General features: G+C 32.5%; 6 protein-coding genes across 13 annotated transcripts; 3 read left to right on the forward strand and 3 right to left on the reverse strand.

Annotated features, from left to right (window-relative positions):
- Positions 1–7,654: 7,654 nt before the first annotated feature.
- LOC137826502 (protein LAX PANICLE 2) lies at positions 7,655–16,698 on the forward strand. 2 transcript variants are annotated; one of them, XM_068632481.1, is made up of 5 exons: positions 7,655–8,192; positions 8,273–9,081; positions 9,212–9,262; positions 9,428–9,500; positions 16,227–16,698. In XM_068632481.1, exons 1-5 carry the CDS (start codon positions 8,088–8,090, stop codon positions 16,389–16,391), a joined length of 1,203 nt encoding a protein of 400 aa, XP_068488582.1. In that variant the 5' UTR covers positions 7,655–8,087; the 3' UTR covers positions 16,392–16,698. The 2 variants fall into 2 exon arrangements, with proteins under 2 accessions (XP_068488582.1, XP_068488583.1); XM_068632482.1 differs by lacking the exon at positions 16,227–16,698 and adding an exon at positions 14,777–14,962.
- A 3,272-nt stretch (positions 16,699–19,970) lies between these two features.
- Positions 19,971–21,063, reverse strand: LOC137824472 (uncharacterized). Its single transcript, XM_068630124.1, has one exon. The coding sequence runs from the start codon at positions 20,905–20,907 to the stop codon at positions 20,107–20,109; it is 801 nt and encodes a 266-aa protein (XP_068486225.1). The 5' UTR covers positions 20,908–21,063; the 3' UTR covers positions 19,971–20,106.
- Positions 21,064–26,057: 4,994 nt separating this feature from the next.
- On the forward strand, positions 26,058–32,630 carry LOC137823811 (RNA polymerase II C-terminal domain phosphatase-like 3). Of its 2 annotated transcripts, none has more exons than XM_068629089.1 (12): positions 26,058–27,044; positions 27,152–27,275; positions 27,364–27,419; positions 27,517–27,580; positions 27,683–29,110; positions 29,360–29,989; positions 30,056–30,202; positions 30,297–30,565; positions 30,650–30,761; positions 30,843–31,100; positions 31,550–31,596; positions 31,698–32,630. In XM_068629089.1, the coding sequence occupies exons 1-12, from the start codon at positions 26,425–26,427 to the stop codon at positions 31,759–31,761; spliced, it is 3,819 nt and encodes a 1,272-aa protein (XP_068485190.1). In that variant the 5' UTR covers positions 26,058–26,424; the 3' UTR covers positions 31,762–32,630. The 2 variants fall into 2 exon arrangements, with proteins under 2 accessions (XP_068485190.1, XP_068485191.1); XM_068629090.1 differs by having other exon boundaries at positions 26,111–27,053.
- Positions 32,631–39,783: 7,153 nt separating this feature from the next.
- LOC137826454 (serine carboxypeptidase-like 45) lies at positions 39,784–43,392 on the forward strand. 2 transcript variants are annotated; one of them, XM_068632423.1, is made up of 10 exons: positions 39,784–40,260; positions 40,375–40,476; positions 40,608–40,703; positions 41,309–41,401; positions 41,495–41,574; positions 41,766–42,047; positions 42,170–42,294; positions 42,556–42,648; positions 42,780–42,897; positions 43,100–43,392. In XM_068632423.1, the coding sequence occupies exons 1-10, from the start codon at positions 40,014–40,016 to the stop codon at positions 43,247–43,249; spliced, it is 1,386 nt and encodes a 461-aa protein (XP_068488524.1). In that variant the 5' UTR covers positions 39,784–40,013; the 3' UTR covers positions 43,250–43,392. The 2 variants fall into 2 exon arrangements, with proteins under 2 accessions (XP_068488524.1, XP_068488523.1); XM_068632422.1 differs by having other exon boundaries at positions 39,907–40,260; positions 40,608–40,707; positions 41,313–41,401.
- A 1,711-nt stretch (positions 43,393–45,103) lies between these two features.
- On the reverse strand, positions 45,104–48,280 carry LOC137827110 (inactive leucine-rich repeat receptor-like protein kinase CORYNE). 2 transcript variants are annotated; one of them, XM_068633323.1, is made up of 2 exons: positions 46,359–48,280; positions 45,104–45,695 (listed from the first exon to the last, which is right to left on the reverse strand). In XM_068633323.1, exons 1-2 carry the CDS (start codon positions 47,264–47,266, stop codon positions 45,383–45,385), a joined length of 1,221 nt encoding a protein of 406 aa, XP_068489424.1. In that variant the 5' UTR covers positions 47,267–48,280; the 3' UTR covers positions 45,104–45,382. The 2 variants fall into 2 exon arrangements, with proteins under 2 accessions (XP_068489424.1, XP_068489425.1); XM_068633324.1 differs by having other exon boundaries at positions 45,104–45,692; positions 46,359–48,094.
- Positions 48,281–49,824: 1,544 nt separating this feature from the next.
- Positions 49,825–59,295, reverse strand: LOC137827109 (ADP-ribosylation factor GTPase-activating protein AGD3). 4 transcript variants are annotated; one of them, XR_011083667.1, is made up of 19 exons: positions 58,817–59,295; positions 57,496–57,572; positions 56,441–56,541; positions 56,044–56,114; positions 55,643–55,705; positions 54,962–55,006; positions 54,600–54,665; positions 54,459–54,506; positions 54,268–54,363; positions 54,152–54,193; positions 53,847–54,062; positions 53,625–53,756; positions 53,288–53,512; positions 53,108–53,194; positions 52,691–53,029; positions 51,750–51,875; positions 51,534–51,627; positions 50,585–51,039; positions 49,825–50,389 (listed from the first exon to the last, which is right to left on the reverse strand). XR_011083667.1 is itself a non-coding variant. In XM_068633322.1 (19 exons), exons 1-19 carry the CDS (start codon positions 58,859–58,861, stop codon positions 50,275–50,277), a joined length of 2,463 nt encoding a protein of 820 aa, XP_068489423.1. In that variant the 5' UTR covers positions 58,862–59,295; the 3' UTR covers positions 49,825–50,274. The 4 variants fall into 4 exon arrangements, 2 of the variants coding, with proteins under 2 accessions (XP_068489423.1, XP_068489422.1); XR_011083666.1 differs by having other exon boundaries at positions 53,616–53,756; XM_068633322.1 differs by having other exon boundaries at positions 51,730–51,875.
- Between the last annotated feature and the right edge of the window lie 3,173 nt (positions 59,296–62,468).

The following is a 62,468-nucleotide window of genomic DNA, read 5'->3' on the forward strand; positions in this document are numbered from 1 at the left end:
AACAAAAATTGGTTTCTAAATTAGTTTGTATTATTTTCTATTATTTAGAAACTAATTTAGAAACCAATTTTTGTTTTAGTTTTCAAAATGGTCTCTAATTTAGTTACTATTGCAACTAGTTATTTTGGTCTCTAAAAATTGGTTTCTATTTCATCATTTTCTTGTAGTGAACTAATTATTTTTTGTTTCTAAAATTAGTTTCTATTTCATGATTTTTTTTAGGAAAACCTTCAATTGAATTATAGTTTTTTTTTTAAAATGAGTGATCATCCTAAATTGATTTTTATTTCTAATTTAAATTTTAGATCTTAATATTTATAATAGAAAAATTATTAAATAAAAATTCATAAGAATCCATTATAATGTAATAGTATCCAAAAATTAAAAAATTTAAAGTAGAAAAAAATAAATTGTGTTAACTGAAAAAACATATTTAATTCTTTTATATTTAAATTTCTAATAAAGGATACTACAAAATGTTTTGTTGTGAGACAAAAGTTATCTCCCACTAAAACATTTCCCCAAAAAAGTATTTGAATGAAGGAAATAAAAGAAAGTTGTTATAGTGTTGAATGATGTTTCAGGTGGACAGAACCAGAATTTCATTTGCCTGTATTCAATTCCCAAGTTAGTCTTCAATGGCTAACTTGACTCCAAACTATTGTAAAAAAGCAAAACTTCTCTTCACTGTGCAACCCTCACTTACTAAAAACCAAATGCAGAAAAATTGAATTGCCAGAAAAAACAAAAGTAAAAGTGTAAAAATAAACCCACCCTATACTAAAAGCTAGATTGAGTTCTCAAAATTGAGACTAAAAAAAGGACTAATTGAGCCTGACATGGTGTACTGGACAAGCCATTTGAAATCATGATCTAAACTATTAGATCTATTATATTTATATTTTCATTTTGTACTTTTTTAAATCTCTATAAACTGAAATAAAAATAAACCAATTTCATTCATCTTCACAAGTTAAATGAACTAAGATAATATAATTACTTCTAAGAAATTCAGGTCCTTCCACTTTTACAACCTTTCTTGTTAAACAGTCTATTTGGTGAACAAACTTCAATTTTCTTATAATAATAAATATTAATTAATTTACTTTTATTTTAACTTTTTTATGGATCAAATTGTTACGGATTTAAGAAAACAAAATATTTTGATTATGATTATTTTATAGATATTTTAAAATAGTAAAAATGTAATTAAAAAAGTAATAAATAAAAACAAATTTTAAAGAAAAAAATTAATTACTATATTAATTAAATTATATACTATTTTTTAAAAAAATTAAAATAATTTTTTGTTAAAAATTCTTAAATAAAATTAATAAAAATATTAAAGGTACTCCAATTCATAAAAAAAAACGATATACGTGTACAACTCAGTAAGAATATCACCAAATGCCTAATTCATAGAGAATATTGATTAATTAATTACAAAAAAATTTAATTATCAATATATCAATTTATAAATTTTAATAACATAAATTACTTTATATATAATAATATTTTTTAAATTTTAAAATAAAGAAAGTTATTCAATTATTTAATTTATTAAATAAATAAATAATTTTCTTTCTTAAAAAATAAAATTTTCCACACTTCCTAATGGTGTATTTTTTTTATATAATATAACGGTATAATAATTAGTTTTATATTTATTTTATTTTCAAGATTTTTTTGGTACAAATCATGATTTATTTGGAGGGAGGTGGGGGAAGTTTGTATTCAACACTAAAATAAACATGGTCTTTGATTCCTACTTTTCATCCAAAAGAAATGATGAACTTTTCTTTTGTATTAATGGTTTTCTTTCATTGACATTATGTATGAAAGACAAAAAGTACTTTTTGTATTGTAAAGAAGAATACTTTTAGAATACATAGAGTAGAAGTATATATAAATATAAGAAGGTAAAAGCATGGAGAAAATGTGGTGAGAGAGATTGAAAAATAGGATTGTTGAATTGTTGAGTGGGGTGAAAGTAGTAGGGTATAAATTAGGAGATCACATGGCATGGCACTCTTATCTTAAAGCCCTAAAAGTGGACCGTGCACACGAATCTGACAAAATTGAAACCCCCATAAGCCATGCAATATTCTCTTTTCTCCCTCTCGATTTCCTCAACTTACAGTTATCCCCCACACTCTCACATGCATGGACTGACATACCCACTCATCATCACACATGCACATGCAAACCTCTCTCTCCTCAAACCTCTTCTCTATCACCTTTTTCACAAAAGAGTCAATGCCCTACTATTACTATATACATATACATTTACATATACATATATACACTAAACATATACATATACATATATAAAGTTTTTCTTTTCACTCATGTTTGCTACTGGATCTCTTCAAAAAAAAATACTGTTAGAGAGTTTTTCTTTTCTTAGACTGTTTTTTTTTATCAACAATAAAGATTATATACATATGAATCACTTTTAGGGTGATTCAGCCCTTATACAAACACTACAAAAAAATTATTAAACAGAAATTAATTTTAGAGATAAAAAATAATTAGTTACTATAGTGATTAAATTAGAGACCATTCTAGAGACTAAAATATTTTTTGATTTCTAAATTAATTTCTATTATTGTTAAATAGTTTTTAAATTGATATCTAATTAACTATAAAGGTTTTAACTACCAATTAGTTAGATTCTAAATTTGGTAGAAAAATCTTGGTAGCTAATTAGATACTAATTTAGAAACAAAACAAAAAATAATCTCTAATTTAGTCGTAACTATTTTTTTTTCTCTAAAATTAGTTTCTATTTAATGATTTTTTTTTATAGTGAATGAAGTAGGAACTGATCCTGACACCTTTCAAAGAGCATGCATTCGATTTAATGTCTTATAAGGGTTGATCCTTGATATTTTATTTCTACTTAGTTGGTAGTACTAAGCTAGCACTACAAGAAAATGATGAAATAGAAACCAATTTTTAGAGACCAAAATAATTAGTTGCAATAGTAACTAAATTAGAGACCATTTTGGAAACTAAAACAAAAATTGGTTTCTAAATTAGTTTCTATTATTTTCTATTATTGTTAAATAGTTTCTAAATTGGTATCTAATTAGCAACCAAGGTTTTAAATTTAGTCTCTAAAACCTTGGTTGCTAATTAGAGACCAATTTAGAAACTATTTAACAATAATAGAAAATAATAGAAACTAATTTAGAAACCAATTTTTGTTTTAGTTTCCAAAATGGTCTCTAATTTAGTTACTATTGCAACTAATTATTTTGGTTTCTGTTTGATGATTTTCTTGTAGTGTAGACAATAAAAGATTATATTTTGGTTTGATATGTATATAGAAAGGTAATATTTGAACTCTCTTATTCTTTATAAAGGTTGAACCAACTCTAAATAGACATTTAATTTTATTTAATTTTATGGCTTCATGATGGATAAAATGAAAATACACTGAGTATAGTAGTGATGTACATATATGTATGTAGGAGTTTGAGTGTGTTGTGTTGAATTGGGCCTAAGTCTTGATCCTGTCTTGTAATACATGTGTAGATGTCTGGAATTGGTGATGATGGTCGTGTTGATGATGGCATGATGACGATAATAAAGAAGAGAAAAATGGTTGTGTGGATATAAAAATTATTACACAGTGAAACTTGTCTCTCTTCAATTGTCCACTCATCTTTGAAAGTGGGAAAAAGACACCATAGCTCTAGCTAACCCACTTTCTCTAATGGGAACATCTACATTGCAAATGCTATCATTGTTTGGTCCCCTTCCCTTAGTACCGTGCTATACCAAAATCACATATACCCCATGGAATCTCTCACAATTACTAAAACTCATGCCACCATATCCCATGCATGATTATCACGTATTAATCTCATATATCTATCTATATATATCAGATGGATTATTTTTTCAGACAGTAATTTTGGATAAAGTGATGACAAATGGAGAAAAATGATGATGAAAAATGGGAAAAAGAAAGATGGAAAAGGCATGAGGGGAAGAAGAAAACAGAAACAGAAACAGACAAACTCATAATCTGGAGTTGTTTTCAGCGCCAACTTTTTTACCAATAAACTCCTAATTGGTCGCAACTATATATTATTTTAAATTAACTACTTACGTCAAACTTAGTTTGTCCACACTTAAAGATATATATTCAGATTTTGTGCTTATGAAAATATACTCTTACATGATTACTAACAAGAATTTTAGGTGCTTAAGTGGAGATCCTAGTCTTCCCTTTTGTGTTTTATAATTCAAATGAGACTCACCATATACATATTTTATACTTGTAAAAATTCTTAAATAATTTTTTTTGAAAAAAATTGCATTGATACAGAGTGTTAGTCTTGAATTTGTACGGGTTAGTCTTGAAAGTGTATGAACGGTATGAGTTTTTAGTGGTAGATTTGTTTGTCTCTCTATTTGTTGGTTTGAGAGACCATTGGTCTCATATATTTTAAGTAGGTATAAGGGTTGAACCATCCTTAAGTGGTTCCTGTTATTTAATTTTTTTTCTTGATAAAAAAAACATAGAGTGTGGTTTAAGTTGTGTATGTGTATTAATTTGGAGTGAAATATTATATATGCATGTATCTTGAGAGTGAAATTTTAGGGTAGAAAGATATCACCATCATGAACAAAGTGTCCCTTTGATTCCAATCCATGCACTGCCACCAGAGTTCACGCTTCTCATCTCTTTTGGTTGCTGCCTTTATAAGCGCATGACACATTATATCATATTTTCTGCATTTGGCAAACACTTTTTTCGATCTAGAAAAAATGAGGTTACAGCATTTCATACAAGCATCACATACACAACCAGAGTAATCATTATGAAGATTCAACTCAGTCTCATCAAAATATATATATATACCTCCAATTTTGAGAGAGAGAAAAAAAAGTACATATCTAACTTTCCCAAATCTTGTAATTAATAGTGACAAATTCTTTGGCAAGTACAGTTTGGGTTTGTTAATATAAATATGTGTGTGTGTTAAGAATTTGTGGAAAATGTTGTGTGAGAGTTGGAATTGGCCCGGCATGTGAAAGACTTGTAAAAATTTGCAACATAATTTAAGGGAAATTGGTTGATTGACCCCTCACCCTTCTTTGAAAGTTTCTTTGGAAATAAAGCTGTTTTGCTTTAGAGGGAGAGAGCATGTTAGATGGGCTGGAAAGAAAGGACCAGCTTTTCAGCAAGGGTCAGCCAAGCTCATTCTTCATCTTTAAACATCTCTCAACTACTCTATTCAACATTCAAACCAAAAATGTTACTTTTACAACTTAAATCTAAAATAAAATAGAAAGATATCTAGAGATAGCTTAGACCGTAGGAGGTCTTGTTGGCTGATATGTAGTTGGAAAGGTACAGTGTGAACATCATTTTACTGTATAAGGATTGGACCACCCCCGAAGTGATCACATTTACATTTAATTTCATTGCTATTTGCTGATATAAAAAAAAACTTTGTGTAACCAAAAATATTAGTTTGATAATTTAAACCGAAAATAAAGTAAAAAATATCAGTTTACAACTGTGATGTATCGAGATGTCTGCAACTGAAAATGTTACTTTGACAATTCAAATAAAAATAAAGAAGAAATCAGATGTTTACAAGTAAAACGAATTTAAATCTCTAAAACTGAAAAATGTTACTTTAATAATTCAAACCGAAAACAAAATAAAAAAATATCAGTTTACAACTGTGAAAGTGTTCAAATCTCTCTAATTATAATATAATACAAGATTATCAACATCAAGGAAGATTATTTTGTAGGTTTCTTTTGTCCGGTGTTCTAGTTTCAGTTGGATTTTAAGAATTTCTTGTCAAATTTCATTGGAAACCTAAGATTTAAATGAAAAACTTATGCTTTAGTAGTAGGAGATATGTATCTGATAAAGTAAGAACCGTATTTAAACTTTATATAAGGTTGAAACATTTATGAAATGTTTCATTTTATTTAATCAACTTTATGCTAATAAAAAAAAAGTATGTGGATATGATTAGGATTAGTCATATTGAAAGATTGATTTTGAAGACCCTTCCCAAAAATCAGAATAAATATAGTATATGTAACAAAACATATCACACAAATTAAGAGAGACATGGAGAGAGAGAGAGAAATAGTAGAAATAGAGTGAAGGAGGGTGGGAAGCACATGGCTTTTGCAAGGAATGTCTTACAATAAAAGCCCACGTCGCAGTGTTTGGATTCTTGGGTTGTGTGGAGACACCATCATCATCATGCATGCCCAAATGAAAGTCCTATTCTATTTATTTCTTTATAATTGCATCTTAATAATGAATTAATGACTTGTGTCCAATGTGTCCTTTGCCCTTATTTATTTTATATGTCTTTCTATTTTATGCCATTCTTGACAGGTAGGTCATCATGCCCTCCCACTTAAACTACTTATATTCCTTCTCTCCATCTTCTTCCCCAATTCCCATAGCAGAAAAAAAACACACATAACAACAAAATACCCAAAAAACTGCACTTTGTTTCATCTCTCTGCTGCTTCATTATTTAATTTGGACTTTTTAGTTTTTCAATACCCTTTTCCTTAAACAACAATTTTGTGTAACCATTTTGCATGATCACTGATCAGATTCATTACAATATCATCTCCAGGACCATATCTGTGTCACAAAATATTTAATTATGCAAAAAGGATGGGCAAAATGAGGCTAAAATATTATTAATTTATCTGGGCTAATTAAGTTTGGTATTGCTGCCATGCCACTCTTTAAAAACTATGCCTTTAGAGTTACTTCTTCCAAAACTTGTAAGACTCACTGTAAAAGTAAACTTTTGACAACAACATTTTCAAAAGTTGCATTATTCAAAAAGCATGCAGTTCAAACAAGTCCATTCATCAGGATCACCTTGAACACATAAACCAGAAAAGTTCAAAAATGAACATGCAGAAATACTACATGACAACCATCGAATATTTTTTCAAAACAACACCAAGTTTATTTCAACTGGTCATTCATTTATGTAAATCACTTTATAAAGTTGTACTATTTCTCTGTAAAAGTTGTTAGAGTTAAAAACAAAAGCCAGATAAATCAAAAGAAATTTAGTTTTTTTTATCATTTTTTGGTATCAAATATTACGATGACTTAAACCTTAATAATTAGGGTAACCCGACCAGAAGGTCATTAGGGCTAAAAAGGAGCTTTTAGGGACATAACAAAAAGGGTGAGACCCTTTGCAGTCATTTTCTCCTCGGAACATGGCCCAAAACTGTTCGCTGGCAGGACCCTTCTCTTTGTCCACCCCAATATTAAAATACACACTAATTAATAGGCATTTTGCAAAAAAAGTTGTTGAAAAAGGACACAAAGTTATCACATTTCTGGTTTTGCAGATATTATAAATGATCAAGGGTTTAATTAATACATCATAACTACTTAATCACGTCACCCTTATAAGAGGAAATGTGTTCATCTTAGCAAAGAGATTGATTAATTAAACATTTTGGCATTTCAACTTGATGATCTTGAGCAAGTAATTTTTTTTAATCGGAGTCATCGTCATTGGAGTTTAAGAAAATTATAAAACTATTCAGGCACACAAACTCTTGTTATAGAATAATGTTGAAAGACATGTATAGAAATATAAAGTATAGAAAAAATTATTTATTTATTGAACTGACAGAGAGACCACCATCTCTCGTTCTTTCTCTCTCTTTCTCTTTTTCTATTTTTTCTCTCATAGCTTCTGCAAACAGTTCTATCCCACAAGCGTCCAAACAAAGAGAATTAATGGAAAGTGAGATTTGCAAGAAAGAATTATTTAGTTCTCTTTGTTGTTCTTGCTGCGGCTACTGAGGATTATTTGCATAGTTCATGGCTGTCTTGTTACTGTTAACTCTCTTCCTTATTCATCATGGTATCGATCATGGCAAACCACTGTGCAATTCCTTTTCCACAATATAAACCCCAGATTCCAAACCCCTTCTCTTCTTCTTCTTCTTCTTCTCCTTCTTCTTCTCATGGATTGTGCTGAGATCAGACACGTGTACACCATCGACATCATTGGATTTGGTTTTTTCTTGGTCTGTGGAGTGAGTCCAATATGACCATGGTTCCTTCTCAAAACGGGAAACATCAGAACATTAATAGGAGTGGTGATTATGTTATTTGCCGTAACACAACAACAACGACTAGTGCTATGAACCAGGTTGTTGTTTATTGCTGATAACAATGTTTCATAGGTATATATTGTTTTTTTGCTGATTGCTGATAAAAAAAAATAAACAGGTTATTGAAGTTGAAGGAAGCTACAATTGCTTATTAGGATCTGATTTTGTGGTGAGGAGGAACATCATGGCTGAGGCTGAAGAATCATCCAGACACAACAACAACGACAACGAGGAAGCTGAACCTGGTCGCTGTGGTTCAACCTCAAAGGATGAAGAAGTAGAAGGAACAAACATCAACATCAACACCAACACCAATAACAACAATAACTGGCTTCAATTAGGCATAGGTTTGACAAGCACAAAGCAAGACCGTGATCGAACCGTTCCAGCAACAACCGGTTCAGGGCCTGTGGAGTTAGACTTGCTTCCCTTGCGGCGGAACTTCGACAAGCCGCCGGCATTTTTTCCGGTGGCGGTTTCCGGTAGAGGAGGGCCTAGTTTTGGTGGTTCTTCTTCTTTTGTTTTTGAGCATCAAACGGCGTCGCCTTCTTCCATGTCCATGTCTATGGCTAGTGGTCCAATTACCTCAGCCTTTGGTCATCAAGAGATGCTGAACTGGGCATTTGGTCCACTACTTCCTCCTTCTATGCCTATTATGCCCTCTTCTTCCTCTTTCACTCCTCTTCCACCTCATCATCCTCCTCCTTCTTCTTCTTCCTCCTCATCACAAACTTGCCACTCCTCTTTGAGGCCTCCCTTAGGATCCTACTTTCCCACACCCTTTCATCATTTCCCTTCTTCTTCTGGGTTTGATCAATATGACATGGCTGCGGCAGGACCAAGCTCCGATGTCACCGTTCGAGTTGTTGATCCTCCCAGAAGACCTCATTCTGGAATATGGTTCATGTTACAAGCCTCTCAAAATCAGTAAGCTAATCTTTTTTTATTTTCTTTTCATCCAATATATATATATATAGTAAGCCTACCTAACAAGGGTAGTGCAATTTAACTGGTTCTGTGAGGAAATTGAGTTTGTTTTTTATTTTGCACAATGCAGAGGGAAAGAACCATTCTTGCCACAAATACCTAAGAACTACCTTAGAATTAAGTAAGTGGTTTTTCTTTGCTTTTGTTTTGTTTGTTTCTTCTCTCTTTCTTGAGCAGCTTGTTGGGGCTTTTGTTGTCAGTGTGTAATCAATGTCGTTTTGATCATGATTTGATCGTATTTGAAGCTGCAAACTCATCATTTCTTTTTGACTTTGTAAACTTTCAGAGACGGAAGGATGACAGTTCGGTTGCTATTGAAGTATCTGGTTAGCAAACTGAGACTGGAAAGCGAATCAGAGGTACTTTCAAGTTTCAACCATCTCTTTAGCTTTTTATATAATAAATATATAAATTAATAATAATCTACTTCCTCATATGTGCTTGTGTTAGGGATTTTCATCGTTGCTCTCTTACTTAATCCCATTAATCTGTTGTTCCTTTATTAGGCATGTAATTATAGAGATGAAAATGAACATAGCGGATTACATAGGAGTGTCCGAAAAGGAAATACAACTACGTTTTCATCAAAAGTACCAAAGTACATTAAAATAGAAACCTAGTGGGGTTAGAAAGATGAAAGATACAGCAGAACTAAAGCTGGTTTATCTAGTGATGGACCAAATATATGTTTCTTCCCTTAAAATCCTTATAAAAAGTATGCAGGTGAGGGGTATATTTCTCAAAACTTCTCTTGCATTTCCCTTTTCATTACATTTCATACTCATTCTCATGGTGTAACATGACTTCATTAGAATCATGGTGTTTTTGTGTGTGTGGAGCTTCCACATAGGATCCACAGAACCTTCTATTTTTGTGCTGTGTTTGGTGGTGGGAATTGGGGTATTATTAGTTAGGTGAACCGCAACTGTTCAAAAGGAGAAACTTAATTAAAGATATAATTACTAATTAATTACCTCACGGGAAAAAATTATATATATTTTCTCATCGAAGGAAGCTCCTTCTTCATATTGGCTTCACTGTTGCAGATTATAATACTCTCTCTCTCTCTCTCTATATATATATATATACCCAGTACCATCGTGATAATCACCAGTGCGTATGCTCGAGTAGTTCATGATTTCAGTGACTTACCACTGATTTGCATGAAAGTAACATTAAATGGTCTACACTCCATGTGTAGAAAAGAGGGTATAGAAATTGTTTAAAAAATTTGAAATCTTAACTAGAACTAAACCTGATTAAGATATATGAGTAGAATGTTTATGGTGAAGATAAAAGATACTTAAATTATGATTTATAGATAGATGATCACTGAAATGTTGGGATAGAATAGTTACAATACCTAAGGAGTGTCGCATGCACACAGGAAAATGGTCATATACATATAAGCAAAATTAAGAATAATAACTGGTTTATTTGAAAAACTATTTTGTATCATCTCGTTCTACATATGTATTCAATTAATAGTTACTAATAGGATGACGAGGTTGATTTTTGAATTTTAAGTCGTTTTTTAGTTAGTTTTGACAGGATAGAGAGTCAGGGTTTTCTTGAGATATGTGTCTCTTTTGTTTTGTAAGAGGGATGAAACATCCCTAAAGTGATATGTATTTATTATATTTTTTGTTGTTGATAGAAAAAACTGAAAAGCTAAAATAGGTTTTCTGAGTCTCTGAGGGCACAAAGATTGTAGAGTAGAAACAGGTTTGTATGTATAACCCTAGTATTAATAGTTTTATGCAAGATATGTTGTTGAGATTGTGAGTTTTTGTGGAAACTTAATGATACAGTGTCTAAAGTACAGAAGTAGTATTTGGGTTGAGAAATTAGGTGTACTTTGAGATACTTATGATCTACGCTCATTATGAAACATGTGCACGAGGCTATTTATGCATTGAGTGATATTATTAGAATGTGCGCATTATAGTGTGTCGACCCAGAACTTTATAATACTTCATGCACACTTCATCATCGAACACCACTACTACTTGTTGCCTAATAATTACTAAAAAAGGTTTGAATCCTCAGAGAAAACGAAGCAAGACATAAATCTGCATCATAATATTCATGCATGCCCTTCAAATTACTAGATCTGACCTAGGAGAAAAATTGAGATCTATATATGTACAATCATTAGGTGCTCACCCCACTCATTTATCATTTGCACTAACTCCATCATACCATACTCACTCTTAGCATCATGAAAACATTTATAAACCACTTCAATTTTGAACACTGAATGATTATCAAAATTAGTAAAGGAACTTTCATTATTTTTGTAATATTCTTTTAAGATTGAGCTTTTTTTTGTGTCGTTCTGAAGTGTACTTCGACACAGTCAGTAGAAAGTGAACTTTTATAGGGATAGTTACTCTTCCCTCAGTGTTTTCAATTATAAAAGATTTAAGCCATTTTGGATATTAAATCATATCTTATTTAATAATGAATCCTCTCTTATTCTAGCTACCCTCAATAGTTTTCAGGAAGTGTTTTCAATCTTAATGTTTATCGCATTTGATCTTTGTTATATATTATTGAATTGGCTGATTTTGGGGTCAAAAACGTGTTTTTTCTTGAAATTCAATCGAAGAACTTAAGAAAAGCATTTTTCTTCTTAAAAAATAAGCTTTTCTAAACGTGGTTTTAATAAATAACTTGATGATTTATTACCTTTTAAAAATATAGGATTTTTTTTATTCAAAAAAACAAATTGCATGTAATATACTTTGAATTTTATTTTTTTTCCACAAGGTCTAAATTTTCACAAGACCTTGCGTTTGAGTTTAATATTCAGTTGTACATGGAGTGGGTTTAGGTTGCCTCTGGAAATTAAATTTAGAAGAAAATATATTTTTTTGAAAATAATGAGTGGATAAGAGTACAAAATATATAAATACATGTATTATAAATAATATGTGTGATATGTATATGTGTCCAAATATCAATGCTCATATATATATTATATATTATGTTTAGGTTTTGTTTCTCTTGAATATCTGTTCTGTCTGTATTAGCGACAACAGAAGTATTATCCACTAAACAACAAAAGCCAAGGAACACGTTAAGGATTAGAATAATGGTCTTAGACTTTTCATGCCAAACTGACACGAAAAAACAGAAGCATCAGTGTCAAATGTATCGAACATGCACCACAACACTTTCATTCAGAAACCCATTTGTTTAATTTAATTTGTATTCCACCTCGCAAAATCTCGTATACGTTCATGGTATGCATTACCAAATTGTCTAAAAAATAAATCATGCGAGATTGCAGAATGCATAAAATCGACATTCCATTGTTCGTCAGATTTCCATGCAACTTACTTTTTCGGCCAACCCTCCTCGTTGTCTTTTTTTTTGTATTATATTATGTAATATATATATATATATATATATTATGTTTGCATTCCAACTCATGCTTTCGAGATCAGATTACGACACCATATTATTCACTTTCTCATCCTTAATGTATGAAGATCACATGATGCAGCATGCATACATACATATATATATATTTGAATATATGGTTAGGGTTTTTTTTCTTATTAAAAAACTATAAGTAAATGCTGGGGGATGTCATTGAGTTGTATGTGGGATTTGTTTATTCTAAAATTCTGTAGTTTTGAGGACTACTACTTTTGTTTGTTTATTTAAAAAATGATAGTTTGAAAAATATTTTTGGCAGAAAATGATCAAATTTGAGGTGTTGATATATGGAGAAGATTATTCTGAGAATGAGAGGCATGAACTAAGAGTTTATTATCATAAGATTAATCTAAGTTTGTTATAGTTAATTAGAATGTGTGACGCACTCAACATAACTCCTCTGGCTGCTGGTTTTGAATTTGTTTTTTCCCTGATATATGTTGTTTTGTTTGTTCTGAGAAGTCAACCTAAGACTGTTGTATATATACTAGACATCATTAAAAATATATAAGAATATGTTAGCTGGTTTGCATGTAGTTCCCATGCCGCCCGGAACGGCAAACCTCACACATATATATAGTTGACACATCATTTTGATTTCTAACTATAGACCCAATCATTAGGTTTGTAATGAGTGTCTTACATGATCCAATATAACTTAACCCTATATAAGAATACATATATATAATTATCCTATCCATATAAAAAATGTGAGACGATCTTACAACACAACACCTTTCAACCAACTACATAAAATTAGTCTGGTTAAAAACTACAACCGAAAACAAGTTAAAAGGAACGTAAAACCTAAACCCTAAACTCTAAACATATATATACTTTAGCTACCTTAAATTCAGGAAAAAAATTAAGAAAATGATGGATAAGTGAGGATGATATATTTTTCATATCAGTTTCTGATAGTTTGTTTTTTTTCTCTTTTATAAGAAATAGGGTGAAGCTTTGGTTTACCAGAAGCATATATAGCATAATAGGAAATACATTGAAAGGGTTTAGAAAAGAACAAAGTGGTTTGTTTTATATATGCACACCACCATAATATGAACATGGATATGTGTATATAGAATAGATAGTCAAGGCAATAATGAATGCAAGAAAGCAAAAAGATGTGTTTCATTGTGGAAGGCTTTATTATATTTGTGTTTTCCCTTTTTCCTTGTTGCTTTTGTAATTTATAAAGAGTGCATTGACTTTAAGATGTAAAAGCACATCTTCAACTTGGATATATCTTTATCTTGGCCTACTTAGTTGACACCACTATGCTGATACAAAAAGGTTACGAGATATTTGTTCTTAATTTAACTCAAACATCATATCCTAGGGCTTCCAAAATCACACGTGGACCCTGTCATTCTCACCTCTCAATACCTATCTGCATGCCTTCAATGTTCTCTCTCTTCTTTCGTCACGCTTTCGCTTGAAATCCCACACCTAGTGTAGGCCCTTCCCATTTCCATTTACTCTCTCTCTCTCCTTTTCTATTTGGCTTAAAAGCTCCATCAAACTGTCAAGTGCTGCACTCTCATGGAATGCAACCAAAAGAAAGAATCCCATTATGTGTAGGCAGCATCTTCCACCAACCACAGTATAATTCCATACTAACACTCTAATAAGAACAAAATCTTAATCCAACTCTCACCACACTGCCCAATTCAGCATCAAAATTCAGTTAAAGGAAATCAATTCCAGATCTGCAGAACAAAAAGAAACATATTCTGTATATTAGTATTTGTTGATAGAATAACAGTTGATTTTTTAAATTTTAAGTCTTTTTAGCTAGTTCTATCAGTCGGAATTTTCTTGTAGTAAATGTCTCTTTTTTTACTTTCTAAGTTAGATTATTCCTAAAGTGGGTCATATAAATTATATTTTTTTATAAAAAAATATATTGTTTAGGTTAATAATAACAACAAAAGTAGGTGAGTGATTTGCATGCACCATTAAAAAAACATAGTTGGAAGGATATATATAAAATAAAAGGGCTACGCCACTTTAATTAGTTCTTTATTAATATACCTGTCGAGTTCAAACCGGTGGTACGACATTAAATTAATTAAGGATGTATATATATATATATATATATATATGGAGTTAGTGTTTTTTTAATTTTTTATATGAGAGATGAAAGAAGCTAGATGATGAAAAATGAAAAGGGTGTTATTTGATGTAGTAATGTTGACGGTGGCATGCATTAGGGTTTGGGTGGCGCAACGTGATGGAGACGTGCATGATGAGCATGAAAAATTTAGTAATATTGTAAACGCGTGATTAGGTCCCTTGAGAGGAGGAAAGGAAGAAGAGATTATTGTTCGCCGTGGTTCATGGATCCACCACTGCATGATATAATAATAACATGGTACGTTACAGTTGTTTATTCATAAGAGGTGATTAGGGTTCTTGGGAGAAGAATGGTTATGATAAGAGTAGCATTAGCATATGATATGATATATAATATAGAATACATGGAAAATGGAAAAAAGAGAAAAGACTGAAGTCTAAGGGATGATGATTATGGCTTGGGAGGAAAGTCTGAATGGGCCCTCATAATGATTAAAGAGAGGGCAGTTTTTGAGATGGTGGGTTTGGTGGCCATTTCCACGAGTCCCAAATATGCGTGCATGCTTAAGGATTTAAGAATCTCTCTTGGCTTAAAGAAAATCACTTTTCTCTCAACCATTAAAATCAAATAACACAAAGTGCCCCTCCTCTGTCCATCAATCTTATGCGTAAAGTATAAGTTACAAAGATCTCTTATGCCTTCGTAAGTAGGCCCTAGACGTAAGCCACTGACAAACCATGACTTCATACTCATATTCATTTCATTCAACTCTCTCTCTCTCTATATATATATATACACACATTTTCACCATTTTCATCTTTAACATTTGGTTACTTCCACCTAGATCAGTGATTTCTGTTGCTGTTAAAAACCATCTTGTTTTTAACATTTTCATCTTTAATATTTTGTTTCTGTTGCTGCTAAAAACCATAGTAGTCCAATGGAAAACTCTTGATTCGTGCTTCGTTTGCAAGAATTTCTATAGCTCTATGCATCTAAATTAAATGCAGATCAATTAATAATGTGTAAGAGTCAAATACTCAGTATAAGCATTTGACATATTCTGTGTGTGTCTATATATATATATATATATATATATATATGTATATGTATAGATTATACAGTGGAGTCTTTACTTGAAAGTAAACTAAAGCGAGGCGTCGCGTAAAGGAAGATGTAAATATTGGGATGAGAGATTATATATGAGAAAGTAAACATAATGATGGGTTTTGGTATGAGAAAACAATGAAGATAAAAAGGGTAAAAAGAAGGATAAAATTTGGAAAATGAACAGTGGAAGTATAATTTGTTATAATAACGCACTAGATGGAAAGTTGTGATGATGATAATGAGTTTAGCCATGGCCAATGAGGTGTGTTTGTATTTCTCTTGGTACCTTTTTTGTTTCACATCATGTATGTGTGTGTGGATTTGTTTTCTTGTGGTGGTGGATATGTGTATCACTGTGTAGGCACGTGATGGTGTGTGAGGAAGATGATAGTGAAAAATGAAAATGGGAATATTAGAAAATATGCAATGAATGAATGAATCACTGTTGCAGATAGAGATAAGATGCAGAGGGCAGCAACTTTTACCTTTGTTGACGTTGCAGCATGTGAGGGATAGCATTTGGAGTGGCAGAGACAGCACAAGAGCTTTGCTTTCAGATTCCTCAACCTCATCAGATCATGTCATGGTGCTCCATTATGGAAGAACCACTGCTTAAGTAACTTCATGCTGCTGTTAATTCTATCTTGTTAACTTATCTAAAGTTCTAAACCCTTTTTTTTTTTCAAATTTAATTTTCTATTCTAATGGGTTTTCATTATTATTTATTTTGATCTTTCTTCCCCTTTTTATATTTCTTAATTCACATGGAGATTATGGAAAATCACATATATGTATCCCCCAAAACAGTGTTCATTCCATTAGGGTTTTGGGGTGGGTGAGGAATTGCCATCAAGTGTACTTCCAAGCACAAAACTCAATCTAATTTTATCCACTGACCCATTTCCCCTTTTACTCTCTTTTTATTCTCATTTATATAGTTTATTCTGCTGCTAGAAAAAGGATAAATACTTTTAAAAAGTATAATTCTTTTTTTTACCAAAATAAACATTAAATTAAAAATAATATTTAAAAAATACTTCAACCTTATAAATAAATAAATAAAAAATAGATAAAAAGTCAAGACACTCAACAAACACTTACACTTTTTCCATACTACACTTGAATCTAACCTTCTAAAAAAGTATAAGTATATTTTTATTATTATTATTAATATAGTTCTTAATAAGTAAACTTTGATTCTGATTAAGTATAATACTGTATCTAGAATTTGTCATAAAATCTTTCTGTAGTTCAGGCTACAAGTATATACACACACCAACAATATTATGAGCAACTTGTGCATAAGTAATTTCAGGTTAATTATTATAATTTAAATATTAAATTAAAAACTATTTATCAATAATAAATTATTTATTAATAATAGAAACTAATTTAAATATTAATAATTTTGTAGTTTTTAAAATAGTATTTAATTTAATCCATATGATAATTAAATTTATTTTTTAAAACTTATTTTTATTTAATTTTTCCGTGTAGGGAAATAGTTATAATTTTTTTATTAATTAATTCATAATTTAATTAGTTATTTAAACATTTATCAATATACGTTCAAAATATCTTCGGGGTATTATATATTTGAGAGGTTCTCGTACAATTATATGTTTATTTTTTTGGATGTTCTTAATATATTTGTCATACCATTATCTTCTAAGTTATAGAGTGTATGAGTAATGAAAAGTATCAAATAGAAATTTTAATTTCTTTGATCGATCATATATTAGTTTGTATTTTACAATATTGGGCCCAAATGTTCACTCTTGAAGCTGGAACACAGATTTCCATTATATTTCGAATCAAATTAAAAATATTGAACTCTAAAAGTATGAATTAATATACAAATCATTTAAACTTTTTAAAACACCTGATTCTCGTGTTACCTTTTTTGTGTACAAAAAATATTATGTTATTTTCATAGGTGTATAATGGACATTAAAAATAACAAAACTAACCATTTTTTTAACAACACCTCATTAAAAGTTGTGAGGCAATTGCTTTCTGCACCTAACAAAATTTATAAGAAATTTTTGTGGAAATGAAATTCTGGAATAGAATTGAAAAACAAAAATCTCATTTTGAAAAAGAAATTTCAGAATATAAAAAAAAATACATTATGAAAAAAAAATCTCAACAAAAAATTCCTCAAGAGAGGATTCTAGAATCTGGAAAAATGTTTTAAAAACCCAAATATAAAATGTATTCCAGAGTACCAAATTCAAAATATATTTTGACTTGTACCCCTCATTCCTACTTAAAAACTACATAAGATATTTTGCTCATTTTGTCTGAATGATAGGGTACAGGTTCCCATTTATTGGGTGCAAAAAGCAATTGTCCTAAAAAAATTGCAACATCTCAAGGATTTTAGGCCATTACATTCTGCACCCCATATATTGATGTTGCTCCCCATAAAAACTGAATTTTAAATTTTACTCTGCAGAAATATATATTATAAATTGTGGTTCCTCTTACAACGATATCAACCAAGCACCCCTTATTTTTCTTCTCAGTCGTAGCACTCGTCGTAGACAAAAAACATATATTTCAGACTCCATTATTCAAATTATATTTTTTCTTGAAAAAATTAAATTCCAAATTTCATAATTCAAAATATACTTTATAAAAAAAAATTCCACATTGTAAAATTTGAAAGATATTTTACAATTCGACGAAATGTATTTTTATAAGGTTAAATAGTCTTTTTGATTGATCCATGGGAATGACAAAAGAAACTATGATGTACAAAAAGAAGCCCCTAGTTTGGAGAAAAGATTACATATGTCCATTCTCGCAAGTGTGGTTGTGACTAGAAGGATATTAGAGACCAAATACGAAGCAAGCAAATGGAATTTCATTCATTATGTGGAAACTGTAGGAACCTCTAATAACAAAAGAGAACAATTAGTAAACCTACCTTACCTAGACATGACAAATCAATCAAACTGAATAGATTCTTTCTTAACTTGTTTGCAACGTTTTAAATCAATCAAGCTGAATAGATTCTTAACTTGTTTGCAAGGAGGAACGTTTTAAATCAATCAAACAGTATACAGATTTCTTAGGTGGCAAAATGTTAATGATATTATCAAATGGTGCACTGCATTTAAAGCAATATGAGGACTCAAAAAGTGTGTTTGAAACCATGATTAGCTTCACAAGCACATTAGCCAGTTTAAAGTTAAAAGTAGGTAACAATCTATGCAAGAAAACGGATCAAATCTAATCACCATAAACCATTTTCTAGCTTATCTCACTTGCTTTTCACCGCCTTACTGTTGAGACTTTTCACTCAGGCAAACTCTTGCAGTCGTTTCATCTATAATCCAACTCAATGAATAATTTCAAACATAGACCAGCTAAGTTTCTCATTTGCAAAATGCAGTTGAAATAGTTGAAATATTGATCATAACATTTAGACAGTATACCATCCATTACAAAGTATACAATGGGGGGAGATGCTTCCACAACCACCATTGAAGATATGATTATTCATTAATCACTTTGCAGAATATAAACATGAACCCAATTATCTATGAGGATCATGAAATCTTATCACTATAAGTACAATATCATATCTGACTCTCATGATATGTTCCCCTTATTTCAGGAAAAGAAAAAAGAAAAGATCACCCCTATTTCAGTACCAAAGTTAGAATACATATAGAGTAGCTGAAAGTTAATAAGAATTGCCCAGCCAGCAATCTTATATTATTTTACAGACATAGGAATTTTAGTGTATCAACATGGTTGCTGATTCTACGGGGGACCAAGAATTGGCAGAATCAAAAAGACAATTTAGTGAACAAGCACTTCACAGTGTATGGCTTAAAGCCAATCAGCAGCACACATGTGACATTGAAGGCAAGCAGTGGAAAATGAACAAGTAACATAACAGCCTTGCAGAGTTATTCTAAAAGACAATGTTTTGATGGAAAAATAGAAGTATAATGAAGAGATCATTCTCGTCAATTGTGGGAAACTTAATGACACTACACATTTCTCAAATCATGATTCCATAAAAATTCCATTTCGCAAAACCAAGTCACACTTCATCAGATTCATTATTCTCCCATTATATAAACCATCGGATCAGGTAAGCAGATATTATATTTCAATTATGGCAAAAAAACAGAGATAATCACAGTCACTAACCCCCCTATTGATCATTCACCATAGATAAACAAAAAATTCCTTATACTTATCATGCGTGCATTCTCTATCCACAAGTTAAAGCCAGAGCAGAGAAACTATGAAAAGCTACACATACATAATACATACATACATTAATTCAGCTTGATCTCATTACACCACGGTCATGGAAAGCATTTCCTCAGCTTCTGGATTGCATTGTACATTTTCCTTCTGGACCCAACTGCATTGATCCCCATATCTTTGAGATCCTCCAATGTCAACATGGGAAGCAACTCATCATCAACCTCATGGATCTCAAACATGGGCGCGTACCTACCCAGCCCTAACTCGAAAAGCCAAGACCTAACTCCATCACTCTTCCTCCGTTCTCGGGATTCCGATTCAACGGCGTCGTTTTCTGAAACCCTAACCCTAGGATCCTCGCTCCTATCCACGTGCCAATAATCAACACCGTTATCTTCCACCGAGTGCACCGGACTCTGATCCTGATCGAGTTCATTTTCAAAATCCCTAAAACCTTCCTCGTCACCGTTCTCGTCCGTCGTTGCTCTCAGAGTCCAGTTTGATCTCAACCGCTTCGCTGCTGGTCCTCCTCGCTTCGCTTTTCCCCTTTTGTTGTTGCTGTTTCCGAACTCTTCGCCGCCGTTCGCGAGGTTTGTGACGGAGCGCGCCTTCGAAGTTCTGGAAGATTCCTTCGGAGTCCGCCAGCTCCATGGCGGCATGCTCGGGCGGCGCGTGTGCGAGTCGTGGCCATGTAAGGCGGCGCGTTGGTCGCCGATCTCTCCAAGACGGACGCTCGGTCGGCGTTGCCGCTTCGGAGCTAACGCCGGAGGGGCAGCGATCTCGATGCTCGGCTGCGACGCGGTTGCTGCATCCGGCGGAGCCGTTTCCGCCACGGCCTCCGGTGCAGAGAGAATTGGAGGGTCCGGCGGTGGTGGGTTGGTTTCGGGCTCTTCGGCCATTGTGGTTACAGTGGCAGTGGCGGTGTGCGCAGGATAAGGGAGATGGGGAGCTTTCTGGTGCGTTAGGGTGCAAAGGTGCAATCACCTTCTAAGTTTTTGCGCCGTTGGATGGTTATGATATGGATTTGTTGGAAAGGGTGGATGAAACCAAAGAGATATTCTGGTGGTCTTCAGAGCAAGTCGCGAATATTTGAAATGGATTGAGTATGCCACCTGTGCACCTATGCTCAAATTAATTAATTAATTTTCATTACTAAAAGATTAATTTTATTCACTTTAAATTTAATATAAAATTTGAATTTCATTAAATTCATTCGGCTTAGTTTGAGATAACAATACTCATCAATTTGTGCTAATTTTGGTTCCGAAAACAAATATTTCACTCTAATTTATTTCATATGATTGTGTATATCCTTTGTTACTAATGTAGCTTTAAATCTCTTAATTATACTATTTACATTAAATTTCAAGGACTTATTGACATTTTATCGGTTTTTTCAACTAAACAATATATCAATTCTCATGTTTCATTTATTTCTAAGGATCTTATATTCTATTCATAGCATTTTTCCACTGCAAAGTGTCATGCACATTGTTACAAATAGATACATTAGATAATTAATTTATACATGTCAAATTTTAATTACAAATGTAATTTGTTTATGAGGTATATGGTCTTACTCTTGAAGTAAGGAGCATAAGCTCAATGATACTTCTAATTACATAAGCTTTGATCTTCGCATGTTTAAACTCTTTCTTTCTTCTTATATGGTTGTTGTCATTAAATTGTTACACACTCTCGATTATGTTACTTTCTTTCTCCAATCTAAAGTCAATATCAAATTATTGTAGAACAAAGGTTTGAATTTCATCATAATTCTCTCCCTAAATTACAAACTCATGGAAAAAATATATCAAAATCAGATAAAAAAAAACTACATTATTGTAGTAAACATTTACTTAGTTTATGGATTGTAGCATTGGTTATCAATATTGCCAATAAGCACACTATTGTGTGTTTATTTCTTTGATACTTGTGTGTTAATTCAACAATTATAGGACTTACTATTATATCTATAAGTGTTTGAATAGGTGTTTTATACTAAAGAGACATAGTAGATGTTCGATTGATAGAATATATTGCATATGTGAGAGCTTCTCCCAACTTTAATCATTGTAGCATAAACACTTCTAATAGATGACCATTCATTTGTTTTATCACCTCGTTTTGTTGTGGAGTATTTGGACAAGATATTTCATGAACAATTCCTTTGACTACTAAATCATATTGAAGTTACGATTGCATATATTATCCTCCATTGTTATTGTCAAGTACCTGAACTTGTGTTTTGTATTGAGTCTCAATAATTTTTTATTTTTTTTTCAAATAATGATGAATTCTTGATTGAAAGAGCACCTACTGAGTCAGCCTAACATTTTAGGAGGATGATGAAGAGCGTGACACAAGACTCGGGACTTGGCCAGACACACCAACAAGTGATTTAGGACCTATCATCCCACAGAGAATTACCAAAAGCAGAGTACAAACAATAGGACACAAACATTGATAAGCATATATTTATTCATGTTTAATAACTTTAATCATATATTATTGGACTGTAATAATAAATAAATTTATTGTTTTAATTCAAATTCATAATTGGGTTTATTTGGGCCTTAACTATTATTTTTGTTAATTTTGTGTTTTTAGAGTAAAATATATGAATGAAGCATCTACCTTTGTGAATGAGTTAAATATGCAAAAGTCAAAATTGCTTTTTGAATCAAAATATAATCTACAATATCTCAGAAATAGATTTGGAAGCATGATTAAGAGTTTTTCTTATCTTAAACTTTGGTTTCTTAGGTAGTTCGCATGGTTCTAATTAATTTTATTGGGCACGTGATTCAAGGGAGGAGATAAGCATACGCATGAAACAAAGTGAGTATTGATTAAGTTAGTAGACGCATGTTTTACTGGTAAGTTTCAATTGAATAAGATTGGTACATGTCCAATCTGATTTATCTTTGTTGGAGGATTGAAAAATGATTAATCTTTAGAGAACATATGAAGAATTCAATTGGGATCAACTGCATTTTATTTGTTGTTTTATTTTTTTATATTTTTTGTACAACTATCTCAAATCCCATTTTTATTTGCTAATTTCATTACTTACAGATATTACATATAAATTCTAAACCCTAATTTAAGATTATTGCCAATTTCATTTCATGCTTACATCAAAGCAGAGCGCAGCACGAGGGTTATATACAAAGGGCGAATGGAGCCAAAAGGCGAGGGCTACATGCATGCAACAGAGGGCGAGTAGAGCCAGAGGACGAGGGCTACATGGCGATGACAGCGAGGGCTACTGGAGCGCAGCGAAGGGCTAGGGCCAGGGAAGCGCGAAGGGCTATGGGAGCGCAGCGCGAAGACTACGAGCGCGAATAATTGCACATATGATTAAATATTCAAACCATACATACATGCAACATATATGATTTTTTTAGTATCATTTACACTAAAAAAATGGATTTGAGAATTTGAAGTGTCATAAAATCCCCTTCCAGCTCATTATAGATTTTCATGTTGTTGACTGAATTAGGCACAAAGCCTACCAGATTATTATTCAGGAAAGATTAGCTTGAAACCTTGATCCAAGACGCATTCTCCACACTAATAGATATGTTCAAAAGAGTAGGAACATAGTGAATGAGCTACACAAAGCCATTGTATCCTGTGTCTAACAGCCAAACCTAAGTTATTTCTTTCAAATATGTACTAGAAAATATAATAATTAAAACTTTGAGACGACATTTCAATATTTTACTTCAGACAAAAAGAAAATATAAAATTATTAAAAATCCTTCTAATCAATTTTACTTTAAAAATGTTAATGAAGGGCAACCCATTGAAAAATAAGATGGACTCTATAATTTTTAATCATATATATTGTTTATACAAATACATTGCTTTTATATTATATTATTCATACAAATTATATTACTCATACAAATAAGGAGTTAAACAGGAAATAAAGGAAATCTACATGACTAAATTAAGGAAATTATAATTATACAATATTTTTGTATAAAATGATAATTTTTTTTATACAAAATTGAGAAGAAATATATAATTTAGGTAATTAAATATCTCAATCTCAACACTTCACATGATTAAATGCATTAACTTGTCTGTAGGTATACAAATTATGAAAAACTTATAATTTACCTAATCAAATATTTATGAAAAATAAATATGAAATCAAATGACATTTTTTACAACTTAAAATAAAGTTTCACAAAAAAAATAATTTTTTTTTACTGAATAAATAATAAGACTTTTTTCGTGCATAAAACAAACAAACCATAAAAAGATTTTTTTTTTTGGTTTCAAATAAGATAATTACGAGGAGAATACTTTATCTTAGTATTTAAGGTAGTTATCAACTAAGTTAAAAAGTATATGCGAATTAATAACATTAACTAATTAATTAATATATATATATATAGTTATATCATACCAGTAGCCAATGACTTATAATAATTATTTTTTACATAAATTAGTTAATTATACTGATATATATGACAAAGAGTGAGTTAATTTTAAATAAAATTGATTCAATTTAACTCGATACAAAATGGTTATACTTAAGTTTGTTGTGAACTTTTTTTGTTAGTTCATACTCTAGTCAATTTAAGTTTGTGAAAGAAATTAAGTTTTTTTTTTTCAATTTTGAGTTTCAAATTCATAAGTAATAAAATAAACTTTTTAGTTTTAATGGATTAGCTTAGTAAATGAGTAAAAAGGTAGTTGTATATAAATTTAAGTTTAAGAAAAAAAATGGACTTAGTTACACATGAAACAAATAGTAAAAAATAAAAAATAAAGTAATATATATAAAGATAAAAGAGATAAATAAAAGTACTAAAAGATAACGAGAAGAAATGAATAATAACAAATAAAACTATGAAATGAATAATAAAAATTAAAGAGATATCGTAGAAGATAGAGGGACAAAGTAAATAACAAGTTAAATAGATAACATAAACAGTAAAAGATAAAGAGATACAATAAATACTAAAAGATAAAAAGTTAAAATAAATAGTAAAATATAAAAGCTTATCAATTAATTATAAAATCTTCCATTCCTCTTAGTCACGCAATTGTTTTGATTCTGTAGATATTACTAAATCAAATAAACCAAGCAAAATATACAATTAATAATTAGTTTAGTAGGTTTTGAGTCTGGAATACAAAGTTTTTTCAAGAAAGATAAAATAAATACTAAAAGATAATGTGGTCAAAATTCTAACTAAAACAAAATATATATATATATATATATAAATTTCTTTTATTATTTTTAATAAATTTTTTCTTATCTTATATTAATATTTAATTTTGATTATTTCATATTTTGTAATTATTAAAATCTTTATAAATATATTATTATTTTCTCAGATTTTACGTTTATAACAATACGAGAATGTAGTATATATTGTTTAAAATAATCTTTATTTTTTTTGTCATCCTCTACTTTAGACCAAAATGACTAAATAATAATAATTTAAAATAATAATACAATAAACTAAATAATAACAATTATATATTTTATTTTTAAAATAATATGTAACAAACTAAATAATAACAATCATATAGATTTTTTTATAATAACATCGCAACAGATTAAATAGTAATATCATTTTTTCTATTTACCTATTTATATTCGATTAAAATTATTTTATCAATATATTCTAGTTAACACAATTTTAAATTGTATTTAACATTCCACGTATTAAAAAAATAACAACATTTGAACGAGGGTATGTATATAAAAAAAAAATCAAACAATATAATCTTAAATAAAAGAAATATGTATTTATAATTGCATAAATTAGTGAAAGAAGATATTGGAAATATGAAAATAATGGTTTAGAAAAAGGATTTAACAGAAAAAGGAAACACAGGAATAGCGTTACTCCTAATAGTATACGTTGTACTTGGGTCATTCTCGTTCGTAAGCAACTAAGCCCACGGTGTTCCTTTCGCGGATCAGTGACGTGGACGGTCTAGATTCAAAGCCCATCACACTTAGATTCTCCTTCGTATCGTATCCCTATAAAACCCTTTTTCGCTCCATTGTTTCCCTATTCTTCCGCCACCTCCGCGTATAATATTTTCTTTGAATTTTTCATATCAATTATTATCGTAAAGATTTTTCACTATTATCGTTACTGCTGTTTCTCTCTTTCTCTCTCTGTTCTTTCGAAAAACCTGATTGCTTCATACCTCCTCGGATCTGAAGACAACTCTCTGCGATTCCGATCTCACGAAACAGATCCGATACCGTGAAACTTCGGATTTACTTTTAGCACTGCGTTGCGCCTTAAATCTCGAGAGATTTCCAAGGACCCAAATTGAAACCCTAATTTAATCACTTTCTCGTAAAACTTTTCCGCCATTTAGATCGTGCGATTCTTGGCGGTTTGTTTGTTTGTTGTTTGTCTCTGCTTTCTATGGTTTTCGGATCGTTGTTGGATTGTGAGAATTTGGGAAAATTGGAGAAGATGGGGAAGGAGGTTGAGGATGTGGAAGAAGGTGAGATTTCGGATACTGCTTCGGTGGAAGAGATTTCGGAAGCAGATTTCAATAAGCAAGATGTTAAGGTGAATAATAACAATAAGCCCAATGGAAGTGATGCTAGGGTTTGGTCTGTTCGTGATATTTACACAAAGTACCCTACTATTTGCCGGGGATATGCTTCGGGTTTGTATAACCTTGCTTGGGCACAAGCCGTGCAGAACAAGCCTTTGAATGATATTTTTGTGATGGAACTGGACTCTGAGGCCAATGCTAATAGTAACAGCAACAACTCCAATCGACCGTCTTCTGTTTCTGTGAATCCTAAGGAGGTGATGGTTGTGGATGTGGACAGAGAGGAAGGGGAGTTGGAGGAGGGTGAGATTGATGCTGATGCTGACCCTGAAGCAGAGGCAGAGAGTGTTGTGGCTGCTTCTGTTGTTTCTGAGACTGTTTCTGATTCTGAGCAGTTTGGTGTGAAGAAGGGTGTTTCTGATTCCGAGCAGCTTGGTGTGAGGGATGTTCTGGAGGGTGTTACAGTTGCTAATGTGGCGGAGTAAGTGTGGTACTGTTCATGAGTTTTGTTCCTTTTCACTGAATTGTTGACATTGGAGATACATTACAAGTTCGTCAAATTAAATTGATTGTGATTTGTTATTGTAGGTCATTTGCTCAAACTTCCAGTAGGCTGCTGAATGCCCTTCCTCAGGTGTTCTCTAGACCTGCTGATTCTGAGAAGGATGATCTCATTCGATTGTCATTTAATGCAATTGAAGTGGTTTATTCTGTAAGACCTACAATATTAGCTGCATTTGTTGATATCATTCCTTTTTCTAGTGGGAATTTTTTCTTGATTGTTTTATGATTTATTGTAGGTGTTTCGCTCTATGGACTCTTCGGATAAGGAACAGAACAAGAATAGCATTTTAAGGTTTTTTTAAAATACAAGTTGTTAGGTTGTGGTGTGAATTTTTTCAAGGGTCTTCTATCACTAACTTATGTTTCCTTGGCTATAATTTTCATGTCAGGTTGCTTTCATCTGCGAAGGATAAAAAACAGGCTCAATTATTTTCTCCAGAGCATATAAAAGAGGTGACGTTTAATGAAAAATGAAATTTTTATCTTTGTCATAATTTTTAATTTGAAAATTCAAAGATGGGATATAATCTGAAATGCGGTTGTTCCTTCGATCAGATCCAGGACATGATGACTGCAATTGATTCTGTTGGTGCTTTAGGAAGTAACGAGGCTATTTACATGGAGACAGAATTGCAGACCCCTGAGATAAAGTCTCAGGAAAATTCAGCTCTAGAAGTGCAGACCCGTGGTATAAAGATTCAGGAAAATCAAGCAGTAGTAGCTACTGAGTTGGTTTCTTCTATTAAGCCTTTGCATAGTGACATAATTGGTGCATCACGGGCTTTAAAATTTGGACAAAATAGTATTAAAGGTAGAGGGGTTCTGCTCCCTCTGCTAGACCTTCACAAGGATCATGACGCAGACAGTTTACCATCACCAACCCGAGAGGCACCTTCCTGCTTCCCTGTGAATAAATTACTTTCTGTTGGAGAGGTCATGGTTAAATCTGGTTCAGCAGCTGCTAAGATGCAGCCTGGGAAGTTGGAAGTTGACAGTGAAGGTTCTAAATTTCATCTGTATGAAACTGATGCTTTGAAAGCTGTTTCCACATATCAACAGAAGTTTGGTCGAAGTTCCCTTTTTACAAATGATAAACTTCCAAGTCCAACTCCTTCGGGTGACTGTGATGATATGGCTGTTGATACAAACGAGGAAGTCTCTAGTGCATCTACCAGTGGCTTTTTAACAAGCACTAAGCCAACCCTTTTAGATCAGCCACCTGTTTCTGCTACTTCCGTGGATAAGTCCAGACTGCTTGGATTGATTAGTTCTAGAGTTGATGCAGCAGGATCGGGGTCTTTCCCAGTGAAAAGCTCGGCAAAAAGTAGAGATCCTAGGCGTCGACTTATTAATTCTGAAGCAAGTGCTGTGGATAACCAATTCACAGTGACACATAATATGCCTAAAGTGGAATATGCTGGATCAACAATCTCAAGGAAACAAAAGGCCGTCGAGGAGCCTTCTTTTGATTTAACTGTATCAAAAAGACTAAAAAGTTCATTGGAAAATATTGAGCATAATACGAGTGAAGTAAGAACTATAGCTGGAAGTGGAGGTTGGTTGGAAGATATTACTGGGCCTGGAACTCAATTGATAGAGAAGAATCATTTAATAGACAAATTTGCACCTGAACCCAAAAGGACTTTGAATACAGTTAGTAGCTCTGGTTCTGTAAATTTCAATGCAACAAGCATTAGAAATGAGCAGGCACCAATTACAAGTAATAATGTGCCATCTTCCTTGCCTGCTATATTCAAAGATATAGTTGTAAATCCTACCATGTTGCTAAGCTTACTTATGGAGCAAAAAAGATTAGTAGATGCCCAGAATAATTCTGCTGATTCTGCTACAAATATGCTGCACCCAACAAGCTCAAATTCGGCAATGGGAACGGACTCCACTGCTAGTATTGTATCATCAATGGCCACTGGTCTTCAAACTTCTGTTGGAATGCTTCCAGTTTCATCACAATCAACTTCTACGGTAAAATGCTTTAATGAGATTGTTTGTCTTGTCAATTTTTGAATATTCACTTCTATTATCCAATTATATATTTATTTCTTCCTACTGCTTCTAAAGATTAAATTGAATTTTTTAGCATCATGATCCTTGACTATGGATGAGCTTTAGACTAGAAAATTGATTTGAGAATTTGAAACTGAATTAAGTGTCATAAAATCCCCTTCAAGTTCATTGTAGTTTACATTTTTTTCATGCTGTTGACTGAATCAGGCACAACTACAAGATGATTATTCAGGAAAGATTCGCATGAAACCCCGTGATCCAAGGCGCATTCTCCACACTAACAACTCTGTTCAAAAGAGTGGGAACATAGTGAATGAGCTACACAAAGCCATTGTATCCCCAGTGTCTAACATCCTGGTAACTGGGGACAGTGTCAATGCCCAGAAGCTGGAGGGTAGGATGGACACTAAATTAGTACCTACTCAATCAGGTGCCGCACCTGATATTACTCGGCAGTTCACCAGGAATCTGAAAAACATTGCTGATATTATGTCTGTTTCCCAAGAATCATCTACTCACTCTCCTGCAGCTCAAGGTTTTTCTTCTGCATCTGTCCCCCTTAATGTAGACAGAGGGGAGCAAAAATCTGTTCTGTCAAACTCTCAGAACTTGCATGCTGGCACAGGATCAGCTCCTGAAATATGTGCACCGGGTACCTCTCGATCCCAGAGTACATGGGGAGATGTTGAGCATCTTTTTGAAGGTTATGATGAGCAGCAGAAGGCTGCTATTCAGAGAGAGAGGGCAAGGAGGATTGAAGAACAGAATAAAATGTTTGCCGCTCGGAAATTGTGTCTTGTATTGGACCTAGATCACACACTACTTAATTCTGCCAAGGTAATTTGCATGAAGTTAGTTCCTTTGGATTAAAGTTTGTGTTATTGCATGCTAACATTTTCTCAGTTTGTGGAAGTTGATCCTGTGCATGAGGAAATATTGAGAAAAAAAGAAGAACTGGACCGTGAGAAGCCTCACAGACATCTTTTTCGCTTTCCTCATATGGGAATGTGGACTAAACTCAGACCAGGAATCTGGAACTTCTTGGAGAAGGTAACATGAATTCTATTATTTAATTTAGGCATGGTATATTACAAGGGCTTCATTTTGAATTAAAAGATTCACATCTTTCCCCAATGCTTTATAGGCTAGTAAGCTCTACGAGCTACATCTTTACACTATGGGAAACAAACTATATGCAACAGAAATGGCAAAGGTACTTGATCCAAAGGGAGTTCTGTTTGCTGGAAGAGTTATTTCTAGAGGTGATGATACTGATTCAGTTGATGGTGAGGAGAGGGCTCCCAAAAGCAAAGATTTGGAAGGCGTTTTGGGTATGGAATCAGCAGTTGTAATCATAGATGATTCTGTGAGGGTCTGGCCTCATAACAAATTGAACTTGATAGTGGTGGAAAGGTCTGTCTAACATAGGTTTTAAACATATGCAATTCTCTTTTGGTTTTGTATATTGGGTCAATGCTAATTTTTAAGATATTGTAGGTATACGTACTTCCCCTGTAGTAGACGTCAGTTTGGATTGCCTGGTCCTTCCCTTCTTGAGATTGATCACGATGAGAGACCTGAAGCTGGAACTCTGGCTTCCTCTTTGGCAGTGAGTTTTTAATAAAAAAAATTCTCTTAATTTGTGATGGTTTGTTATTCCAGTTGATAATTTCTTCCCTCCCCTCATTAGGTTATTGAGAGACTACATCAAAACTTTTTTTCTTCGCAATCCTTAGAAGAAGTTGATGTCAGAAATATACTAGCGTCAGAGCAGAGAAAAATCTTATCTGGTTGTCGTATAGTATTTAGTAGGGTGTTTCCTGTTGGTGAAGCAAATCCTCACCTTCACCCTTTGTGGCAGACCGCTGAACAATTTGGTGCTGTTTGCACCAACCAGATTGATGACCAAGTTACTCATGTAGTCGCGAATTCCCTGGGGACTGATAAGGTATATTTTTATGTCCTAACTCTCAGTGCGTTATGGTAGTGTGTTGTGTGTCTACAACCATGCATTGTTTTGTTTATCTGTTGTATTAAGCAAGTCAGCAAAATTAGACTCTGCAATGCTATAATTCTTCATAATAGGACCTATGAGGAAATTGAGTGCAAATGAAATTTTGTGGTTTAATTTGCTCAGTACGTGCTACTTAAACTCACTCGTAATAGTCCATGCCATGTTTACATACAATTAATGAAAGGCTATTTTACTTATGTCAGTTAGAAGGCACCCGTTTTTTTTTTTTTTTTTTTTCTGCAGCTACTCTTATTTCTTTTCTTATTCCCATAATCCCACCCGGATCAACATGCTTTAAAATCTTCACTCCTAGTTTTTGTTCATTGAATTTGAAGCCCTCCTAACTGCTACTTGTTTTTTTTTTTTCCTTTTTACTTGAGCAGGTGAATTGGGCTCTTTCCACTGGAAGATTTGTTGTCCATCCTGGCTGGTGAGTATGTCAGAATTTACATTTATGCTAGTCCTTCTGTCTTTTGTAGTTCTTGAATTTGACATGTGCTGCTTCTTTCCCCTTCCCTTGTAAAAAAACAGGGTGGAAGCATCAGCATTGCTATACAGGAGGGCGAATGAGCAAGATTTTGCCATTAAACCATAAAAAAGAAACCGACCTAATTCTCTTTCATTAACTAAAAATGTGATAACGTAAATCAAGAATCACATGATTTTGGGGGTGAAACCATTAGATCAGAACTGGTCAGGAGAGATTGTTTTAATTCATGATGACCGTGTCCAAGGAGATGGTGGTTGGTGAGTGTATGTAATTTTATTAAGATGACTGGCCAGTTGTTGAGGAGTTGAATGGAGGACAGTGATTCATGGGACATAAGGGATTGGTGCTGCAGGCTTGACAGAATTGGTTGTCTGGCTTAGGGACTAGGTGAGTGATGCTTTGTGGGGTGGCCTTTGTGAGTAGTTCCACCAGAAAATTTTGCCTGAGATGATGGTATTGAGTGTGAAATTTATTTGTTGCTGACAGAAAGATAGTTAAATACCTCAGTCTCAAGAGAGTTAAATGTGGAGGAACTCAGGCTGAGGTAGGGAGGCATAAGGAGGAGATGATGTTAGATGAGTTGAGTCGTTTTGGAAATAGATTCATGGCCGAGCAAAATGAATTTCTGATAACTGAATTTTTATATCAATGCGTCACTGTAAAAGCATTTGAAGGGATTAAAGTAAACCACACCATTCACTACTCCCTTCCCCAAAACAACAAAAGCTTTGCAGGGGGAAGGGGACAAAGGGTAGAAAATGAAAGGAAACATTTAGAAGTCTTGCAATGATTTTTAGTCTAAAGCTATTGGTTGCTATTGCCTTCAATTTATGCGGATTGGAAAATTTTGAAAATTTTGTTAAAATTCTAATCCAACATTTAATTTAAAGCCCTTGGGGCCAGAATAGTAAAAGGATAAAATTCGTTATCTGTATATATACCTTAATAATAAAGATACAGATTCTTGTGCAGTACTGAAACAGGACCACCAAATTGTACCCTATTCTAAGAGTCATGTTGTCGTGCTTGTTCATTTTTGGCAACATTATTGATCCCTTGTTTGCTCTTGGTCGCACCTCATTAAAACTCATTAATTTTTTTTTTTATATATTAACGTTATATTGCTGTCTTACATTTTTTCTCATTCTTTTATACAATCTTAACAAATCATAACAGCCCCTAGTGTTTGAAGATGTGTTATATTTTTACGCAATTAACATAAAAATAAATGGGTCCTTTATAGGACTACACTTCTAAGAAAAGTGTCATGCCACTCTATTTTCCTGCACATATTTTAAATTTTTAATAAGTAATAGTAAGAGAAGAAAATAAAGAAAGTGTTTTATTTTTTATAAATTAAATTAATCTATGTTATAAATTATTCCTTTTAAATTTAAAAGGATCAAGTTAGTCTAATATTTTTTTTTATCAACTTTATTTCATGGAAATATTTCAAGAAACTAAACATATTGTATTTCATTGGTCAAATCTCATCAAAAAAAGTTAATTGACACATAGATATGGTACCAGTTAATTACTGAGGCTGTAATTTTTCTTGATCCAATAAAAAAAGACATTGAGTCAATTTAAATTTTTTTTTTATAAATTTTAACATATTAAACTGCTGTTACGACTTTGTGCCTTCAATTTGAGAGTTAGATTTGGACTGACTGAAATGGATGGTGCATGAGACAAAATTTGGACTCAGTACACATTACAGATTTGGGCAATTACTTTCCGCGCCTAACCAAATTTGAATCAAATTTCAAACTGCAGCCCATTTTTTTTATATGAAATAACAAAAATGTCCTTAAAGAAAAGTGGCTTGAATAAAAGTACATTCTAGATTTTGTTTCTGGAATATGTTTTCAAATTTCATTTTTTGGAATCCATTTTTTTATTCAAAAATGATCTGGAATAAGATTTTAGTTTTCAAATTTTATTTTCATACCACAACAATTCATTTCAGATTTATTTTTTCAGATGTATATTCTTTAATTTTGGAATTTCAAAAGTTGATTAGGTGCAGGAAACAATTATCATCTACACATAATTGTTTTTCAAGTTCAGACTTGTACAAGCCCAACAATGTTATGTTCACAAAACAACCAATTAAACAGTGTCTAGCAGGCAGAGGGAGATGAGTTAGATGTGCGAGTATATAATAAACATAGTAAAATATATTAATAATCATAATAAAATAACACTTGAGATGGTAAAAAAAATTTATATACACATAATTATGATTTAAAAAAAAGATTGCTTGATTTATATACACATCAGTAAGTTTTTTTTATTTTTTAAAGTACAATTTATACCTTAAAAGAACTAACACAGGTAAGAAGACATAGTTTAGTACGAAGGTGATGTTTACCACTCATATGATCAAATTTGGACATATAGACTGTCCAATCATGATCTTTACTGATAATGATATATATTTTTAGTTGTAAAAAGTATATTTGAGGTATTAAAATTGTAATTTTTTAAATTTGAGGAGTAAAAATGATTTTTTTTAATTATATGGACAAACCAAATTTTATTTCAAATTCAAAAAATAAAATTAAACCTTGAAAAATGAAGTTTGAGTTGAGGAATATTCCAAGGTAGTAGGGCAAAAAGAATAGAAAGAAAAAGAAAGTTGTATGTAGATGAGGATAGAGTTAGTGCATTTGAATAAATGAATATTTTATAGTGACCTCTGTCACAGACCACACACCCTTCTTGGTGTTACAAACCCAAAAGCCCTACTTTGGTTTGTTTGTTAGAGTAGAAAGCTGCTTACTGTAAAAAAAGAGAGAGAAAGGAGAAACACTCTTCACACACTTCCATTCTAAAGGTGATTTTGACCTCATTCTCTTCTCTGTCTTATCCAACACACTCACTTTTTCATGTAACTCCTATTCTCTAATAGTATTCTTAACTTCAAAAACATATATTTTTTTAATCAGCATTTCAAAAACATGTTAAACTAGTGATTGATTTGAATTTAGTAGACATTATGATTAACCAAGGATAATGATGATCATCATTTCAGAAGCAAAGATCATGAAAGGGCAAGAGGTTGGATGTATGTATATGGCTCCCTTTGTGCTCCATCATAATTATTGCACCTCAAATCATCATAACCCATTATGATCCACCACTCTTCTTAATCAGTGACATATTTTACACCACTTAATTATTTTCAACACATTCTTTCTTATTAATCTAACTTTATCAAAACTCTTTTATTGAACAAGTAAAATAGATGTTTTCTAAGTTTTAACCATCTTTTTCTTTCGAAAGAAATTTAATTTTTTTAAGTATCTCTACTTCATTAATCGATCGATGATATCACCGATAATTTGTTTGAGATTATATCTCGATTAAAATAAAGATATTTCATAATATATAAGTGAGTGTAAATTTTATTTTATAAGTCAGTTTTATAAAATTGAGTTAGACTTTAAGTTCACTTCTTAATATGGTATAAGAGTTATTTAGAGTCTATTCTAGCGAGAGTTTGCTGATCATCAGACCACCAATTATCGGACCACTCATAAATATACATACAAGTTGATACATCAACTAAAATAAAGATATTTTATAGTATACAAATGAGTGCAAACCTCATTTTATAAGATTGAGTTAGACTTTAAGTTCACTTTTTAATATGGTATAAAAATTATTTAAAATCTATTTTAACAAGAGTTTCTTACCTTTATCAGACTATCTATAAATATACATATAAATTGACAGTTTGAACGTGATTTTTTTTTATAAAATTAGGTTAGAAAGTTGTTCTAGAGAGTAAGTTTAAATGGGCCAACAAGAGAAAAGGTAAAAAGAGCAAGCAGGCATTGAGGTTGAAGAAGTGTTTGAAGGGTAAAAATGCAGGAGATGGCATGGAAACATGGGATTTTGATTTAAAATATGGTAGATGCAGCAGTAGTTGGTTAAAAAGAAAGAAAGAGATGATCACAGAGAGAAGAATATTGTGTTGAGAAGCTTTTAGCAACAAGGTAAGTGGTAATCATGAGTACCAACCAATGTGATCACCATATATTATATTCAACTGCATCATCACTTCCATGCCCACACACAAAGACAACACAAAGAAGGTGCAATTTCCAATCTTCCTTTTATTTTTTCTGTTATCATAAGTTTCCTCCTTTTACAAAACTTCACTTCTTATTTCTTGGGAAGCATATAATAAGGTATAATAAATTAGATACAATACTATTTTATTAGTAGAACCCTAATAGTATACACAAATATTATTACCTATTGAACATGTTAAGTATTTTACTTTATTGAAGTTAAAAAGAAAATTCGAAGCAAGAAGAGTTAACTTACTTTCTACAATTAAAAATTTGCATTATGGGTGTTTGTAGGTCTAGATGTTTAGGATCTAATTCATTTTCAAATTTTGATAAGATATTCTTTTGACCTAAATTTGACTCAATTAAAATTTCACAACAGAAGAAAAATTAAGTCAATATTCTGTATTAGGAATTTTGACATTTGATCGAAATATTTTCTGCTTACAACTGTAATTAATTTACATTTATAACATATATTTAAAAATAAATCATAGTCTTACATATATTTAGTGACATTGTGGAAAATTTTATAATATCATTTAATCACATGTAATAGATTGTGATTATGTAAATTATTTTTCACTTGTCATTGCAGTCCTTTTTTTCTCTTTTGTCTTGTCTCTTCTTTTATTTCACATTATTATTTTCTCTCTTTTTCTTTCATTTTAGTGTACCTTAAAATGGGTGAGAACATGGAATATTGGAAGCTGTGACATGCTACTTCAATAACAAAGGAGCTTTATTCTTGGTTTCACATTCTTGCCACATTTCCCAACCATGGAACATTTCTTAATTGTTTTTAGAGCTTAATTATTTAAAGTTTTTAATTAGTGTTCTTAATAAAAGTCAATATTTTAGATAAATCAATGTATAACACGATTTATCTAATTAATCTGGTGTTTTACTTAATTTTTTGTATTAATATTTGGTTTTTGACAATTTTAGTTTTGAAGTATTTGTTTGATACACGTTTTGAGGGTAGGTTATGATGATTTTTACCAAATTATCTTTATTTATGTAAATGAGTTGGATGATTTCTGAAATAATTTTTTTTATATATTGTTTTATCGTGGATAAAAAATATATGAGTGTCTTTAATGATGTCTTAACCATATAAGACCCAGTAATCTTCTTAGTAATTTTATCCTTCGTTTCATCTTAAAGTTCAAACGAATTACTTTTATTGTTTCACTGTGTTCAAGAAACATTTTTCTTGTTCTTTTTGCTTTCTCTTTGAAAACTTTGTTTTCTCTTTTTAAAGGCTTGCCAAAGAATAAGATTATTCCTGTGCGTTGCCTGTTATGTTATTCAGTTTACTATATATAATCATTTAGATTTTGCCTTGAAGATTCCACAGAATCTTCGTTCATAACTTTTCCAAACAAAGTAACCTAAGGAGAGAGAGAGTAATATATTCTCACTCATTTTACAGCATAATCTACTCTTTCTTTTAACTTTGCTGTTCTAAAAATGTTTACTAAAACAAGAAAAAGATATGAAGAAAATGAAGAACAAGTAAAGGGATCCATTATATGTGAAGATATTTAAGTTTTAAGGAAAATAATGAATAATATTTATCTTTCTAATACTGTTGATTATTTAGAATAAGATTATGGACTAGTTTTGATGTAATGAAAGATCTTACGTATAGTATATTCACACACTACCTATTTATTTAATATTATATTTAAAATATATAATTCAGATGCTAAATCAATTAGAAATCATTATTATAAAATTCATTTATATCTCATGATAATTATTTAATTATTTAATGGAAACATCTCGACCAGTAATGCGACTTGTAGAAGACTCCTACCTATACCTATCTAACCAGATCTATAAATAGATGATGATTATCTCAGAAAAAAGACACTAAACTGTATTTTATATTCTTACTTTTAGTTTCTTGTTAAAAATGTATCATCATCTTTGTGTTTTTATTAATTTGATCATCGTCAGAAATTCTTTTACAATCTTACAAGTAAATTTCTCATTCTCATTAAATATCAACCTGAAAACTCATTTTTCAAAGAAGAAACATTCTTCACCGAATTACACTCCCTTCCAATCATATATAAAAATGAAAGTAAACTTACTACTAATCACGGTTGATTTGTGATAGATAATGTGAGAAGAAGAGAAAAGCAAAGATTCCATGAAAAGTATGGAAGAATGTGACTCTTCATTCTCAGTTGTTACTTCTGTTTGTGTGATAGACAGGTGAAACAAAAGCAAACTCTGAGATTGTGCAGCTACCACATTTAGATTCAGATCATCTTTGTGTTCTCCTTCAAACCCTTCAATCATCACCTTTCACGTGTGGTGCAGAGTCAAATGAATTTGCAGCATTCTCATATCTTTTCATTTCATTTCAATCTATCTAATGTAGTAAGTACTGTGTCGCACTTTTCCCTCCATGTTGGAGATTCATACCCTTTTCTTTCATTTCTCTTTCTCTTCCTTCTATTCACTTCTATATCATACTAATTATCCTAATATATATTTGTAGTTTTCATGAGTTGATGATGGGACTAAGCATGCTCTGGTGGGTACCACTACTGAATATTCGCTAGGTATTTGTGGATCCCACTGATGCCTTTTATTTATTTATTTATTTTATAATAAATTATTTAAAAATAAGTCTTTCAAATATAAGTTTTGATAAAAATAATTAATTTTGCAATACAATTCAAATAAAATTACACCTCCAACATCCATTATAATAAATATAAAGGAATACAAACTTCAACTTATAAATTTCTTAAAAGTTAGTTGATTGAACTTTGTCACTATAAATACATTCTTTTATTCGCAATAAAAAATTAATAAATAGAATCACTTTAGGATGGTTTAACCCTTATAAAATTATGAAATTAAAATATATTTTCTTTATCACTGCACTCCACAAAGGCAAAAAATCCAACACTTAACAAAAGATGTCAAATCATTAAAAGAAACCAACGCACTAACCCAACTTGACATTACATAGACCAACAGGTTCACACTTCTCACAAACAAAACAAAGATCACCAAAGCAAAAAATCTTACCCAACCTCACCAAAACCAACACACCGCCCCTCCAAACCGCCCAACAAAAAAATTACAGACAATTTATAATGAATTCATACAAATAAGGGGGCAAATAGGGATTGTGTCGGTTGACCATGTTGTCCCAACAACTCACTTCTTGCATTTTAATTTGCTAAATAGTTTGGAATTGTGTTTGGATTGCTGTAGTTAGTGAATTATGGAAACACAGGAATAAACATATTTTCCAAGGAGGGGTGATCAATTGGCACAGGCTTGGTCTTGGAAACTTCTAAAACGGTTTCCCTACTAGTTTTACCTACTCTGAGTGGTGCATTGATCATAGGGCTTGTATGTTGGGTTGTTTGTTGTTTTAAGCTTCTGGTGTTCTTTTTGCTCATTGTTGTTGTATTGGGTTTGGTTTTGAATTTGTACAGGTTAATTTTGAAGTACAGATTTTATAGTGGTAAATTTGTTTGTCTATGTAGGAGTGAGAATTTTATAAGTTACCCCATCATTAATAAATAAGATATTAAAACATTTTTTAATCAATGTATATAAAGTTCTATAATAAATTGATAAATCATTGTAGATTTAAGAAACATTGATGCTTTATTTATTTTAATTTATTACTCATATTGAATTCACTTATTTAATTGAATTAACTTGTTTCAAAATTAAAAACCTTTCCATCTAAAATTTTATTTAGAGCTTTTTATCAAGATACCATTTTTCTAATAAAATTCTTTAAAAATACAAATATTTAAAAAATAAATAGAAAAAAAAACGCATTTAATAATTCTTGAAAATGCATGGCTCTAGTCCCCACCCACTCCAAGGAAGAGACATTGTAGCGGAGGTCAATGATGAAGATCCATAACATCATTTCATTTAATCATCATAAAAAAATTGATGAAGGAAACGTGTTTGAAAAAATGCAAAAGTGAAAGCTGGAAATAAACAGTGAGTAACAATAATAAAACAACTCAAATTGTCACACACGTGCATTTACACAGTGATCCAAATGACCACATCGCATTTCACTCCACACTTCACTGTACTTTCACTCCCTCGCCAATTTCCAACCCCAAATCTTCACATGATAAAAAATATTCAAAAAGAAAAACGTTCCCACTTTTATATACAATACAGCACCGCTTACAACAATAACAACAACAAGCTGCTAAGCTTTTTTGTGTGTTGTGCAACTGAGAGTGAAAGTGAGGAAGCAGAAGCCAAATCATGTGTTCTCTTCTTAGGAGTTCCATTGCTATGTGTGTGGCACTCCAACTCCTTCAGCTTGGCATTGTGCACCCTTCAGCCTCTCATCTTAGGATCACTCACTTGCCGGGTCAACCCCAAGTTGAGTTTCAGCAGTTTTCAGGTTATGTAACTGTGGATGACAGAAACCAGCAAGCACTCTTTTTCTACTTTGCTGAAGCTGAAAAAGATGCAGCTTCCAAGCCCCTTGTTCTGTGGCTCAATGGAGGTGCTCCTCACTCCTTGTTTCTTGTGAATAGAAGTTTTCAATCAGATAAGATTTTTTTTTTTGAAATTTGGAAACTTATGCTTTGTGTTGTTGTTGCATCATGTTGGTTTGAAGGGCCTGGTTGTTCTTCTCTTGGAGTTGGTGCATTTTCAGAGAATGGACCATTTAGGCCCAAAGGTGAAGCCTTGGTTAGGAATCAATTCAGCTGGAACAGAGGTACCTACCTATCTTCATGAACCAACTTTTTCCTACACATTTGTGTTTTTCTCTATTAATTGGGAACTTTCACTTTTAGCCTAAGTGCATAACTATGACATGTTAATTAACATTGTGCACCTGAGTTGCAGAAGCTAATATGCTGTATTTGGAAACTCCAATTGGAGTTGGATTCTCTTACTCAACTGATACTTCTTCTTATGAGGGTGTGAATGACGAAATTACAGGCAAGTTAAATGTACACCTTTCTATTTGATGGGAGAAGATGGGAAAATAAAAAATAATTCTCTCTGTCTATTATGTATATGTAGATACAAAATGTACATTGAGAATTAAAATTTTTCGATGCCATTATTTTATTTTTTTATCTACATTAAAGACAGACATTAAAGACAGAGAATTAGTTCTGATTTTCCCAACACTATTTAACATCAATTTTTTTCTTGTCCCCTGCAAAATAATTTTCAATGTTATTGTTTGAATGGTAATTGGTAAAGAACCATTAGATGTAGCATTTTCACAGGCTAAAGAAAGGATTTACTCAAGGAAGAACCGAGTCAACTTTATTTGTCTTCATTTTCCCCTTCTTAGTTCTCACTATCTCCCTTTTGCTTTTCTTGTTTGTTATCTTTACCTTTCACAAAATTCTGTCTCTTTTTCCCAAAGTTTGCTTATTAACATATTGTTATTTCACAAGCTGCTATTTTACTTTACAGTTATGCCTTGTCCACTGACTAGATATAGTGTTGTTTTTCTTTTCAAAATTGACAGATATGCTCCTTTAAGGATTGCCTTGATTTTCTGACACTGGTTGCCTTTCTCTTTATTATAGCCAGGGATAACTTGGTGTTCTTGAAAAACTGGTTTATAAAGTTCCCAGAATACAGAAACAGAAGTTTATTCATAGTAGGAGAAAGCTATGCTGGTAACCCTTCTATCTGTTATGTCTTTCGTGTATTCTGAAGCAAGCATTAGCTAAACTATGCATGTATTTATACATTTTTCAATTTATCATTAGGCCATTATGTTCCTCAACTGGCTGAGCTTATGCTCCAATTCAACAAAAAGGAGAAGTTGTTCAATCTAAAAGGCATTGCTGTGAGTTATGGCACAAACTTCCAATTATTCTTCTTTTCTTATGCCTGCCACTTGTCAGCTTTATTTTATTCTTCTGGTATCTGTAAATATTTTGTGAAAACTAGAAAACAATAAAGTTCAGCTAAAGATTTATCAGTTTTTCATTTTGACTAAGCTGTTTAGGCATCTGAAGCTTGTTTCTTTTACTGCAGCTTGGTAATCCAGTTCTAGAATTTGCAACAGATTTCAATTCCAGAGCTGAGTTCTTCTGGTCACATGGGTTAATTTCAGATACAACTTACAAAGTGTTCACTTCTGTTTGTAACTATTCAAGATATGTGAGGGAATACTACAATGGTGCTGTTTCTCCTGTCTGTTCAAGTGTGATGAGCCAAGTTAGTACAGAAACAAGTAGATTTGTGGACAAGTATGATGTGACCCTTGATGTTTGTTTATCTTCAGTGTTTTCACAAACCAAAGTCCTCAATCCCCAGGTGATTTTATCTCATAATCTTTAGTTCCATTTGTCACCAACAAACTTGACTTGATTTTCTATCCAACTTGAATCAAAGTACTGAGGACATGAAAATATGGTCTTGTTTTTGTTGTCGAACAGCAAGTCACTGAAACTATAGATGTATGTGTGGAAGATGAAACAGTCAATTATCTGAACAGGAAAGATGTGCAATCAGCTTTGCATGCACGTCTTGTTGGAGTTCAACGATGGTCTGCTTGCAGCAAGTAATCCCTCTCTTGCCTTCATTATTTATAGTGTTTTTTTTAGAACCCTGGATAGGATAACATGTTCACAAACCAATCTAGTTAAACATTAGTGTTCTGCCTTGCCTCTCTTCATGAACATGTTTTCGAGTGTTACTTTCTAGAGTATTGGACAGAAATTTTCCTTTATATTTTGTCTTCAAAAATTCATCTCTACCTTTCTTTCCCAGCAGCTTTGTCTCTTGTTGGTGTAATATGAATCTTATGTTATATGCTTATCAGTGTCCTGGATTATGAGCTGCGTGATTTGGAGATACCAACAATCACTGTTGTGGGGAAGCTAGTACAGGAGGGAATACCAGTACTGGTTTACAGGTACATGTTTGTGTGCTTGCTTATGAAGTGAATTCTGTTCTAGATCAAATTGGAATTTAGCATGACCTTAATCATTAATTAGAGTGTGTATGATTGGCTTTGAGAGTGAATTGATAACTCTTGTTATGCAGTGGTGATCAAGATTCAGTAATCCCTCTAACTGGAAGTAGAACATTAGTACATAAATTGGCCAAAAAACTAGGATTGAAGACCACTGTGCCATACAGGGTGTGGTTTGAGAAGCAGCAGGTGAACCTTATTCCACTGAGTTTTGCTGGGATTTCAATTCAATCCATCATTAATTATAGTAATTAACTAAAGTTAAGCACATCATAACTTCTAATTGATGGACATGCAATCTTTTCACAAACTATATATAGAAATTAAATTCAACTTGCTTGTTCATACAATTTGTAGTTGAATTTTTGTTGTGCCTATGAAATATTTTCAGGTGGGTGGGTGGACTCAAGTTTATGGTGACATCCTTTCATTTGCCACCATCAGGGGAGCATCTCATGAGGCTCCATTTTCACAGCCTGAGAGGGCACTTGTTCTCTTTAAGTCCTTCTTAGAAGGAAGACCAATGCCACAAGAGTTTTGATAAAATGTGTTGGGGTTTTTGTAAAATGAGATTGTTGTATTGTAGTTTGTTTGGTTTCACTGTTGATCAAGGGTGTCAATTTGGAGTGTAGAAAATTTTGTAAAGTGTTCAAGTAAGAAGGGAATTTGTTTTTGTTTTCTGCATCACTGTGTCTTCTTGTTTATAAGCTGCATTATGTAAACTGAAGATTATGTTTACTTTATATTCCTTAAAAACAAATATTCACTTGCAACTGAAGATTAATTGACCTATGAATGATGAAAAAGACAATGAATTGACCTATAATACCTAACTTTGAGTGCACCACTTTAGAAGGGCATTTGGTGATTTGTTTCAACTTGTGTTATTTTTGGAGATTCATTTTGAAACATGGTTTGACATTACTCATTAGTTTCCATAAGAAAATAACATGTTATCTCTATCTCATTGGCCTAGCTCCTACTACACATTTATACACAAAGCATTCCTTATATTTCCTTCCAAGAAAAATAATTCAAATTTCTTACACTCACTTTTTTTTATAAATTTATCCTTTAGATGTAAAGAATAGTTAGTGATAAAATATATTAATATATTATGAATAAAACTATTTTGAGTTTTAAATTGTGTACAAAAAAGAAGAGAAATGTTTTATTACTTTTGTGTTTATAGATAAAATATATATTACAAAAGTACATGATTTTACAATCATTCAATCTAATAGTATCAAAAATTAATATATAGAAAAAAGTTATAAGCCTCTATGTAAATTATAATCATTTTTAATAAAAATACAATGTTAAAATTAAATTATTGCTTAAAAATAATCTTAATATATATAATTATTTTATTTATATTAAATAAAAAATATATTGATTAATTAAATAATGTACTTAAAAATTTAATTATGTTAATTTAAATATTTTCTTTACCTAATTATATTAATTACTAACTTCTCTTTTTAATGTTAAACTCACCTTAAATAAGATATGAACTAAAAAAATATGAAAAAAAATGTTACGAAATTTAATAGTTAAATATATATATATATATATATATATATATATATATATATAAAAGATTTAGGAATGTTAAAACATTTCACATAAATTTTCACACATATTTTAGTTTTCTATTTTAATATTTCCCCTTTGGTGCCAGCTTTTGTTTGAATTCATGTTAGATCTAAGTTTCTAACAGCTTTTCAAAAAAGTATGAAAATTCATTCTACCTATTCAATTGTTGTACTGTTAATACACACTCCTGGAGTATCTATTTGGAATTTAGGTTAGGGAGCAAATTTGTGTGACACATCATTCACCACCAAAATTTCATACAAATAACTTCTAAAGGACATTTTTTTTTAAAACTAAATTTAACTTGAGTGTAAGTTAAAAAATAAATTTTAAAAAAGTAATACAAAATTATTTGCACAAAATTAGCCCATATGTAAATAAATTTTAATAGTTTTTTTCTCTCAGATTGTCATTTGAAACTCTTTCCTTTTTACTTTCCATTAATTTGCTAATGAATCTTCTTCCTTCCATTAACTTCACTAATACAATTTCATAATTACTCCATCTCAACTCGAGTTATAATCTATCTCAAGCAAAAAATAATTTCTTTTTGCAGTTATAATCAATCTCACAGCAAAAAATTATTTCTTTCTCCAGTTACAATCTATCCCAGCAAAACTTATTTCTTTCTCCAGTTGTAATCTAATACAAGATTATTATTAACATATTAGCAATCAATTTGAAACATCTGTTCTGCATTTTGCATCAAAAGCTTTAATTTTTATATATGCAAACCAGGAAAAGAAACTAGATATTTTGAATGTTGATGGCATGTTGGTCTAGGATACTAGAGTAGCAGTGGAGATGAAAAGAAAATTGTTGTTAACATGACTAGTCATTTACAAACATAATAATATACTATTGTGGCCTAAACCAGCTACAACCTGCAAAATCAGCCAAAAGAATATAGAAAGAGAAAGTAGATGATTAGAAAACCACACCATGAAAACCAAGATCAAGCAAAACAATCAATTACACCAGAATGATGGCCAGCCACATACCCCTATCATCTTATTACAGAAATGGGGATAAGAGAACAAGAAAAAAATCTGTAGAAACCCAAGAATGAAGGTTTGGTTCAAAAACTGTGCAGTTGAGTTAGCATGTGAACAAGCTCATCACTAGAAGGCCTATCTGCAGGCATATCAGAGAGGCATGCAGCAGCAATCCTAACAGCCATTAGCATCTCATCTTCCTCTCCTTCTTCCCCTAACATGCTCTTATCTAGGGCATCCCTTGCCTCACCTGCTTGCTGCAAGTGTCTCAGCCAACATCCCAAACTTCCCCCACTGGCTGCTTCTCCAAAGAATGGATCTGTAGGGTCCTTACCCGTTAACAAAACACCTAGTATCATGCCAAAACTGAAGATGTCACTTTTGTCTGTGTACCTGCTGAAATTGCAAAAAGAACATCATTCGATCTGAATACCATGAAGTTTAACAAGCAGGAATGGAATGAAGTTCATACACTCTTAATGGGAAATTTCATGCCCATAGAAGCAATGCATCAAGCAAGTAACTTCTGTTAGTGTTATTACTTATTATTATTGATGTTGATGCATTCAGGGGCATATTTACCAATGAAAAGAACTACAAGTTAAAAGTGGCACAAAACCTCTTCAAGTGATATTATAATAGTTATAATTTTTAGTTGGGTTCCTACTCTCACCAATCTATGTTTCAGTAGTTTGCAGTATGTGAACTATATGTTTGTTTGGACCAGGCATAGTGCCTGAGGTCTAAAACTTCATATTAGGAAGTAACAGGTAGCTGCAAAAACAATAGTTTTACATAGTTTTTATTAAATAATACCATTTTCAATCCGTAAATGACACCATGAAAATAAATTAGAGAAGAATGACTGAGTTTCAGAACAATAGTCTTTGATTCTCCAAAGGGAAAAACTGCAAGGAGGCATGGAGTCAAACAAAACAAACAAAATGGCAAATATCAACCACCTAGTTACCTTTTTGACGTAAGAAAAGAAGAAAAGAAACAGACTAAGTTCAAAACAGCAGTGAGTGAGCATGATTCAAACCGATTGATTTGTCTTACCTGCAATTGTGGAAACATTCAGGAGGTGTGTAGAGAGAGGTTCCTCTATCCAAGTTGGGTAGAAGTTTGGCCAAGCCATAGTCTGCTAATCTGGGTTCAAAATCAGCATCCAACATCACATTTGTTGGCTTCAAGCTGTAGTGCAGAATCTGAGGCGCACAAGTGAAGTGAAGATACTGAAGACCCTTCACCACACCAACAGCAATCCTGAGCCTAACTTCCCAACCAAAGGGCAACTCATTCTCCCACACTTTATTCATCACATCAGCAAGACTCCCAGTGGACACATAATCATAAACCAATGAGAAACCATCAGGCTCACGAACATAGGCCCTCAAACTCATCAAGTTTCTGTGTCTTAAGCTTGCAAGAAGCTCTAGCTCAGTTTGTATCTGCCTCTTCACTGAATTTTTCCTAGCCTCTGGAGAGTTGCTCTCAAAGGGTGTTAGCCTTTTCACTGCAATAGTGAGTCCATTGTCAAGCACAGTTTTGTAGTATTTCCCATTAGGACTCGAGCCAAGCAAGTGGTTTTCCTTGGCCAAAGCTAATTGGAGTGTCTTGGGGGCAATTTTGGGGGAGAATATAACAGGGCCCTTGAGGATTGGTGTGCGGTTAAGGTACTGCACCACACAACGTACCACAAGTGCAAAGAGAACAGAACAAACTAGACCAGTTACTGCTCCTAACACCATGCTCAAAATTATCTTCTTGGGGTCATCCCTGTATCCTGATGATGACGGTGGTGATGTCCTAGAAGGTGAGGGAGGCTCTGAAGAAACATGTTTACTCAACCTTCCTTGACATTGCACAGTGTGGTGGTGCAAACTGAACAGGAACAGAATAAGAAGTGGCTGGAGTGCCAACAATTCCCTAGCAAGAGAAGAAGCGATGTGCCTTTTCCTAAACATCAAAGCACAACAAACAAACAAAGCCACAACCAGAAACCAATCTCGGAAGCTCCAAAATGAGGCATGAATCACTCACATGCCCAAACCCCCCATCTCCTCAACACTTGGAAACAAAACCAAGAACAACTTTTTATACTTGATGCTAAAATGGGTTAAATAAAGTTCAAGCACGCGCACAAGAATAAGCATAAGCATAAGCATCTTCCTCAACCTTTTCAACCCAAAATCTTCACAAGAAAGCCATCACAGAAAAGCAAGCAGACATGCTGTCACCGAATAGTTTACATTTTACCACCGAATCCCATCCTTTTCCTACTCATAAATTTTCTACCTTCACGAGAATCAGAACAAGAATTTGAACCTCCAAAAGAAAAACCAAAAAATAAGCCAAAACCCCACTATTCCTAGCTGCCAGCAGGGACTAACAAACCCAACCAAAAGCAAACTAGCCCCAGAAACAAGTTGCTATCTTTTTCCTTGGAAACCAAACAGAAAGTCAAAAAGTTGAACAGAAATTGAAGGGGCATGAACATGTGATAGTAACCAAACTTGAACCACAACAACAACAATAACCGCAACTAGAACAGACACAACCAAATGCTCCTCAGAAACAGCAATGTCATTGTATTTAGGTGTTTAAACATACAAATACACACTGTGACACAGTCACGCACACAGCATGTAGAGTGCTTCAGTGATTGTCTCTTGTTTCTCTCTCTACTCTCTCTCTCTCTCTCTCTTTCTGAAGACAACAAAGAGCCATACCTCTGCGACAAAAAAACTGGTTCCCGCCTTTGTGAGGAGCCAGCACTGAGGACACAGTACCATGTGGGCCCCAGTTTGGTCCGAAAGCGAAACATTGAAATCCGTGAGAGGGGCAATGTACAGTTATCCTGGACCGTCCGATCTCATCAGAATGAATATGGGCCGTTGAAATAAGGTGCATGGGAATTTGTGATATGCTATGAGTGAGTGGTTAACAACTCTAGCTATGTGTTATGTTTGGTGTGTCATTAGTAAAGTTATCTCTTTTTTCGATCAAATAATTGCCTTTAATTACTTAGTTTCAATTACTATATATATATTATATACACTTTTGCTTTTCCTTCTTTATATCTTATCTTTTCTTTCTTTTCTCTGTTATTATTAGGAATTACTTTAACCTCATTTTTACTTCAAAGTTTTCTTCTGGAACAGGAATTAAAGTTAAGAAAATACTCTTGGATTTTAATGATATACATTTTATTATAAAATATATAACTGAGATAATAATATAAATATTTCACATTGAAAAATTAGGTTTTATAAACAGTTTAGACTGCAAAATTCAGAAATTAGATGGAACTATTATTTTCATAAAATTAGAGTGGCTCATTGAATGTGAAAAATTTGACTGTTAATAAACTATTTATACAAGGCATTGTGTGCTTTGAACCATTATTCATACATTCATACATAAAAAAGGGTGGTGCTAGGGAATAGAATTATTTGAAAATGACCTTCACCTTTTTAAATTAATTTAATTAATAGTTAATGAAACTTGCGTACCAAAATGTGCAGCTTAAAACACAAGCTAAACAAATAGTCATTGTCCCTTTCAAAGTATTCTCCACAATGTTTGATTTTTCAGTTCAGACAAAATAAATAAAAAGTACTTGTAGAAAAAAAATGGAGGTAAAATGAATCAAACTTTTTCCTCCAGTTAAAACCAAATTAAAAGAAATTTCTTATTTTAATTTAAGAAAAAATAATTTATTTATCCCTTTATTTTTTTTTCTATAAACAATTCTTAATATTTTAAAAAATGACATCAAAATCATCTTTTGTCCATGCTGCAATATTAATATATTATATTGTATGACTTCTTTTAATATGAAATGTGATGTGAAAATTTCAGTGAATCAAATTAGCATTAAGCTATATAACTAAAAAACCAAATTGGTGGTGATAATTTTCAAAGACAATTTGTTTAACAATAAAGACCAAGTTAACATCACTTTTGTATATTTGAGAGATTACAACTTAGTTTTCCTCTAAAATGTGGTTTGGTCATAAGTCATAACCCAGTTAAGGAGGGTCCACTTCAGGTGTTTGTTAGACTGTCACTAATATCAATAATTATGTTAAGGTCACCCGTGACAAAAGTCTGAGACTTTAGCTCAGAGATGTATTAAAACACAACATGAGGGTTGCCCTAACCTACTAGATTCAGGGTTGTTTTGTCCAAAAAAAAATATCCAACTTCTTTCAAATGATGTATTTGTTCAAGAACGGTAATTCTTCACTGTTAAGTACAGAAAACACAGTGTATACAAAATTCTCCAATATTGAAAACAGGGTGAAATGGACCACTTCACCTTTTGATTCAATTGACCAAAAACTTCCCATGCATTCAAACATGGTGTCCCACTCTGTCTTTTCAAGACTGAAACTTTATTAAATTACAATGATTTTAGTTTTTTTTTAGGGTAGGGTGGTCACCCTAAAATCAGGTGATTGATAGTTTTCTTTATCTTTTTGCTATATATATATATAAACTAAATAAATACATCCGAATATTAGAGAACAAGGGACATGATCATGGGTGCATGTTCCACCAAGTAATCCCAAAAATACAAAAATGTGAATTACAGCCACAACACCTTCACAAAAACCAATGTACACAACATACACAAATCCCTAGCCTAGTGTGCATAGCAGCTTCACCTCAAAAGTAAATAAAATTACACAAACATCATATTACAAAGTGATGGCTGAGCACTACAAGTGCAGCATAACTCTTCAACTTAGACCAATGTGGCCATTTTACATTACAGATCTTAGCACTATTTTTGCACAAGATGACTAAGGGGCAGGCATTTCAACCTACCTCTCTCCCTTAATCTTTCACACTAGGGACTTTTTACTTTAAAAAACCCAGCTTTTCAATTTATGAAATACAAATTTACATAATCCAATCTTCCATATTTTATATATGTAATAAACTCCGAGATATTTGCCTATCACTCTCATCCATTAGAGTCATTTGATGGAGCATGGACTTCTCTTTCACCAGCATTTGACTCTGCAGCAAGTTCAATTGGGGTTCTTCCCTGCTCATCCACAGCTCGAGGATCTGCTCCTCTGCATTTTTTAAAGATTTCAATATCATCCAATCAGCCAAAACTATAATGAAAATAAGTATGAAATGAAACTCTAAGTGAATTAGCAAATAGCTTACTATTAACTGGACTGCTTGATTAAAAGCATTAAATCTCACTAGATAAATTATTGAAAGAACCAGATAAATAATCATATATGTTGTCGCATCAGACTCACCTAGAAAGCATTAATCTTGCAAATGCAGATCTGCCTTTGAGAATACAGCGATGTAGTGGCGTTTGACCTCTTGAATCAGAGGCATTAACATTTGCACCATACTGTAGGAGGAGCTCCACCATGCCAATATCCGCAGTTTCACATGCAAGGTGAAGTAGGGTGCACCCATCTAGATTGTCCATGACCTGGCCTTCTTTACTAGAGGACCAGTCCAATGTGTTCCCTGCCAAAGTAGAGCTGTGATCATGGCTAGGCTGCTCTTGTAATATCATTACTTTGGCAAGGGTTAGGGAGCTGTTGCACATTTGCTCATAAGCAACATTAACATCAACGTCAGAATTAACAATGTATCGATATACAGCTTTTTTGTCATTAGCATGAACAGCCTCCCAGATTTGTTGTGCCACCGAGAGACGGTTGTCCTTGGGCTTGCGAACGAAAAGCTTCTCTGCATACTGCCATGAAAACAGAAATGGTTCAGGGAGTCAGAAATACCACAATCAGAAAGTAAGCATAAAAGGAAAAATATTATAAAAATAAATACATAAACGGTTTGGCTTACAGTCCAAAATGCAAACAAGTATTCAGCAAATCCCATATCAACATCAGGGCACCACCCCCTTGCCCTTTCCAATCATTTTAAAAGCTAATTAATTTTTTTTTAAAAACTACTATCAATTAACAAATTATTAATAAAAAATGAAAGTACTCATGCGAGTCCTCTGACAAGAAACATCGATATTCAGTTACATCATTTTGTTAAATCCACAAGAAATGGTATGAACACCAGAACAAACTCATGTTTAATGGGAACATCTATTTTTAATAACATTTGTTTTCTATAGACTCCCATGCATAACATCACTGGCAATGAGGGAACAACATCACATGATACATTGAGATTATTATCACAAATATTGACCTTACTCCTCTTTTTTTCAAGTCATACCTTTGCATGGATGAACTTTTCCTTCACTGATAGAGAATCAGATTGACAAGGTTTGGGGAAGAAGAACATCAGCGGTTTATCAGACTTGCTTAAGCTTCACAATAATAGAAGAGAATATCAGCAATACTTGATCAAACAATAATAGTAGTAATAATAATGGTTTTAATGCAAGGATATAATAATGGGGATTATTTACCCTGTAGGGACAAGATCAACCTGAATGGCACTTCTTGATTGTAATAATTCCTCCCAGACTGAGTTGGCAAAAGTATTCCCAAGAGACTGAAATAAACTTATGACAGAAGGTTCCCACACTTTAACATCCAAAGTAAGAGATCTGACCTGTAACAAGATAAAATGGAGCTCGATGATCAATCTAAAGCCTCATCACAAAGAGAAAATACCAGCTAAAACCTAAATATCTAAACCATAGTAGATTTTTGTCCTAAAATTACAAGTATACAAGAATATTTACCAGTCCAGGAAAGCCAATATTCCTACATATGCAATAAAGAGTTCCCCACATTTATTAAGTTCAAATGTTCATAGTTTTTCCGAGAGATGCTTATCTTCTCCAATGTATATAAAGTTAATGCAATAAAAAAATTATCTGTTATTATAAGGAGCACCCAAACTTCTAGAAATTGGTCTCAATAGCAATCCTCATTATAATATTAACCTCTAACCAACTATAAGAAAAAAGCACTCACAAGGTGGGTTGTCTTTTATCATGTGTATCATGTGCAGTATATTTTAAAAGTTAAATTTCAAAGACTTTTCTTTTATGAAAGAATTTATCAGAAGAGAAGACACATAAAGAACAGGAGAGTAAAAAAAGAACAAGATACAAGTAAAATATATTGTTTTACTGAGAAAAAATACTGAAACTCTCCCTTCCTCTGTATATCCAACAACGAGTTCTGTTTGCTGATATTGGATTGCTGGGAATTATCAACTGGCCAACAAAGGCTCTTCAACAATAGTTATTTCATAGAGACAACCAACTGTTCTAAATTACACAATTTATATCACTTCCTTTTTCTTTAGTTACACCATGCTCATTGTCAAGCATCCTTACAAATTATATTGGAAAGTAAAATAATGGTTTGCAGAAAAAACCTAAACAAGGACCAAAAGGGTGAACTTGTACGGTCTACCTTTGATATGTGCACGCCGAGGTTACGGTGCACACCAGAACACTCAATGCAAACAAGAACACCAAGATTTAGTGATGCCCAATCAGGTTCAGGAGCACCACAATCAGCACATTTATCATTCCCGCAAACTCTTCGTAGCACATCAATTGGCTTCTCACTTTTAGTGCAGGATCGCTGCTGTTGCAAACTTCTTGAGGGGCGCTCCAGATGTGCAGAAGCAAGACTTCTGTCTGCTGCACATTCTTCAATAGCAGAGTGATCAAAATCTGAACTTTCAAAAGAACTACTCTCACTGGTAGACCTATGATGACCACTTCCCATTGGGCTTGCAGGCAACATCTGATAACAATTTTAAACATGAATCAAATTGACTTATATTTTATCTGTACATGATCACCAAAAGTTCTTAGAGGTTACCCTTTCAGGAATCTGAGAACTCAGTAATGAGGCAATAACACCAGTGATTTTTTCAATCCAATCCATTTGGTCCAGTGCACTCTCTGCCTGCACTGACAAGCATAATTAAGGAATGAAACTATAAAGCCTTAATCGCCATCCTTGTATGAATTAAAAAAAAATGTAATCACATCAAATAACCTGCAAAGTGTAGTTCTTTGTGGGTGAAATGATCCGGAAGCAAAACCTCAAATCTGATTGGTCAGCATCTACTTTGATTGTTGATGTAAGCAGGTTCACAGTGTGATGAGCAACAGATTTTTCATCATGTACTCCACCATGGTGATGAGAAGACAGCCATCGACTTAAAAGTCCAGAACCAAGCTCAGAACTATTCCTCTGGCCAGAATGTTGACTACTTGACCCCTATACATAAAAAATAACCACAAAAATGAGGTGAAATTTGTTATACAGAAGAAATTTTGACTTTGATTAAATCCTTCAGAAGCAAACTTATTTTTTGCATTACACTTCTTACAGATGATTTGCTGCACTGCTTACGGTAGTAATACAGCATTCCTCGACTATCAAGAACAAAAAATCTCCTTTTCCAGTCACCCCTTAAGTTTGAGGAACGCTTAGAGAGATAACCTTGTCGAATTGTTTGAACCTAAAATGATGAAAAGACAAGAATAAAAGTAAATCACTGGGAGAAAGTAATTGTTAACTTCAATCAACAATTTCCAAGCTTAGATTCAACCTTTCCCTTTGCAGCAGATTGCATAACAGCCTCTATCATCTTATGTGAACTTCTACCAATGGCTTGTATACCATCTCCATTAGGAGACCCATTAGAACCATTTGATGCCCACCTACTCTCCCGATCAATCTGTCGTTTGTACTCTTGCATTCTTTCATTCAGGGCTGCCTGCTCATAATTGGACCTTTCTCTTGATTGCTGAGCATAAGTCAAGACCTACAATGTATCACTCAATAAATGTTTTTACAATGACATGTACTCCCTGAGACCAAAAAGCAAGAGTATAAAGACAACTGATTCTAAACCTGGTTAATATATGGCTCCATTTGGTGCAACAACTCGTACCCCTACAAGTGAAAAATTGAAGTTGAGCATGCTGAAACATAATGTAGAAAAAGAATTATTTAACCAATATGTCTACCTGTTTGAAGTAACGAAGATGAGCATCCATGGTCCCACTGACTGCTTCCAAAAATTCAAATCTCTTCTTTGCTTCAACAGTTGACAAGGCAGTAACCTGGACAAAAGACTCTTACAATTTATTTGTGAAAACATGTCATGGCATGGCAACAGTAATCACTTAAGTACTTCTGATCAAATAAATTTACTAACCAGATTAAACCGAGCTTGCTCAAATGTAGATCTTGCACTATGAAGCTCCTGAAACATCTCCAAACGTTTAAAGGTTAAAAGAATCACATATATCAGAATGAATCTAAGCTGAACCTACATGTAAGACGCACAAAGGCCTACCTCTTCTAGTGCAGTAGCTACATCAGTTTTTGTGCCTTTTCTTAGTGACAGAAACCTCTCCCGAGTCTGCAAGAACAGAGAATTTGGCAATCGTTAAACAGAACCTTGAGTTTGCAGCTTCTAATGCTGCTTGCTCGATACATGTTGCCAGGAAGTTTTTTCACTTCTGCTTTTTAAGAACAGATCTGAGCTTTTGGTTCATCTTAATAGTCTATTCAATTTGTTAAATTCATTACATCTCCACTGATTTCTTTCTACTTGAATGAATAATTATCATAGGCCACTTAGCATCCATGTTTTTCAACTCAGGAGAAATATACCAAATGGGAAAAATAAGAAAAAACTTGTGATTGAGAATGCACCTGGTCATAGATAAGGCTAGCCTTGTCAAAGCGTTTCCGTGCTTCCTGCATTAAGAGAGGATCCCTTAGTGCAGAATCTAAGTGCATTAATTGCTCATAGAAAGTAATCATCAACTATCCTCACTATTAGGTGATATTTAGAATCAATATTAACAAAACAAAAACCACATATAAGTTGTAAAGTTTAAAATACTTCCCATACTCACAATAACAAAATCTTAACATGGAAAATGAAACCTAAATGTTTAGCTCATTTAAAATGGAAATATTAAAAACTGAGTAGGAAAATAAGTTTAGCTCCTATATAGGATCCTGCAGTTTGGTTGAAAGAACCAAATATTTGACAAACTACTCTTTTCACAAGGGCATCGAAAGAATTCCTTCTCAAACCATCAATCCATGCATGTATGGATCAGCTCATTTTGAGAAATAATTTTTTTCTTTTGGCAGCTCCCTGGTATGGCTTTAGGGGAAATAAGACAATTAATTCTTGCAATTTGGCGTTCCTAAGCATCCAAGTAACTAACCAAAGAAATGAAAACCAATTACGTGCCAATTACTTCACAGGTCTACACACTCTTACTAGAAAAGTCTATCAGTCCTCACATCTGTTTCGTACATATCTAACTTACAAGCTAAACAGAAATTTTTACAATATTTGTTCTTTATAAAAAATAGTACCTTGACCTCTTGCAAATCAATATTGACAAACTGAAGCAACCTGTCATTTAGCATATGCTCAACCTGACAGGAAGATAGCAATCTATGTTAGCAGCATAGCAGATACTGTGTCACCAAGAATTGATAAGGACAAATATCCAGGATGAAACTCCCAAATAGCTGACTGTTAAAGGTCATAATGGGAATCGACTTCCAAGTTGTATGCATTATTGATAAGTTTTTTTTCCTTTTTCTTTCTCTTTGGAAAGGAATGGATTCATTAAGATAAAAAAATGTAACACAATCATTGAAGTAAAAGATCCTCCTTTTTACATTTTCTCTCTTTTAAAATGCATCATTAGGATCTGTAACAAGTAGGGAAGTATTAAAAAGCACTTGCAAGTTACAACACAAAATATTACCTGTGATCGAAGAACTTCCTTGTATGTCCCAATTTCCCTTAGGGCTATGGTGAATTTGGTCATAACAGGGCCTGGAATGAAGGTAGAAACTCAATCAGAAAGTCTTTCATCGGCAATAGACTTTTAGAGTTGAAGATAAAATACAGACTTAAAAATCAAATTATGAAGTCAGCTAATCCCCAGCAGTCAGTAGCCACTAAACTAAAGAGAAAAACTGAAAACAAATTATTTCACTAAGAACTGAAATTATGAAATGTTTACATAATCAAGCATTAAAAGTCATCCATTTTAAAGATTGACAGCTCATCTGGGGTGCAAAAAATGGAAACAAATTCAGCCAGGAGGAACAGAGAACCTTTCATCAACCATCATAAGATTGATGTAAACGGGGGCATACCTCCAAAAGCCACACTGATTGGGTCATTATGTCCACCACCAAAAGTTTCTAGGGCACTGGCAAATGCAATGTCTCCATCATAGGCCTCCCCGAGTCCTTCACTGGAAAGTACAAAAGTAAAAGCAATCGAAGTCTATAAAGAAAAGACATACCTAACAACTTCAAAATCAATATTGAATATGCAATGATAAGCTATGAGATACTCCTAACAACTTAAAAGGAAAAAAAAACACTAAATTTTTCCTTTGGATGAATTGACAGATATTGTAGGACAATTACTGTGAGGAACAACCTCCATAGAGGATATACTAGTGTAACACAAACTATTAACAGTTTCTTCTTTTTACCTAATGAAAAAAATATATAATATTTTTTTATTAAAAGATTTTATCATATTTACTCCATCATAATGAAAATAAATGTTCTTGAAGATAAAAAATACAGGATGTTGTTGGAAGGATAGGTTGAATGTCAATAGGCTCTAGCTTGGAAATAAAAACGCCGCTTACTTTTACACTGCCCAATAGCCACTTTCATATAGAAGTTCCTGTATTTGATATTAAAGGTTTACCACAAATAAGACAGCTAAAATATTATGGTACCATGCAGCTTATGCTGCTGTTTGATTGAAAGGGAAGGGAACTCTCCTACAAACAAAAATACTTCTGTCCTTAAACATGCTGTCACATATAATTGTTTTCATGCTACTGTGGTATTCGGAGCCTTTGTTTAGGCCATCCCACCCTCTTCTTTTATCCCCTCTGCATTCTCGTTATCAAATCTAAAATTTCTATCCAAAAGAAAATATTTGATGCTGATTTCATCTAGTCATGAAGAAACCATAAAAACTGACCAAGAAACTAATACACGAGAGGCTAAACTAAAAGAAATTAAAAGAAAAAGACATTAAGCTAAAAATATAAAGGCATAAACAAAACATAAATAAACTGTAATTTGTACGGCATAGATGCTTCAACAAACATAAGAGATATTAAGTGAGCAATTGAGTATGTTCTAAGGTTCACGGTTATTTATCAATACAGAGAAATACATACGTGTATTTTCTACATCCTTTGTAAAATTTTAAACTTCTCTCTCTTAAAGATTCAGCACTTTCCTCCATGCATTGTATCTGTTCATCAAAGAATTCAAGGAGAAGCAATCTTAGGAACATCAAGTCAGTTAAGAGAGAACCTATTAATCTGTACTACATGAAACTTATGAAACAAAGGGAAATAAATGACAACACCAGCATATTTGTCGGATGTGATACAGCACAACAACAAATTATCACACATACTATGCCAAAATAGTGGACAATAGCTCCAACCCCCATTTAACAATAACCACTAAATTTCAAATTTTACAAATCTTTCCAATTATTATCATATCGTTCAACCAACAAGAAACACACTGTATTTCAGAATATTCAGAAGATGCTCTCGAATGGTTTATTAGAGCAGAACATATTATTACAAGATTTACAACCAATAAAGAGAAGAACAGATTGCTTATTAAAAGAATATCACTATGATTTAACATATAACAAGAATTTAATGGTTAAGTTGGTGAAGTAGCCAAAAAGAGTAATGCCTAAACACTCTATAAAAGTATTAATATAAGGATCAGTTTGGTTTGCAGGTAGCAAGGGAGTGATTTTTTTCACTGAGTAAAATCATATGAATTTGCATGTGCCTGCCATACCAGTAGAAGATGGGGAAGCTATCTTGGAAGAACATTTTCCCCCTTTAGGGACCAACTCTTCTTACACCAATTACTGATGGAGCAACAAAGGGGGAAAAGCAGGAGGACTCTCTTGATACAGCTGTTGCTTGACACTGATGCCTCTCTCACTTTCACAGCTCACCTAAACTCTACCAAATCCCACCCTTGATGCCTGATCAAGTGTGCCAAGTGAAAAATATCCTTCCATCTTTGACTAACCTCAGAGGGCAACGAACCATAAATTAAAGATTCACTTCCAGATTGTGGAACTTCCCTCAATACGCGTGGCAGTAGTACATACCGTAAATCCACAAACGCAAACAGCAGGCCCAAAACCATCACTAAAAAACAGAGAATCCCACTAAGGGAACAAAAACACTTCGTTCTCTTTTGAGGGATTTTTTCCAAGAATCGAAAAGGAACCCCAGGGATTCCAAGCACAGACAAAGCTCCACACGACCATTTATACTTCAGAATATTCACATTCCATTTGGCAAGACCAAAACATGCACAAAATCAGCTGAACACTTACTTCATAAACCCTTAAAACCACCCGATCAAGCTCAAGCTCAAACAAAACCCACTATACATTACACCCTAACTGGTAACAAATCAAAGGAAAAAAAAACAAAAAAGGTTCTAGAAAATGACCTGCTTGCGGAACATGGGAGAGTCGTCGAGCTTGGCAAATTGCATTTTGATTGGAGCAAAGGATTCGCACTTGTTGGTGGTTGAACAGGCCTAAGAATAAGTATGGTTTAGCATTATGACGGCGGCATGAATGGTCGATCTCGGAATGGAAGAGTGGAGGAAGAAGACGACCATTGGTGGTTTTGTGAAAACCCTAGCTGAGAGACAACCTTGGAGTTGGAGGTAACATATGATTTGATTTTGATGTGTGTTGGGTGTTATGAGTTGTTGAGTGTTGTGTTGTGTGTTGGTGGCATCTTGTTTCTGTTCTGAGCAAACAAGGGAAATGAAATGAAAGGAAGAGAAAGTAAAAGGTATATTGGGAATTGTTTAACAAATATTTCACTAAGCCAACAAAAATTCTGGAATCCCATATGTGTAACAGACACTCACTTCTCCTAAAGTCACACCCTTTGAGTTCCTTTTCATGCACCTTTCCCTTTCTTGCCCCCTTCTTTTTCTTTTTTATCTTTCCCTTTTCATTTTCTCTTTTTTTAATCATATTATTATAATACCCTCCTCATAATTACCATCACCTTCTTCCTCTCACACACCCTTTTCAAATTTTAGTTTTCTTCTTCAATTATCTAATAAAATCATTATGATACTCTTCTAATATTTTCATATCGTTTAAAAGTTGAAGTCAAAGACAAATTACACAGAGTTTCATTCTTTAATTTTTTTTCTAAAATGTTCTTAAAAACAATATGACAAAATTTTAAATTTTAAAACAAAAAATACTTTCAGGATAATACTTCAAAAGAGAAAGCTATGTACTTAAAACTATCTAATAAAATCATTCTGACACTTATGAGTTGAAGTCAAGACAATTTACATATAATTTCATTTTTTAACTTTTGAAATATCCGATGGAAACAAAACTATCAGTAGGATTTGAATATAAATGAAATTTTGACCATCTATCAGAGAATATCAGAAAATCCATTTTTATTACATAAACAGACAAATTCATGACTTCTTTATTTATCATGAGACAAGTAAGCAACATGACAAAATTTCAAACTTCAAAATGAAAAATATTTGTATAGAATGTCAGAAGAGAAAACTATACTTAAAACTATATAATAAAATCATTCTGACACTTATGAGTTAAAGTCAAAGACAATTTAAATATAATTTCATTTCTTAACTTTCTAAAATATATGATAAAAACAAAACTCTCAGTAGAATAGTAGGATTTGAATCCAGATGAAGTTCTGACCATCCGTCAGATAATATTAGAAACTCTATTTTTATTACAATTTTTTTTTTTGACTTATTTATTTATCAGGAGACAAGAACATGACGAAATTTCAAACTTCAAAAAGAAGAATATTTGTATAGAACGTCAGAAGAAAGAAGAATATTTGTATAGAACATTATAAGGAAACCTATATACTTAAATTGATTATTTTTTATAAATAGAAGCATTCCACCTATTAGAAGTTAATGTTCTTATATTCTAGCTATTGGATTTAACATATACCTTTTCTAGCTACATAAAATGAAATGGTTGAATATTTTTTACTAGGAGTTAAACCTTATAATTGAAACATAAGATTGGTGTAAAGAAAAAACAAGGTTGTACGCTGTCGTACAAGAAGAGAAGCGTTATTGTAATCTAAAACCTATTCTTCCATCACTCACACCTTACCAAAACCAGCAACAAACAAGGCCTTATTTGAGGAGCGTTGCTGCACGCGCCACAGCGGAGCGTGGTCTCAAGAATTGTTTGTTTGTGTGAACTGTGAAGAGGGAATGGTTTGTGGGCCAAAACCTAGTTTCCCTCCATTTCATGGGCCGTGTGTGGGCCCCACTCTCTCTCCTCCCAATACATCTTTCTCGCATGCTCATCAATAATAATCTATCTTCTTTTCTTTTTTTTTTCTTTTTTTTTAATTTTATTTTCTATTTTCTCTTATTCTGCTTCTTATTCCCATTTTGGCTATGTTAGAAAACTGACACCTATCACCAATAATCTTCTTTTCTTTTTTTTCAATTTTTTTTGTGTTTTTCTTTTCTATGATTTGCTTTGCTTATCCCTGGTTTCTGTATTGTGCACAAGAATGCATTATTACACAACTGATTCTAATTATTTTTATGATTTATGATTTTTTATTCCCAGTTGTTTCATAAAATATAATTTCCTGTTTGGTATTTCTTATAGTATTATGCTATTTATTTTAATAAATTTCATTCTTCCTTCAATATTAATTTTTTGTTTTTTTAATTGTTGTACATTTTTTATTTTAATAAATTAGTTTATCTATAAACTAAAAAATAGTCCAAAATTAGCTTAAAAAAGCTATACAGCCAATTGCTTGAAAATATCTATTTTATGTTATTTCCATTATAAAATAATTTAATATGACAAAGTAGCTTAATTTTTAGGTTTCAATTTTTTTTTTCAAATATAATTAACATGATATGTTTAAAGTAATTGAGAATAAAGTGTACCCTTCTTTTGTCTTTTTATTATATAGTGTATTAAATATGTGTAATTTATTTTTATTTATAAAAATGACAAATATAGTCATTAAAAAATTGTCTAGTTCAATTTTTTTTTATAGCAATTCAATTTAGTCTTTAAAAAAATATTAAATTGGTATCAAGATTGTTTTCAATAGACATATTAGATACTCTTTTACTGTATAGATAATTACTTCATTTACTTGACATGTTAATAACATCTCCACATTTTCTCTTCAATGAATGAATAAACATTTGCACAGTTTCCACTGTTTAAACATGGAATAAAGAATAAATATTGTTGACACTGTTGCAGGTTGTTTCTTAAATGTTACTGGTACTAACTATGTGCTTAAAAGTGGAAACTGTAACACTACACTTCTTGAGAATTATTAATGTGGTTCTGATTTTAATATGCAAGAAATTCATGTTTTGCTGTGACTGAGAAATATTTATTGAGTTTTGTGGATTCAATGTTTGAACATAACAGACAATTAAATGTTTCTTGTAACAACTCATTATCATGTCATACAAGAATCAAAGCATTTCCCACTAAGCACAAGCTGTGTGAGAAATTTAATTTGTTGAACTAAGGAGCTTGTGATATGATGAGTGAAGAAATGCAAATATTTATGATTGAGTTTATTAGGGAATGCATAATTAGCATTGAAAAGGGTCCTATTTTGTGAAAAAGAAAACACCTTGTTAGGGGCATTCATAAATCAAATTCTATTCCATGCCTATGCTTTAAAAATCAATAATAAATTTGTTGATGGAATGGTTCTTAGGTCTTCTCAACTCATCTTTTGGATCTCAGTAAAAGCAAAAAAACTGTGCCTGATTGGGATCTTGTTCAGGTTGCAGAGCTTAGTGGGTGGTGATCTAAGAAATGTGACAGGGTGGCAGTGGAAAAAGAAGAGAAAACATTGGATGATTTTAAAAAACATTTTTATAGATTAAATTAGAATGAGTAATTTAATTTAATGACAGAATTGAATCAAATGGGTGTATCTTTCCTGCAAAACTTAATATATATTTTTATATCAGAAAAATTTCTGATCACTTTTAAAACATATAAAATCCTTGAATGAAGAATACTTAGTTGTTCCAGAATACAGATTCAAAGATCAAACTTAAATAACAG

This window comes from Phaseolus vulgaris, chromosome 8 (genome assembly GCF_000499845.2).
Source record: "Phaseolus vulgaris cultivar G19833 chromosome 8, P. vulgaris v2.0, whole genome shotgun sequence".
Classification (NCBI taxonomy): Eukaryota; Viridiplantae; Streptophyta; class Magnoliopsida; order Fabales; family Fabaceae; genus Phaseolus; species Phaseolus vulgaris.

What these genes read in the sequence shown, in the direction of transcription:
- LOC137826454 (XM_068632423.1), top strand. Translation starts at nt 40,014, where the DNA reads ATGTGTTCTCTTCTTAGGAGTTCCATTGCTATGTGTGTGGCACTCCAA. An exon ending in TGTGAATGACGAAATTACAG is followed by an intron (nt 40,704 to 41,308) that starts GCAAGTTAAATG and finishes TCTTTATTATAG; the next exon opens with CCAGGGATAACTTGGTGTTC. An exon ending in TGTGGTTTGAGAAGCAGCAG is followed by an intron (nt 42,898 to 43,099) that starts GTGAACCTTATT and finishes AAATATTTTCAG; the next exon opens with GTGGGTGGGTGGACTCAAGT.
- LOC137823811 (XM_068629089.1), top strand. Translation starts at nt 26,425, where the DNA reads ATGGTTTTCGGATCGTTGTTGGATTGTGAGAATTTGGGAAAATTGGAG. An exon ending in TCTGGAACTTCTTGGAGAAG is followed by an intron (nt 30,203 to 30,296) that starts GTAACATGAATT and finishes AATGCTTTATAG; the next exon opens with GCTAGTAAGCTCTACGAGCT. An exon ending in CTCTGGCTTCCTCTTTGGCA is followed by an intron (nt 30,762 to 30,842) that starts GTGAGTTTTTAA and finishes TCCCCTCATTAG; the next exon opens with GTTATTGAGAGACTACATCA.
- LOC137826502 (XM_068632481.1), top strand. Translation starts at nt 8,088, where the DNA reads ATGACCATGGTTCCTTCTCAAAACGGGAAACATCAGAACATTAATAGG. An exon ending in TTACAAGCCTCTCAAAATCA is followed by an intron (nt 9,082 to 9,211) that starts GTAAGCTAATCT and finishes TGCACAATGCAG; the next exon opens with AGGGAAAGAACCATTCTTGC. An exon ending in GACTGGAAAGCGAATCAGAG is followed by an intron (nt 9,501 to 16,226) that starts GTACTTTCAAGT and finishes TCACTGTTGCAG; the next exon opens with ATAGAGATAAGATGCAGAGG.
- LOC137827109 (XM_068633321.1), bottom strand. Translation starts at nt 58,861, where the DNA reads ATGCAATTTGCCAAGCTCGACGACTCTCCCATGTTCCGCAAGCAG. An exon ending in AGGAAGTTCTTCGATCACAG is followed by an intron (nt 55,706 to 56,043) that starts GTAATATTTTGT and finishes TCTTCCTGTCAG; the next exon opens with GTTGAGCATATGCTAAATGA. An exon ending in ATCTTCGTTACTTCAAACAG is followed by an intron (nt 54,194 to 54,267) that starts GTAGACATATTG and finishes TTTCACTTGTAG; the next exon opens with GGGTACGAGTTGTTGCACCA.
- LOC137824472 (XM_068630124.1), bottom strand. Translation starts at nt 20,907, where the DNA reads ATGGCCGAAGAGCCCGAAACCAACCCACCACCGCCGGACCCTCCAATT.
- LOC137827110 (XM_068633323.1), bottom strand. Translation starts at nt 47,266, where the DNA reads ATGTTTAGGAAAAGGCACATCGCTTCTTCTCTTGCTAGGGAATTGTTG. An exon ending in GAATGTTTCCACAATTGCAG is followed by an intron (nt 45,696 to 46,358) that starts GTAAGACAAATC and finishes TTGCAATTTCAG; the next exon opens with CAGGTACACAGACAAAAGTG.